At 52.5% G+C, this 71,749-nt stretch overlaps 2 protein-coding genes and 1 pseudogene across 3 annotated transcripts; 1 reads left to right on the plus strand and 2 right to left on the minus strand.

The window, feature by feature from the left end:
- The first annotated feature begins 18,168 nt into the window (after positions 1–18,168).
- On the plus strand, positions 18,169–26,884 carry LOC119101291 (E3 ubiquitin-protein ligase ariadne-1). Of its 2 annotated transcripts, none has more exons than XM_037224582.1 (10): positions 18,169–18,486; positions 18,950–19,102; positions 20,355–20,423; positions 20,639–20,854; positions 21,466–21,726; positions 21,993–22,123; positions 23,350–23,554; positions 24,017–24,130; positions 25,220–25,332; positions 26,034–26,884. In XM_037224582.1, the coding sequence occupies exons 1-10, from the start codon at positions 18,247–18,249 to the stop codon at positions 26,113–26,115; spliced, it is 1,584 nt and encodes a 527-aa protein (XP_037080477.1). In that variant the 5' UTR covers positions 18,169–18,246; the 3' UTR covers positions 26,116–26,884. The 2 variants fall into 2 exon arrangements, with proteins under 2 accessions (XP_037080477.1, XP_037080478.1); XM_037224583.1 differs by having other exon boundaries at positions 21,466–21,687.
- Positions 26,885–28,920: 2,036 nt separating this feature from the next.
- LOC119101642 (farnesoate epoxidase) lies at positions 28,921–31,490 on the minus strand. The gene has a single exon (XM_037225048.1). The coding sequence runs from the start codon at positions 31,324–31,326 to the stop codon at positions 30,169–30,171; it is 1,158 nt and encodes a 385-aa protein (XP_037080943.1). The 5' UTR covers positions 31,327–31,490; the 3' UTR covers positions 28,921–30,168.
- Positions 31,491–38,541: 7,051 nt separating this feature from the next.
- LOC119101652 (neurogenic protein big brain-like) lies at positions 38,542–56,055 on the minus strand (annotated as a pseudogene).
- Positions 56,056–71,749: the final 15,694 nt, after the last annotated feature.

A 71,749-nucleotide genomic window follows, 5' to 3' on the forward strand; every position in this document is an offset into this window, starting at 1 on the left:
TGCCACTCAACGTTCCTCGTTTACTGCTCACGCTGTCCTAGCGGCTCGCGTCCCTGCTTCCGCTCGAGTACCATGGCATTCATGTGGATCAGAGCTGGTAACTGGCTCGGGTGGCCGAGGTGCCGAGGTGGATAAGCGGCTTGTGGATGGCATATTCACCCACACTTTTCTGTCTGCGCCCAGTCCGTGTGTGCTGAGCTCGCCAAATCTGATGGCACCGAAGAACTTGCATACCTAAGTGAGCAAGTTTTCCAGCTCCCCATTTTTCGGCATGATCAGTTCAAAGTTGTGCTATGAAATCGGTCGTCAGTTTACCAGATAACAGGGTGTCTTAATCTTTACTTTTTTGGCATTTTTTTGAATTTTTTGCACCTCAAGCAAGCTGGACTTAGCGGGAGAGGCACCTCGCTTTTAAATATGTGGACACTTGCTGTGTGAATATGTGGGTTTCACAATTGTGTAGATGATGGCACAGACACTTAACTATTTGGCCTTTATTTCACATAAGTCACATTTATATACCCTGACTAGTTGGCCTTAGATGTCAGCTGAGGTGTCAACTTGCACATACCTTCCGAAATAACGCTCTTATGCGTGTGTTAATAAAAAGTGATTATGCTGACTGAGTTTCCTATCGCTGCTCCATTTCATGGCCGAGGGAAAAAAGTATATTTTCTGTCACCGACAAAATTGGAAACAGCCTATATTGTCCCTGGAGCCAAATCTATCACAACTCGTTGAAATATAATTCTAAAAACAATGGAGCACACAAAACAAAGACGGTAAAATGCAGTGCGTCATGATATGCACTAGTATGTTTGTTGCCGGCGGTTAATTTACACTTAACTATCATGTACTGGCCATGCCAAAAGCCCTGGTAGCTAGGGCGCAGATCTTAGTGTATGGAGTGTCTGAAGCAGCGAGCCTGAGGCCGGTGAGCACTCCGGTTCGGTGCAGACCTAAGACGCTGCATGTTCGGAGTGAGCACATATTTGGTCAGCGACCGTATCAAAACCATCACTGCGCTATCTCACGGCGTACTGGGGCAATACCAGAGTTGCAGAAAGAGCTTTTATAGAGTTTATCCATCCCTAAAAAATCTCCCCACGCCTCCTTGCTATCAGCTGTGCACCCTTTTCGACAAAGTGTCGCCGCTTTTGACAAATAGCGTGACAAACAGTTGAATAGTTGTCAGGATAGTGTGGCCACAGAGGACGACGGGTTCTCAGGTTGGGATCTCCTTGACCAATGATAAGATATTGGTCATCGGTTTACAGTCGGGACAGTGGATGTGTTGGTCTGTGATGACGTCAGACTGTCTCATGCATCGTCTCAACTCGTGCGCCGCAAACGTCTGCAGCAAGCTGTCACTGCGGCACGAATGCAAGACGCCGTGCTCGCCTGGATGTCCAAACAGCAAATGCGCCGACTATCTGTCGTCGGTCCGCGGGCACATGGTGGGTCACCTTCACACGCCATGATTTTTAAGCCTGAGGGATCCCTCTTTCCCGCCTTCTGTCCCCTGTGTATATTCTGCCACCATGGGACGCCTGTTTCTCGGGCCTTGGGAATAAATGCGTAGTTTAACAAAATAGTTCAGGGGGACTTAGCAAGAAAAAATGGCAAAATGTACCCGAGAGGTGCACACAAATGTGCTTCTCCAAATTAGATCCACTTACCTCTGCAAGTTGGGTGAATGGAGCGTCCACCACCGTTATTGGATAGAAAGCTACGCTCGGGCTACACCCTGCTTTGCAAGCAGCTGTGCTTGACAGCATGACAATTGATATTAAAACGGTAGGTGTCATGAGGCGAGCTGGAAGTGCATAGTCACCGTGAAATGTAAACGTGTAAAATACTTATCTGCATCATCTGAGATGCCTGAAAGGTCTGAAAGACCTGGGACTGTGTGAACATGCTCCCGAAATACATTAAAAAGCCGGTTTTTGACATAATTATGCCAATTTTTTACCATGGACCACACTTAACACCTTAATCCCAAAAGCTAGCTTTCACAAAAAGCTGCACAATAGATAATTGGTGACTGAACATACACATCTTCCTATTTCCCACCACGCCTTGTTATTCATGACCTTCACTACCGTCTACTGGTTCCAGGGCAAAAATATGAAGCAGCTGGAATGAAACGGGCAGCTAAGCTAGATCTGCAGGACGTATTGTTGTCAAAAACACCACTAGAAGCCTTGACTCTCCAAGACAAGCAGATCACTGAATCCAAGTCCATGTTCATGCAACTATTTCTTTTTGAAAACAACAATATTTTTAGGTCCAGCGTGGATACACCTTAGAACATTTTGACCAGCCAATTATCATGATGTACTCAACAGCTGGTAACCTAAGCCACACTGTTCTTAACTGAATCACTGCGCAGTAACTGAGTCACAATCTGATCAATTACAAAACGGAACGCTTACATTAAGCCATGTGCAAACTGAGACAATGTGTGTGGGCACAAACCAAAACATATTAGTTTAACCTAGATGCATGTGAAATTACTGCGATGTAATGCGAGACAACAGCCCCTAGCCCCCTACTACCACACCGAACTTCAATCGCTCTACGACTGATAAACGCGATTACATCTGATCGCCACAGTCAAGCCTGACATGTTGCTAGCTCAGCGTCACCATATTCCGGTGCAATATCTCAAATCTGGTCTTAACCTCAATTCTGGCATAGTAGCAGTATATTTTGATGCTTGCTAGGCAAAACATTGGAGTACCCAGTGTTATACTGCCCCCAGACGCAGGTGTGCCGTCAGCCATTTTACTTTAGAAAAGAACTATATGGTGGCGACCGGGAAGTCCGCAGAACCTTTTCATCGCGGCGTAAAGAGCTGTATGTCACTCATAACCCTAATTCAAGTCGTATGCGAAACAGAGAACGGTCAACACAAGGGCGGAAGAGAGAGAGAGAGAGAAAGAGAGAGAGGGAGAGAGAGAGAGGGAGAGGGAGAGGGAGAGAGAGAGAGAGAGAGAGAGAGAGAGAGAGAGAGAGAGAGAGGAGAGAGAGAGAGAGAGAGAGAGAGAGAGAGAGAGAGAGAGAGAGAGAGAAGAGAGAGAGAGAGAGAGAGAGAGAGAGAGAGAGAGAGAGGAGAGAGAGAGAGAGAGAGAGAGAGAGAGAGAGAGAGAGAGAGAGAGAGAGAATCGGAATCACGCTGGTGCAATTTTGAATGCAAAAATGTTCAGTATTAACGGCAGCGTCTTTCACTCGGCGGTTTTTGCGAAATCCTAACATTCGCCAATTTTCCGATAATTTGCGGTGTAACCATGCGTCACACAAACTCGTCATGCAAATGCAACTGTAGCTGGCACATTTGCCAATGCTTTGAAACTTCACTCATGCTTCAATCTGCGCCGGGAACCGAGATGTGAACCAAAGCATATAAACCATCGAAAAAAGGTCAGCTTCATCTTTCCAACTCGTGTGGCATGTGTCACTTGACACCACAAACCTGAAAACAGCCAATTTTACGTTAAATTTTGTGCTGCTTCGGCCTCTCGCTGCCGAGATGTGGCCATAGCTTCAATCGGCTACGCGCGCCCTTTCCTGCAGGTCACATTTCCAGACGTTCCCCATGCAAACCAAAGGGGCAAACACGGAACTTCCGGCTCATGCGACGGACGAACCGCGGACCGCGTCGGCTCGCGAGCTACGGCTCAATTGGCGATGTTTTGATGGGTAATTCGTCTATGTGCGGTGCCAAGTCATTTTTGATTCGATAAAATTCATATCATAAGCGGATAACGGTAATCTTAATTAATCCTTGGATCATGAGAAATTGGCGTAAGAAAGTTGGATACCACTTACTCACTCGACCAAGCCGAGAAAATCTTGAAAGCCCCCTGCCACCATGTGTGAGACACTTGCCGCTTACAAATAGACAAGCGCTGCTTGCCCGCTTCGCTTGGCGACCGTCCAGATCATGCCATGGTTTTGCGACTGTTACTTTTTGACCGAAAAGAAAGCCGGAGGATGCCATAAAAAGCTCCCCAAAAATATTACTTATCTTACGAAAATTACTTTTCTATGCTTTGAGGGGTAATTCGCCTTCACCGTCAGATCAGCTTTCGGTTTGAAAAATCACACCATAAGCGCATAGCGATAGCTCTTATTAAAGCCAGAATCGAACGCCCCATAGCGAAAGAAAGCTGAGCACCACATAGTCATTCGACCGAGTCGGTGTACCATCGAAAGCCGCGTGACACTATTGGTTCGACGCGTTGCAGCTTTGACGATGATGGGGCAGAACCCCTAGGCAGCTGCTTCCGTTTTTCCGTACACGTCTTTTTAAGATGGGTATTGACGGGTAAGAAATGAGGATTACACATACTTAAGAGAGTCATGTTATTGTTGTTTGCAACCCAAACCAACATGGACATTCGAAGATAAAATGGAAATCAACAAGGCAATAGTGTTGACTCAAAACTTGAGAATCACGCTTGTGTTTTTACGGCCAAGCTGATCCAGTACTAAATTCTGTCACCCACATATGAATGAATCACTAAAACATTTGAACAAGACAGTGTGTGGTAACAATGTCTCACTGGCCACGCTTCCGCGTCGTTCATACCAGTGTCATGGATGCAGGCCATTTACAGAGAACTGAGACCTTGCCAATAGCTTTAAAAAGTAACGGCACGAACTGATAGCGTCAATCAAAACTTGAGTCAGATGCTTGCATAGCGTACACAGGTGTCGTACCCCATAATCTTGGAACTAAACCTCAGCGGCATGTAACAGCCGTGAAACGTTATCCAGAGCGTAGAACTATAACCACCATACTCCTTCCTTCCAAGTCAATACGTTCTCAGCCTCATTTGGTGCTCGCCGAATACCGGTTGCTTTTTGAGTCTTGTGAGGCATTCTAGGACGCTTCAATAAACCGTCTTGACTGCCGACGCCAGCTATATTTCAGCCCACCCTTATGAGCGCTGCTGCAATCTTTTTGCACTTTTGTACTCTGCAGATGTTCTAAACTGCAAACAGAAAAACACCCTCCGAGCTGTTTTCCCGTCGCAGTGCGCTTTGTTAAAAGCGAACCTTAATGAACCTTCTGGTCATAAACTGTGCAGGTTTTTCACTCTATGTAAATTCGTTTACATTATATATGGAAATAAAACCATAACATTGCCTTGTAATGTCACGTTGTCATCAGATTGACACCTTGCATGATCTGTGGAATAACCTGCATGGGGCTGCAGTGATGCATGCTGTTGTTTCCGTGGCTCACCTCTTCCACCCACTACCAATGAATAAATCGAAAATGAATTAAATATAGGTGCCTTTCGACGATCACAGCGTGCGCGTTTCTCCCTGCGTTATTTGGATTTCTCGGGGGCGACGACCGTGTGATCGAGCGGTGGCACTTACCCGTCGCGAAAAAGATAACTTTAAAAGAGTAAAGTTGATATATGAACGGAACAGTGCACGTAACTATCTTACATTGAGTGGTGAATGCAGACAATGAATGGGCGCATGACGTGTGTAAGTTACATCGCGACCTAGCGACTGCTCTGTCGACGACGGCGTGTTGTATTCGTTATCGTTTTTTCGAGATGCTGACATGCCCAACTTGCACGGCGATTACTGGAGCAACAGTGCTTTGTACAAACTCGCGTTGTCTACTTGAATTGCAAACGGTGCGTCGGTCGACGCTTTGAAGTTAGATTGAAGACTCACTGGCTGCGAGTATGACGAGATGAGGCATAAAAGCTTAAAAAACGGTCAAAACGAGAAAATGTGTTTTTACCACAGCTTGCGCACATGATAGGTGGCACGTGCAGCCTCTCACGCAACAGCAAGCGATTTCTCGTCTTAGTCTAAGCGTGTTACTTTCGCGTCGCTCCGTTCTGCGGTTGCCTAAATGCAGCCACGGTTTCGAACGGCCGCTCGCCTGCTTTGGTGCCGACTGCTTTTTCGGGCCGCTCGCGGAAAACTGATGGACTAAAAGCCAATTTGCAACACACGCCACGCGCCACCCGTTGACCGCACCGGCACGAAACTCACCACGACACGTCGGCCCGTGCGCACGTAGACCTTGTCAAACTTGTACTTTTAAGCGTGCCGCTTCTTTGAAACTTGCACTTTTAAACGAGCAATTCAATCTGCACACGCTTCAAAAGGTAAAAGACGACAAACGGACAGACAGATAGATGCACTCATACGCAAGCGCAGATACATAGATGCACATTTTATGACTTAGTCAAAAACCCACGTGAGGAGATACCATGATAGCCTCAAAAATAGTTTTCCTTTTCGAGAATAGCCTTTCTTTGCTTTGATGAGTGTTTAGCTTCAATGCCAGGTCGCTCTGGATTTGGCCCACGGCATAAGAAAGTAGACTGCCACATATTCATTCGGATAGGCCGGCAAACCATCGAAAGCCGCTTGTCACCCTGTCTGAGACTGCTGCCGCTTTGACTGAAATAAAGCGGTGATACTGACTTCCCGTCCCACCCCGTTCATGTCGTAACTTGCCCGTCGTGCAAGCTAATATACTGGCTAGGCTGATCATGTTAGTAATATTAAAAGTGGCGGCATAAACAGACGCATATAGTGCTAATTCGAAACTGAGGCAAATGTTCGCACAGCGTAAGGAGGTGTCTTGTCACATCGCCTTGCACACAAACCGATGAGAGTCCAAGCCGCAGCGAGACGGAAAACCGGATTGCTACCCCACGTGCAAGCCAACTTTTTCGAGTAGCACCACGGAGAAGATTCGTTACGGCTTGGATACAAGTAGGTAGCACCCACCGGCAGACCTTTCCGCCCTTTATATACTCGACCACCGTAGACTAGGTTATTACACAAACTTTAGAAAGTCGTCCCCTTATTGGTTTCTGTTTTATTTCACACCAGAAACCGATATGAACGTCACTATAGAAAATCGGAATCAGGCCTCCCACTTATCGCACAAAATTTGAAATGCACGCACGCATTCTTATGGTCCAGATGATGCAGCGCTAAAATTCCACCCCGTGCATGTAGGTAAAACCCTAAAGCGTTGAATAAAACAATATCAGGGAACAAACGCTCGCGGACTACGCTTCCGCGTTGTTCATGCCCATGCCTTGGAAGCAGGTCATTATATAGAGAGCGAAAGGCTTGCCAACAGTAGTAAAATCAACAACATATAGGGTGTGGGGAGGGGGAACGGAAGCGTTAATTAAGGCCTGAGCCAAATGCTTATATATCGTGCACAGGTGCCGCAACCCACAGTCTTGAGGCCGGCCTGATGAGTCACCGACTCCCAGCGTCACACAACAGCCGTGGCACGTGATCCAAGGCGTGGGGATGTAACCGTTATACGCCTGCTCTCCAAATCGAACGCAGCAGAGGTCCAGAGTCCCATTGCTGCTCTTCAAATGCCTGTGGCGTTTTGAGCCTTGTAATGCATTCCTGGTGCTTTAACAAAACGTTCTGATCGCCGATGCCAGTTTTATTTCAGCACCTACTTATGAACACAGCTGTGACCTCTCGCACTCTCGTACGTTGCGGATGTTCTTAAATGCAGACCACAAAAAGCCTATTCAGACCGATTGCCCAGGGTAGCGTACTTCCCTAAAAAAAAACTAACACCAGTCAGTCTAGTGATCACGGCCTGTGCAAGTTACCTGTCACTTTATCTATGGAAATTCTTTTGAATTTATTTATGTTAATGAGAACATGACACGCTTTTTCCTTGCGTCATCTTTTCATCAGAGTATCACACTGCCTAATGAGCTGTATGACCTACAAAGGGCTAAAAAGGTGCATGCCGTTTTACCGTAGCTCATCTCTTGCTCCCGTATCAAAAGAAAAAAAACGGTAGATGAATAGCGTACCGATAATTGTCAGTGATCACAGCACGAACGTTTCACCACATGCTACTTTAACTGGCCTCGATGTAGCATATTTTTTCTTAGTATACATGCTATTTTAGTGTTTGGCCTGCGGAACTAGAGGCCGGACAGCTCTCTCCAACTCCTTCGAGTACTGGTTTCAGGTCGGCACCAGGTCAATAGCTGATCAGCTAAAAAGACGGCATGTACGCTCTCCACCTATTGGCGTGGTACACATGGATGAACAGGACTCTGAAGTCGTTGTACTCGTGCCAGGCTCTCAACTTATTACTTGGATTATTTACCTGTTGTACTTGAATCACTCGGTGACGGCGACTGGGCGACTGGGATTGGTGGCACTGCAACGTTGCGAAAAAGATGAATCGTAAACATTTAGGCAAACTTGACGTTTGAACAGCAGAGGGTACCGAATGGTTGAAAATGGACCGTAAATACAGCCAATAAAGTCCTGCATGGGGTGAGCGAAATTTCGGTGAGGTCCTGACGATGTGTCCCATGACACCGTGTTGCATTTGGCACCATTTTTCCTAAATTCCACCTTCTCGGATTACACGACAGCAACTGGCGTATCAATGCGTCACACAATCTCGTGTCGGTTACATGAGTTGCAGACCGTACATTGGCGGACACTTTGAAGTTGGAATCACGTCTCCACTGGCTCTGGCTGTCAAGATGTGGCGTTAGAGGTGAAAAACAGTCAAAGACGCGAAAATCTGTCTTTACCGTCGCTGTGCAATAGACACGTGGCACGCACAACGTCGACGTGAGACCACGATTATCCAGGATAAAGGAAGCTGTCACTGCTCATGCACACACATTAAACTTACATGGTTGGTGCATTAAAGGGAGTGTTCCACATTTGTATGGGGTTTTGAACTGAAATAGCCATCTTGAAGATCATTCGGTGCGGTTTAAAGTCAGGGCCTTCTTAAGAACTAAACCCTTCCAGCTTTGGAGTTGCACGCCCGCGAAGCTGTGCAGACTTGACTTTGGGACTTTGGGGAGACTGTTCCAGGGTCGCCCAGGCATTCAATGATGTCATAATAGCGCCATTCAAATTCTGTCATTGCATTAGCCATGAGGCAATCACTGCCAATAAAACATATAATTGTCAAGTCGTTCATATCTGGCGTTGGTGAACACGATTTCCAGATGTAACTGACACCAGTTGGCTCCCAATCAATTTTGTGGAAGGTGCGATGACGTAATCAAAACAATTACCTATCGAGGAGTGTATTTACTAAACAGCAAAACTGTATTGCCTAGAGTAGTCTTTTCCACTTAAACGTATATGCACGTTTATATGTTTCACAATTAAGCATATTGAGCCGAGTACCAGATGTGATGAAATTACTTTACTTATAATTATTGGTACACTTTTAGTTGGAAAATACTGCTCTGGACAACACTATTCTTGTGTTTAGTAAACTAATTGTAAAATGCTGCTCTGTGCAACACCATTTTCTGTTTAGCAAATATGCTTTTTCAATATGTCAGTGTTTGGTTACGAAATCGTGCCTTGCACAACATTACTTGAAAGCCAACTGGCGTCGGTTGCATGTGGAGGTCGTATTCACGAGCGCCAAATATGCATGACGATTAATATGGTAATATGTTAATATGTATATTAATATGATATATGTATATGTATGTATATGTATATGTATATATGTATGTATATGCATATGTTGATATGTATGTCAATATTAATATGATAATATGATTAGCATGATAAAATATGATAAACGGTTTTTCTTGACATTGCATTGGTCGCCGCATTAGAATGATCGCCGCTCATGGAATGACGGGATTTGAATGACGTTATTATGGCGTTATAGATGCCTTGGTGACCTTAAAATGGCATCCCCGAAACGGTCTGCACAGCTTCGCGGGTAGAAAGTACCGACACCAGAGGGATTAATGTCCTAAGAAGGGCAGGGCTGTGAACTGCCCTTTATATATATATATATATATATATATATATATATATATATAAGTTAAAAACCTTACCACATGCGGAACATTCTCCTTAAAGAGAGCTAGTTTTCTTGTTTGCTTTCCCTATCTAAGATTTTTAAAGGGTCACTTAAGGTGTTTTGATCAAAGCATTTCGCTATAAAAACATGTTCGTTTTGTCACGGCAGCCCAGCTGTGCGAGCTTCTATCGCGATTTTCTACGCCCACTTGGTGCTCGTTAATGGTGCCGCGGTCAGGTCCAGTGGTGCCGCGGTCAGGACCCATGGTGACGCGGTCAGGACCCGTGGTGCCGCGGTCAGGTCCCGTGGTGCCGCAGTCAGGACCCGTGGTACCGCGGTCAGGTCCCGTGGTGCCGCGGTCAGGACCCGTGGTGCCGTGGTCAGGACCCGTGGTGCCGCGGTCAGGACCCATGGTGCTGCGGTCAGGACCCATGGTGCTGCGGTCAGGGCCCGTGGTGCCGCGGTCAGGGCCCGTCAGTTGATGTCAGCTGCCGGGACCTCACTGGAGTGAAGGAGGTTGGTAGGTATGGCGGTGAATCAGCGCCGGAGGTTAGTGGGTGCCCGCCGTTGGTACCGCGATGAAATGCCAAGAGTCAGCTGGTGCCCATTACTGGTGCACGATCGGTGCGCCAAAGGTCAGCTGCTGTCTAATCCTGGTACATCGAATTTTGGGCATGTATCCCCAACTGCATATCGCACTACCGTACTAGTATGATGCTTTCTGTCGATACAGCGGTGAAACATACCGGAGTGTGTAAAGAGAAATTTCGGCGGCAGCGGCGGAAAAGGCTTTCTGCCTTGGCTGATTTTGAGTAGATGCAGATGCTGAATCAGCTGTACGCATACTGAATTTCAGTCCATGCATAATAACAGTGGTGATTTTCGGCCTCACTTAGTCCGCTGACGAAGTAAACAATGCCGGGGTTCAGGAGTCAATACGACGGCGATCGACGATTGATTGTGGATGACGTTGAGCACAAGATAATATTTATTGAAGGATCACGATTACAACTTCTCATCAGTAGTTGCATATCCCAACTCGGGAATGGTTTCCCACGATTTCCGATGACTCCCTCCATCTTTTAAGGCATCCTTGCATTTCAGTGTCTATTGCCTTATTATCTCCTTCCTATGCGCTGCACAAAAAAATTCTTCAGTTGGGCGTAGCTGACTGGCAGATCATCAGCGACGTTGTCCAGCTCCAGTTTAACGGCAAGTTTTTCCCCAAGATTATTTTATTCCAAAGAAGTTGTGTTAATTTTTCACAAATCATTCCAAAAATACTTTAAAAAAATTAAAAGTCATGCTGATTCCTTCTAAAATGAAATTGGCAGTGAATCAAGGAGGGTCGTTTGTGAAATGAACAAAAAAACACACACTGGACGATTGTTTGCAGTTCCGTATTGGCTCCGGAATCCCGGAAGGCATAGGATTTGCCATTAAGGTTTCAGATCGGGTGATTGGCCTCTGGGATCGCATCGGATGCACGTCACACGTCATACGTCACAAGTCACATGTCACGAGTGCGTCCTGAAACAAACGGTGTTTGGAACCATGATCAAAGTTTCGTTCTACTCATTATCTTCTAATTCCTATAACTTGTTCAGATAATTCAGGACAGTCGAGATAAAAGGACTGTTTCAAGACCATGGTTGTTGCGAGTGCTGAAGTCGCTCAGTCCTGACAGCCTGCTGATACGACTTCAGGGATTTCTTACGCCATGATTGACTGAACTGAATTGTCTGAAGTGATTTGGGATTGCAAACTGAAAAGCAGTTTAAACCATCATGCATGCAGGATCCCTGGAACCGCTCCTGGACCTCTCAGACGACATTGTTTGTTTTTTAAGCTTTTGGCTGACGCTTTGACGCGGATGTGGATACGGGTCTGATGCGGTAGGGGACCATCAACATTTCAGGGACCCTTAGACTTTCGTAGCACTTCTCCTCAGAGGAGAGGCTTCATCGTTTGGAAAATATTGTACTGTATGTTGCCCCTTGCCTGTCTTGAGACCTATGGCAATCTTCCGGATCTTTTTTGACAATCTGGTTCCCTTTATTGTGATAGGCCGCGCTGTAGGTAAAAATAGCATTAGAACATTATCTCAGGGCGCTCGCCAGTCTCGATCTCCTCAGCCATCCCAGATCATTCGATTTTCCTGGGTGGCCTAATTAGCCCGGGACACTTGACCGATTCGGGTTCTCCGGCGCTAATAGCTTTCCGGTTTTTTGTGTGGTCCTTAACAGTTAGTTGCCTCGGCCCCCTTGGCTGCCAAACAATTTCTGATGTCATGCATCTTGGCTATCTAGTCTTTCAGCGTCTGACACATTCTTTAACTGCTCCGTTTGATGTTATATATTCAGAGCCGCACGATTGTTTGGTACCCCCTGACTGTTTCAGGTACTTTTGCGTGTAGTGATCGCTTGATGACTTCGAGGTTTCGGCTGTTGTTGGGCCCCATTGCTGATGCCACCGCTTCCTACAAAATAATCGACAGGCTCTGAATAGATCAATGGGTCTGGTAGTGCCGCCACTCCCTCAGACAAGCCTTTCAGTGAAAGAAGAGGAAGCGATCAAAACTTTGCCTGAACTATTCGCCCGTTACGCGGACGATATCGGGCGTCGCGCGGACGACGTCGGGCGTCGCACGATGTCGGGCGTCGCGCGGACCATGTCGGGCGTCGCGCGCACGATGTCGGGCGTCGCGCGGACGACGTCGGCCGTCGCACGGACGATGTCGGGCGTCGCGCGGACGATGTCGGGCGTCGCGCGGACCATGTCGGGCGTCGCGCGAACCATGTCGGGCGTCGCACGCACGATATCGGGCGCCGCGCGGACGACGTCGGGCGTCGCGCGGACCATGTCGGGCGTCGCGCGGACGACGTCGGGCGTCGCACGCACGATATCGGCCGTCGCGCGGACCATGTCGGGTGTCGCGCGCACGATGTCGGGCGTCGCGCGGACGACGTCGGCCGTCGCGCGGACGATGTCGGGCGTCGCGCGGACCATGTCGGGCGTCGCGCAGACGGACGTCGGGCGTCGCACGCACGATATCGGGCGTCGCGCGGACCATGTCGGGCGTCGCGCGGACGACGTCGGGCGTCGCACGCACGATATCGGCCGTCGCGCGGACCATGTCGGGCGTCGCGCGCACGATGTCGGGCGTCGCGCAGACGACGTCGGCCGTCGCGCGGACGATGTCGGCCGTCGCGCGGACCATGTCGGCCGTCGCGCGAACCATGTCGGACGTCGCACGGTGCTTCTTGAGCGCGGCACATGTGAGAAAGGAAGTGAAATGGTGTTCAGTGGGAGTTTTATGTCACCAATAATCAGAGGCCACATCTGGGTGGACATGGGTCTATAAATCTTCATGACACCGCCGGGGAGAAGCTCCCGATGGAATATGGACCAGTGAGCTGGCGGTCGTGTCAAAGGGTTTCCATGACAAACAGTTAAAGGAGAAAAGTCAAAGGAAAAAACCAAATAGCGAGCAGACAACGGTAAGAGGTTGAACGGGATGAAACTCAAATGCAAAAAGGCAAACAGATAATAGTCGGATGATAGACACAAAATGATGGAGTCACACAGGCAAAACACAAGGATGATAAAGTGGATAAAGATGGACATATGGGTAAAACTCGGAGCAGAAAATGACAAAAAATCGGAGAGTTGCTATCGTGTCTATTTTTAAGGACGGATTAATTAGAGGAACACTGCCAGAATTCCAATGATCCAACCAGCTATTCGGGTCCCCTAAAATGCTGTCAGAGCTACAATGATCTTTTGTTAAGACCTTTGTATTTTTCGTCTGACAGGTTAGCACTGACTGGATGAGCCAGAAGGGACTGAGACCAATCCAGGCTTACGAGCGCATTTTATGTGTTAGTATGTGCTTTCTGGTCTTTCTGCTCAGATGGAATCGTGGAGGCTTGCAGTCACCTGTGTTTTGAACTGCTTATAGAAATATTGGGTTGGGAAGGAGCAAGTATAAGTATGGTATATTATAGCAAGTATAGTATAGCAAGTATAGTATAGCAAGTATAGCAAGTATAAGTATAAGTGTAGCAAGCAAGTATAAGTAAGGAAGGACGCGCTGGCAGGCTTATTGTGTCGCAAAGAAAATATCATTTCAGTCAATCTGAGGTTTTTGTGGCGTAGCAGTAATTGTTCATACCTGTAGACGTTCCACAAGCCAGCCTTGGAGGAAAAGTTATCCTGTGAGCACCAAACGTAGATGTTCGAGGCATAGATAGGTACAAGATGACATGTTACATGTTACATGCAGGCAAATGAAAGGGTTCGGTGAATTTTTGTAACGTGTTCGTGTTCCACTCTACAAGGTGTGGCACATCTTTGTAAGATCTGATTGTAGCAGAGTTGTAACAAACAGCTCACGTGTGGAACATTATTCTGAAATGGTTAATGTGTATCATTCCGTATGTGTCATCAATTCTAGCAATGCCGCCACTTTCCCTGCTCAGTCTCCCATTTTTTCTTTGAAAAGCTATGACTCTGAGACACACTTGCTGAACCAAGAGAATCAAGGCTGACAAGAGTTTCAGGTACAATTATGGCTCTTGCTGCTTATTTTGACATCACTCACATCTCTTTTTGGTGGGCCATGGTCTCTCAATGTTGAGCTCTTCCCCCTTCCCAATGTTGGGGTGTCCCCCCCAGACTGGGCTGGGCCCCAATTTTCAACTGGGCCAAAGCTGCATTTTGCCTGCCTTTCATTTTTTTGGAACCTGGCTCCCGATATCCTTTCAGCTCTTTAACATGCGCCCGGGTGGCCGGTTGGATACCCTTCGCTCGGGTGGAGGGTCAGTTCCACCCCCCGCCCCCCTGAGATCTCAGGAACAAGGAAGCTAGAGGCATCAAACTCACAGGCGCACTGGTCTGTACCTGAACGTATTTAGGTTAAAGTTCGAGGTTCCTAGGTCATGAACTTCAGGCCAAATAAGGTCAACCCAGGTCAAACACCAGCAGGGTCCTCAAAGTAATCCATAACCGAGATACATGCGCTCAGAAAAAATCACATACCCTTTAAGATCAGTGGCCTTGTTTGTCCTTTTGAAGGTGGTGACGACCAAAATCGTACAAGACTGCTTTGAGTTTTGCTTTTGAACAAGCGACAAAGATTACGTTAGGCGGTATGTTGATTAAAACAAGATATTTACCTGGGTCATTTGAGATCAGTGATCCTATTTTCACCTCAAGATGTTCATGGAAGATGCATAATGCGTTTTCCATTCTTAACAAATTCTAAATGAGTATCAGAAACTACCCCACACAACAAAAACCCGGGTAATGAAACAGTCCGGCTTTGACGTTGGTCTAGCCTTCATACCTGACCCTAGGTCAACGGAATTTGTTCATTCCAGTGTTGCGCTGCCTAAGAAAGAATCTCACAGATGTGTGGCTCCGTCGACACTCCGTTCTTGTGTCAGACTGAATGATTCCCTAGACATCGACTTCGCTGAATCCATGGCCTGGCTTTGACCTGCTGTAAGTCAGCGGACCTTACAAGGTATATATAAATTCTGGATACCACACGACCCTTTATTCAGTTACCCATAGCTATGCAGAATTTGGCGCGTTTTTTTCAGAATTTGGCAGAAAAAAGCGCGGCGTAGCCGCGCCTTCGGAAACCCTCCCGGAAAAACCTTTGGGGGGTTCAGATTGACCCCCATCCGATCGCGTGTAAAAGTAAATATAATATAGGATTTTATAGAGCCCACAATTTGATATTATAGAAAGAAAACATTTATATTGCACAGAACTCAAGAACTTACGTAAGACGAAACCCGCAAAAAGGGGTATTTTGCTAGTCTCTTACCTCACAGTGAATGTTTATGCGTTATTGGAGCTTAATGACGTTTCTGAGACTATATTACAACCCCCTGCCTCTTATCCTGGCAGAAAGGGTTAGCACAGCGGAGAATTAAACCCCACAGTGAATGGTCAGACGCAGAAACAATAACTGGCAAACATTGTCCGACTCGTGATGTCATTCAGGTTACGCGTCATAATGCAAATATTGAAATGCTGATATTGGCAGCAGAAAGAGGCGAAGTAATCAAAATTTGTACTTTTAACACCAAATTGTCCTTGAAGTAAAGCATGCGACCGTCTCCCTGGAATATGAGTGGCCTGTTCTGTGTCGTTAAGATGAAAATATCCAAATACTGTGCTGCGCCTTTTAAGTGTCTTTAAGAAGCACATAAATGTCTTGCGTTCTTATTCAGGAATGTGACACTAGATATGCATAAACAATGTGCATTCTAGAGATTAAGAACAAGGATATTAGGTGCACTGCGCCCTCCCCCCCCCCCCCGCACATAAAATCGCCTTGCATTCAAAGCATAAGTTACATTTATAATATCGCAGGAGCCTGCGAAAGAAGCATATCTTGTTATGCCTATGCGCAATGCGCACGATGTAATATGTGCATATTTCGTGCACAGTTGCCCACGTATTTTCATATTGTTTTAGCATGTACAATATCACCAACTCATGAAGTGATGGCCTGCTATCGGTTGCTCGTGATGTAACTGCTAATTTCGTTCTGATAATCTATCTTGAAAACGCGTAGATGCATTGTCCTGGGCAGGAGCTGAAAGGCTCTCTCGTCCCAGCCCGGGGTAACTAGCAACTGCTGTTCTGGCGACACGAGGGCCAGGTGCCCTGGTCGATCCGGAGGCCTTCAGGGGGATGCAATATGCACCGGTCCCATCCCTGGTGCGACATGCCCTCTGACCTGGGCATCTGCCATAGGATCGGCGCGGGAGCACGTCACTGACGCAAAAGGATCCCTTACCGGTACAGGTAGTCCAACGCGTAATTGGCGCCGAAATACCAGTTCGGCCTATCGGCCCCTGTCTCCTAGTTGAAACGGTGGTGTGGAGGACCCCTCGTTTGGTTCGCGACCTCTGACTGGTGTAGATTACTGTCTCATTATGAGTGCAAATAGCAGCATCACCAATTCTCATGTCTCCTACCATTGGCAAGAGGGTCCTGGCCAACACAAGAGGCCTTTCGACATTCGAGATCCTGCTCCTGTCCACTTTCAACAAACGTGCCCATGGCCCACTGTGGGCTTGTCGCCGACATGGGACCCCTTGTTGGGCTCTGTAATCCCTATAATCAGCACAGGGGCGTACCAATGTGCGTTCTGTCGGTTAACGTACTGTCTGAGGTCCCTTCGTTCGGCCTGCCTTTCGGACCCTTCGATCGGGTACTTGATCGTCATTCCCTTGGGGTCCAAAAGGCTGCTCCTCGGGACATAAAGACTAGGACGCGTGTCTCTCTCCCACCGATGGTGGCGTCCTTGGTTTTGTCAGTGAAAATAAAGAAATAGGGCAATTTTGTACCCTGAGGTTTGACGCTATCTGAAATCAAAGTGCTCGAAGGCCCTCGTGGTGCCTCCTTAGAAGTGGTTGTCCCTTCAAAATATCGGTCAGTAGTGCCCGAAATGCAGGCTTCGGGTAGCTCTTCGAGGGTAACTTCGATGGTTGACAATGGGTACTGGATGGGAAACCGACTTAAAGTTTCGTAGTTTCGTCAGGGTAAAAGGCACAGAAGTTGTGTAGCTTCTGATTCTTGTACGTCTTGAAAATGAAGATGGCAGGGTCCTTGAAATGACCCGTTTGGATTTGGTACTTGCTAAAAATAAAGGTTTTGACACCCAAAAATAAAAGTTTTGGTGGCCCATCGCCGAATGTGCCGATCCCGGACTTTCTCCATTAAGAGAGAGGTACACTTTGGTGCCCCTGAACCTTGTTCCGGACACCAAAGTCGAAGGTTCAGTCTCCTCCCCCCCCCCCCCCCCCATCACGGATTGAGAAACTCTCAATCCGTGATGCTGCCGAATTACTCAGGTTTGCCAAGTGGGTGGTGATTCTTAGCGTTTTCGTGCACAGGATGCCTTTAAGTTTGAAGGTCACGCACGCTGATGCCGATACAAGCGCTATCTAAAACCAGAAAGTCCCTCAGCAAAACAACCGTCCTCATTCCAGGGTCTTGTTTTGCGCCTTGGACCCATGACGTAGAGATTTGGCTAACAAACATTCGTGATCAGCTGATCGAAGTTCATTGCTCTGCCCTCATACCAAAAACGTCTAGAATATGAGACTCAATGTGTTTCTTTGTGGCCGAATGTGAATTTGTGTTGTAGTTGAAAACGAATAAGATATCAGTGGAATTAATTTTGAACATTTATTTGAAGCTTCTTTTACATTTTGCCACGAATATTATAAAACAAACTAAACCGGACTAGTATACTTCTTTCATAGCCTTCTGCTATCTGCGTCAAAATTGTAAGAGTTGTGAACTGAGATTGGTCTCGCGTTTGTGGGATGAGTTTTAGACCATTTCTTTACCGTTTTCTGAAATATTTTGAGTAAACTATGGATTCTGATGGTGGCATACAGTATGATGAAGAATCAGGCGACGAGCACTCGCTTTATGAAGCTGATTCTGGCAATGAATCAAGTGAGGAAGAGGTAAACTTTGACAGTCGTCCTGAACCATCTACATCCAGGGACGAAGACAGTGCAGTGGACGATTATGTGTTTCAAGTACTGTCTGTCGAGGAAATAGTTGAATATATGGTGGCAGAGATAAATGAGGTGAAGGAAGTTGTGAAGGTGAGCCTCTTTCTTTAAATTTTCTACTGTAATCAATTCAGCGCCAGTGATGATGTGATGTCAAAAGTAAGCTATGTGAAAGTGTGCGATGAACACATTTCGCGAAAATTAAAAATATGTCGTTAACACATTTTTCTATGGTCACAAAAACCTAGTGTTACAGAAAATTGAACTGATTCACAATCTGAGTACTTTGAAACCAGAAACTGCAGTCAACAATTAGGAAAGGTCTTATTTAAGTATCTAGTTGGTCATGCCCACACCTCCTACCACTCAGATTTGTGTTGTACATGCATTGAAATTGTGGCTGTGATGTCACTTGCTACTCTTGGTACATTCAGAATAACATAATTTTTTGCAGTGTGGCGCCCATCCAGTAAAAGTAGTGTTATGTGTTTAATACCATTGTGTTGTGTATGTTGTGCCAGCATGTGATGTACAATGTGAATCGTTTTCATTTCAGCTTCCAAGAACTACAATAAGGATACTCCTAAACCACTTCAGATGGGACAAGGGAAAGCTTTTTGAGAGGTTCTATGATACAGACCAGGAACAGCTGTTCAGAGAAGCCCATGTAGTTAGTCCTTTCATCAAGAAGACTGCCTCAAATCCAAAGGTATGTGCTGCATAAGCACATGTCATGTGCTTTGTATTTGGCAGGGTGCACAACAGAATGTGGTAAACCAAATTATGCAAAGTTCTGAATTGGATGGTCTGACTTGGAATGGTTTAAGTAGTGTTTGCTTATGTGCACTTAGTTGGGTTAGGCGGAAGCATGGCCATGCATTGTTTGTGGTATTAATTGTTGCATGGGTACTGCATATGCTCATTCTGTTGGATGGCTTTGGAACCAGAGAATTGGTATGGACATAGATCGGTTTGCCACAAAGTTGAGTTATGTGGATGACACACTAGTATTAGTGTGAGCCCAAAGATAATATCATCCTGGATTGTTTAAATATTTTCTGTGACATAGTAAGGCATTTATGAACATTGTTTCCATTTGCTGCTCATTTCCAATTGATGTGCTGACCTGTTGTACTTTTTGCTTGGTACATCACACATGTACAATTTGATCAGTGTTACCAGTGTTCTCAAAATTCATCTGAATAGCTCAAAATGTTGATTTGAAGTAGTTGACCCTGCTGAAGAAAACTTACTCGACTCCCTTCTCACCACAATGAAAGCAATGCGTTTAATTTGTGTTGCTTTTTCCAATATGTTTCCTCTGTAATATTTGCAACACACCTGTTTGTCAACATGTTTGTTTAGAAAATGTCATGAAAAGTTGAAATGCTGTTTAGACAAATATACATTTGAACATAAAGCTATTATCCTGCAAATGCAACAAAGTATTTGGACAAAAAGTATGTGAACATGAAGCTATTATTCAGTGTGTTCAATGAAACATTAGGCATACATTAGCTTGGATTTCTCTCCAGTGGCATTAACCAAAGTAGGTCTTTTCCAGGCACACTTCGACTTCAGGAATGAGAGTGTCAAATGATAGATGTGACCCACTGGCTCAAATGTCAACCAACCAACTTCTCACTAGCAGCCCCTTGCCCCTTGGGCCAATCACAACATCATTTTATGTGCAACAGTAGAGATGCTCATGGTCAATGATCAAACCTCATATCCTCATTGGGTCTTGATGGTGCTGCAGTGGCACAGCACTACCCGGTGCTAGACGTAACTAATCGTGAGGTTTCACAGGAGTAAGTTTTTGAAATATTCCCTAATGTGGGACCTGCATTGCTGCTTGTATTGCTCACTCCATTAGCAAGCTTGATGACTGGAATAATAGTGGGTCAATGATGCTTATGTAATCTTCATGAAGGAATAACATGCTGTTCTCTGTGTGCCAGGTCAACAGCAGAAGGGGTGCAGTGACAACAGAGGAGTGTGAGATCTGCCTGATGGTCCAGCCCTCGTCGGTAAGTGTAGTGCCGAGTTCGCCTTGCAAACACTGTGTAAGTCATCTGCGGCGAGGTTTGAGCCGTCAGTCCAATGCGGCGGTTGTCGTGGCTTTATGTCTCCCCACTGCAATGCTGGTGACTCTGGAGTGCCGGTCTGTGCATACCTCGTGGCCGTCGCTAGCTCGAGTCTCGTTCGTGCCCGCCCGGCTGACGGCGCTGGCTGTGCCTGACAGGCCATGACCGGGCTGGAGTGCGGCCACCGGTTCTGCGCCGGCTGCTGGGCCGAGTACCTGACCACCAAGGTGATGGACGAGGGAATGGGCCAGACGATCTCGTGCGCGGCGCACGGCTGCGACATCCTGGTGGACGATCGGACTGTGCTGCGGCTGGTCGGCGAGCCGCGTGTGCTGCAGCGCTACCAGCACCTCATCACCAACAGCTTCGTGGAGGTACGCCGTCGCTCGGCACCGCACGGCACGCGAACGGCTCTGCCGCGGCGCGGCCCGGCCGGCGCGTCCGCGTCCGTGCAGTCCGTCTCAAAAGGGAGAAAGGATACTGCGTTGCGTTTAGCCGGTCGCTGCAATCCGACGCGTGTGGGATTGTGGCGATGACGATGGTGGCAGCTATTGTGCTTCGTGAATGTTTCCGCGGAGTGACCTCTTGTGCTATATTACATCATTTGGTACTCCCTTGGAGAAGCATTTAACTTGCTTCCAGGCAGAGATGATCAGCCCTTAACATGTTTATTATGTCGTCCTCGGCTCAAAACTCAAATTTTGATCAGTATAGATTGCTAGTGAAAGAGAGTGCCCTCGGGATTAGTGACAGCGGGCGATTTGTAAACGTATTTCATACTTCGCTTAAGTAAAGAGTCGGCCATTCTCCATGGCCCTTTTGCCACTACCCATCTGCCAATTTTTGAATTCATCCAACTCAGTCCTCCCACTGGACGCCCCAGTGTGAATGCAACCTTGCTGTGACTGGCCGCCGTTATTGTGCGTGCCCTGTGTGGTCACCGGGTGGCATACCCCGCATCACCAGGTGTACGTGTGTCCCCCAGTGTAACCGGTGTCTCTGCTGGTGTCCCAGCCCGGACTGCGGCTACGCCCTGCGCGTGCCCTACCCGGACGTGCGGCCCGTCACGTGCAAATGCGGCCACCGCTTCTGCTTCGCGTGTGGCGAGGTCTGGCACGATCCAGTGCGCTGTTCGCGCATCAAGCGCTGGCTCAAGAAGTGCGACGACGACTCGGAGACGTTTAACTGGCTGTCGGCCAACACCAAGGTCGGTCGGGCCGCTCTGACCGACTTGTGTGCTTACAAGGTGTGCATAGTTTGCTGAACGAGTGCGTAGTACTTCGTATTACGTACGGGCTGATGCATTTCCATTATTTTGGCCCCCAAAAACGCGAACGCCAGCCAGTTTGTTTCTTCCCAAAGAACAGTCGTGGTCAGGCATTCTTCTTGCCTGTTTCGAGCTGGTATGGTTTGTACGATTCTCCGAAAGTGTGGTGGCGCTGAGAAACATGTACGCTTCTCCGAAAGTGTGGTAGCTCTGGAGAAACACGCGGCGCGTGGCTGTGTCCGCAGGAATGTCCCAAGTGCAGCGTGACGATCGAAAAGGACGGCGGCTGCAACCACATGGTGTGCAAGAACCAGAACTGCCGCGCCGACTTCTGCTGGGTGTGCCTGGGTCGATGGGAGCCCCACGGATCCTCCTGGTGAGTGATAGCTTCTGCTGAGTGTGCCTGGGGCTCTGAGAACCTTGCACATCCTCACGGCAATTGGTAACCTCTGGTGGATGTGCTTGGATCAAGGGTATGCGTCCGTAGTTCTGGTGAATGTGCTGGATGTGTCTGGTTGATGTGCGGGATGTGTCTGTAGGTCTGGTGGATGTGTGTGGATGCGTGTGTAGATATTGACTTTTGTACTAGCCATGGGGATGTGCCGTTGGCTGCTGCCCGGTTTGGACGAAAGTACCGTTGCGTATTACGCGAAACCCCATGAGGTGTTCCTGTGCTGGCCGAGGTGGCTTGCGGCGGTGGGATTCGAGTGTCGTCTAAAGTTGTCGTTAGCCAGCTCCTCCCATGTGTAATGAAGCCCAGAAGAACCATGTGTTACTTCGGCTCTAACCCATGGACATAAAATGTCTGCTACCATGCTATCAAGTGATATGTGCTGTCAAGTGTCAAGGTAAATTGTCATGGCAATGCTGTCAAATGCAATCAAATTGTCAATGCTGTCAAGAGGTAAACTCTTCCGGACGTGATATGGTTCTGGCAGATTTGGTGCAGATAATATCCGTGGAAGGCCTTGCCGGTTCGGTTCGCTGTGCTTGTATGAGGTATGGGTCGCATCAGGTTATTTGGGGATGGTATGGCTTCTCCGAGCCTGTGGAGAAGTCGCGGCTGTGGCGGGGGAACCTAAGGGGACAACTATTCATTTAAAGGTTGGTATTCTAACGCGAAAAAATGGAACCCACCAGAGAGGTTCTCAAACACCATAATTTCTGGAACAGTGGGAAAATTTATGTTCTGAATAACAACTTTTCAAGCTCATAAACGTGGGCTTACTTCGACTAACTGCCATAACAGTATGGCATAGTGTGCTATCGGAATGACAGTATGTGATGGTGATATCAGTCTTCCATATTGGAGACGTTGAAACTGGAGCATCGCTGAAAAGTCGCAGCATAGGGAACAAAGGGCTGGCAAAAGAAAGGTACCTTTTGAACCGCACATATTGCACCCTCCTACGCAACATAACTTTCCACGTACGCAGTACGTGTGTTACGACATGCATAGGAAGATGCCGTGAGTACGCAGGCGCGAATGTGCTGTGTGCTGCTCACCATCACCTATGAAGGAAGTGTCTTTCTGTGGATCTTACTGCTTCATCTTGGAGCATTAGCTATGTGTGAACGCCCCCGTTGTCCTGTTGTTTGCAGGTACAGCTGTAACCGTTACGATGAGGACGAGGCGAAGGCTGCACGCGACGCCCAGGAGCGCTCTCGTGCCGCGCTCAACCGCTACCTGTTCTACTTCAACCGCTACATGAACCATATGCAGTCGCTCAAGTTTGAGAATAAGCTGTACGCCTCAGTCAAGGAGAAGATGGAGGAGATGCAGCAGCACAACATGAGCTGGATCGAGGTGAGCCTGGACTCGGCTGCCTTTAGCATCAGGGGTTACTCCGTCACAGTCATATGAGGTAGCAAACATAAAATCTAGTGTGTTTTGTAGAATACATGAAAGATCAGTGGAATTTGATCGTGCCCAACGTGGTAAATGCCAGTTGGTAAATTTTAGGTCTGGGATCGTTTGTGAATTCGCCTGAGTTTCCTTCTCAACGCTACATCCATGGTTGTAAAAAATTCGCTGTTGACACTACTGCCAGTTTATCTTGCATTGAAGCCCAATGCACCAATGCATGTGCATCGCCGCGTAGCTCTCATACTCCGCCTGTAATTCACGCTGGTTCCAGGCTGCGCCGGTGGTTCGCTGGTGCCAAGTCGCAACCGTCAATGCGCGTAGCCTCCCGATGAGCCGCCCCTGGGCTGCGGGCTCCTCGCGCGGGCCGGATGGCTGACAGCGCCGCACACGTTCCTGTTGCAGGTCCAGTTTCTGAAGAAGGCCGTGGACATCCTCTGTTCCTGCCGGCAAACGCTCATGTACACCTATGTGTTCGCGTACTACCTGCGCAAGAATAACCAGTCTGTGATATTTGAGGTACGGTTGCGGCGTTGTTGGCGCTGAATAGGCCGAGGTTTGAAAGGTGTGATTAGCTGGCCAATCCAAGTGGAGTTGGCCTGTGAACATTGTCTGAATTTATATACGCTCCAGCTAGCAAAATTTCTTAATCCAAAATGTGTCTGTTCAATACCAACTAATGCCGAATAACTGAAATGTTAACATTTTGCGTTCTTCGCGCGGAAGCTATGGCCCCATCCACTGGCATGATGGAAATATCATCAGCACGCCCTGACCTCTCGTAGGGACCATACTAATCCCTGAGTTGTTGGATAAAATATCAGGACTATCACAGAGTAGACAACTCATGACCAAAAGGGAGCTGCCGATAGATCAGTAGAGTGTATCTCTATGAAGTATACATTTTAACGCAAAACTATGTATTGGCAGCCTGACACCTGTGAGGAAGCCAGACATTCCTTGTGTTTTGGCTTTCACAATTCTAATTCCGATAGAATTTTTTATTTGATGATTGAAAAGCCCATATGAAACATCCTTTTCTCCAGTGTGTAGCTCATGCAAAAATACGTTATGCATCTATACAGAAGTGAATTTTCCGTTGCACTCCTGTAGGTCACATGCATTTAAGGTGCAATTGATTAAATGGACATGGAATTCAAGATGGTCTCATGCATTTGTATGGCAGACAATATCACCCCAGGCTGCTTCAGTCTTGCCGAAATGTTTTGCTGTTTTGTTTTGCCCCAGTAATGCTAGGAGAATGTTGTTTGGCTCCCTTGGGACAAAACTAACTCTAGATCAGATTCTCGGCTCCTTGGCTGCCCCCTGAATTTCTGAGTGTGGCTGCACTCACGGCAGTTAGCCGGACTGAAACTTGGGAATCGTCTTATCTTTTGCTTTCGTTCGTAGGCATTTTTGTGTATGTGTGTGAACGTGCCAAGTCAAGAAGCCGCAAGATTCGTGGTGACGCGCCGATATTTGAAGGTGTGTGAGGGGTAGCCATAGCGTTCAGCGCAATGGCAGCTTACTGCGTGTGAAGACGGCACAGTGCCTTGTCATGTGGCGCTGTCGGTGGGTGGGAACTGACGTAAGTCTGGTCGGTCGCAGGACAACCAGAAAGATCTGGAGCGCTGTACGGAGATGTTGTCCGAGTACCTCGAGCGAGACATCACTCAGGAGAACCTGGTTGACATTAAGCAGAAGGTGCAGGACAAGTACAGGTCAGTGGCGACACCTCTAGCCGGCGCGGTGCAACTTCAACCTCCAGAGGGCACCAGTAGGGTGTACACGTTCATATGGCGCCGTGGTTTGGGCCTGGAGCAATGTTAGCGGCAAGCAGAGGTCAGCAATGTCAGCATGCTGTTGCGAAAATACGGAGGACGTAGTGAGCAGTATATGGGTTTGAAATTAATGCAGCACCGTGGAGCCAATGGTGTAAAAACGTGTGTTGGCTGGAAAGCTACCGGCGAACTCCTGCCAACCATGAGGCCGCATATGTGAAGGGAATATCTTCGAATAGAGTTATAATTGATGCGGACCAGTGGGCAGATCATCTTACACAGATTTCATTCATCTTCTCACCTTTTTTGTAAATATATATGACAATGTTGGGGATGATTGCTGAATATGTTCAGGTTGTGTTCGCGGAAGAAGTCCGCTCCGTTACATTAAGGATGACCCAGCAAACGGTCAGAAGTACACAGCGGGTAAGTTAGTGCTGGACGACAGGCTCTTAAGGTATTATGTCATTCAGACAATTTTAATGCGGTTTCAGCTCACGCAGAGCGTTTCCATTTTTGGTTGGCAATCCGGCCCCAGTTCAGGATTTTCGCTCACATTACTGTCCTGGTGCCATAGGCATGTATGTCAGGCCGTCACTGTTCGCTGATGCAGTGCCCGACCGACCTCGCCGCCTCCCCAGGTACTGCGACAGTCGGCGGAAGGTGCTGCTGGAGCACGTGCACGAGGGCTACGAGCGGGACTGGTGGCTGTACAGTGAGTAGGCGGGCGGGTCGTGTCGGCCCGTGAGGCGGCGCCCCGGCCCGGGTCGGGTCGGCGCTCGCGGCCGCCGCGCTCTGGTGACCGGCAGGCGTGTGGCGACTCGTCGAGGTGGCCCGCTGAAGCATTGTGATTGGTCGGTGGACAACGTTGCCGTCCCGCTGTGATTGGCCGATCGCACGGAGTTGACTGAGATTGGCCAGACCGGGATGGGCCGCACGGGTGCGTGCGTCGTACGATGTATTGTAAGGAGTCGGCTAGTCAGTCGTGTATCCTGCTAGTTATCGCTTTTGGGTTATCTGCTATCTACTTCGTATTTTGGTGTCGCGGAAATTTATAGTACCGGTATATTGACTTTGTCCGGGAGATGATCGCAACACAAAGCTTCATCACATACAGCTATGCAAAGCGGCCGTTGTTTGTCGCGGTACTCGACCAGGTATTTCGTTCGCGGTGTAGCGCGTAGAGTCTGAAGACCGGCGGTAGGTGCGGACTTGCGGTACGTCCGCGGGCCGGCAGGGAGTGGTGCCTCGCGGACCACCCGTGGAGCGGGCGCCGGCTTCCATCCGGACGCCCGTCCCGAGTCCAGGACTCCCGCCCGGAGTCCGGGCCCGCGTCATCGTGGCCTGTGATCGCCGGCAGCTCGCGAAACCATGGTATTCTGTGTTTGGTTGTATAAATTGTATGCCAGTAAATGTTACCTCACCCTGCTTATTTTAGGCTAGGAGCCGCATTGCCGTGCGATATTGGTCTGCTGGAGGAATATAGCGAGGAGAGTGCAGCCGCGTGTTTTCGTATGTGAGAGCTAGCTGACCCCCGGGCTGACTATCCCGGCTGCGCGGGGGTCGCGTGAGGCTCGGGACGTCTGGCACGTGATCGCTCCGCGTGCGCCGCCTGGCGCCGCAGCAGGAGCCGCCGGCGTCGCGTCCGCAAATTACAGACGAGTGGGGTAAAGTGTCGGAGAGCACGTTGTCGCCGCGGCAGCGTGTCGGCGTGCAGGGGCTCGTGAACGATCGTGACCAACTGGCGGCGCAACCATCTGACTCAGTGGAGAAAATGTGCGAAATACTGCGGCTAGACGATCCTGCCTTGATGGTGGCCGATGTAGTTGCGGTTGTTTGTTCACAGCATCGGAACGGGATAAGATAAGGTAGGGACCGTCGGCTGACCAGAGGGTTTGGTATCTTTTGCCGTATGTCTCACCCAGCGCCACTTGTCCTATCACGAATATTTGCCACCTATAATTCGACTCTTTCCAGCGGGTGCCAGCTTGTCGGCTTTTGGACGGCCACCGCCTGGGGCGGGAGTGCTACTGTGACGCACGCTTCTCACACCTTCATTGACACGAGGGCGCCAGAAGCTATCATTCGGACTGTCGTCAAGGCCCGATAGTTCGGATCAGTATCAGCGTAAGGCTGCAGCGAGGAACCGTGCGCCTCCTACTTCGTTTTTTATGAACGTCCCGCCGTATCTGGAGCTGTGGAATGTGGTGTCCTGCATCACTCCATGGATGGCAGGCCAGTCGCGCACTCAAGTGATGGACCACTTCATTCGCGCTGGCCTAAGCCTATCGGAACAACCGAAGCGGCCGAAGCGTCGTCTCTCGCAACGCACGGCAATTGTAGCATGCGTCGATGCCGTGACCGAGACCGGATGAGCCGAGCACGCGGGCCAGTCAGCGACGGCACGCAACAGCCCTTGGGTTCTGTTGTGGCTGCCTGTCTTACGTGGCCGCCCTTGATCTTCACCGGTCACGAGGTGGACGAGCGAGTCGCGCGGCGAGTCGGGTCACGTGCCGGACCTGAGACGCCGGCCTGAACGGGCTTGGGCTGCGGTCGGCCAACGTGCGTAGATGAGCTGAAATGTCCTTGTTCCAGGCGCAGTTCGCAGTACAATTCAAATTGCTTGCCCCTGTGCGCCTTTCCTCCTCGGTGACAGGGTATTCTGGAGCACCCCGCGCTTGTTACCCCCACCCCACTCCCACTGCTTGCACTGCATCACCCAGCATTGCATCTGCACTATGCAGCGGTGGCGGCGCGCCCGTTGGTCTGCGCCGCTGACCTTCGGAGGATGTGGACCGTTCTCCACACGTGCTGCCTCCCTGGCGTCCGGGCCCCGCGCGGGGGCGGGGGGGGGGGGGGGGCGCCCCCGGCGCGGGCGGCGGCGCCGTGTCGCGTGCGGCCGGCCACGTCAGGCGCGGGCGGCTCCGGTCGGCGGCGGACGCTGCACCGGCCACAGCCGACTGCGCCCCACACGAGGCCTTGACGGGGATTGCAGAGTCGCTCCGTTGCATTTTGTTTGTGCGGGCTGGCAGCAGCCGGCGGGTTGACAGAGGGGCCTGGCGTGCCCGTACCTGGGTGGCTTGCACTGCGCACTAGCAGGAAACTCCCGGCTCGCCACTAGCACTGCGGAGCTGGCAATGTTACTGGCCCCTGACGGCGCAGCAGAAGGCGTGATAGACAGTCGTGCTTAAAAATGTAATGCATTAAATACCTCGCCATGTCGGACTGAAACATACCCCAGTTTTCATATACTCCTTGATTGATAATGTGTTTTGCTTCCGTCTGTATTAAAGTGCGTGGCGTCGTATTCTGCCGGACCGCACAATGCTCATTGAACTCTCGCATGAGCACTGGACATTTTCCTGTCCTATTTTGCACGACAACAATGGGTCGTTTCATGCGCTGTGTGACGCATGCGCAATGTATGCTAGGGCGAATCCCACGACGGACAACGGAGGGCGTCGAGCCTGCAGCCTGCGTGTGGATCCCGCGTGCCCTCCCCCCCTCCCCCAAACATGCCTGGGTGGCTTTAGAATGTGTTTGCTTTTACACTGACGTGGATGCATGATCCCGTTGCTTACCTTCCGAAAATTTATTAGTGTTTGAGTGGAGCCTAGTGCGAACGCGATCTAGTCAACGGAAGGGCTGAAAATACCAAGAATTCACTTACGCGGCACGGAAGATATCGCCTTATGGCCCATTTAGCCAACGGGGAGCCTGGGGAGTAACGTTCTTTCTGGGATGTTCGATACAATTTTGCGAAACCAAACATATCGAGTGTTACCCAGAAACCGGTTACGCGCCAGGTCAGCTATCCATAAGCAGCGTGCTTGACTTTGACAACTAGCTAGTGGTAACCGTACCATGTATATTATATTCAGTGAAGAGCCAAGCAGTGGCGAACAATCCCCCCCCCCCCCCATCTCACAGGGGCAACAACAACGGAAACGTTTTGCCATTGCCACAGACCATCATGCACATGGGCGAAAATAATATTTTTAAAAAAATTAAAGGAAAGCAACGGCAAAAATCCGACAAATGCGGCAAAAGCCGTATGCACAGCCAGCTACTGATCGTGTTGCAATGTGGTTTTCCGGTTGTTAGACAGCCACATTTTCCCTTGTAACTTCATGTTTTCAGCAACTATCCTGAGTTTGAAACTGGAGACCTGGAGGGGAAGAATATCGTCACTGATGACAGTAACGTAAAAATTGGATGTGTACGGTGTTGAAGTGCGTGGCACACCCTATCACTGCGGTCCGGGTCACTGCAGATCCGGTCTCTGCAAGTCTGGTCACTGTAGGTCCCGGTCACTCTAGCCAGAGCAGTGTAACACCGGCCCTTTGCAGTCCCAGCCTGCTCCGCCTCGCTCCGGCCAGTGCGATCCCAGACACGATGTGCGGCTCCTGGTCGAGGGTCGAGGCGATCGCCGTTCGTGTGGCCTCCGGTCGAGGCGATCGCTGTCCGTGCAGCCCCCGGTCGAGACGACTGCTGTCCGCGCGGCCCCCGGTCGAGACGACTGCCGTCCGTGCGGCTCGCGGTCGCGACGATTGCCGTCCGTGCGGCCCCCGGTCGAGACGATTGCTGTCCGTGCGGCTCCCGGTCGAGACAATTGCCGCCCGTGCGGCCCCCGGTCGAGACGATTGCTGTCCGTGCGGCTCCCGGTCGGGACGATTGCTGTCCGTGCGGCTCCCGGTCGAGACGATTGTCGTTCGTACGGCCCCCGGCCGCTGCAGTGCAGTGGAGGGCCGGCGATCGCGTTGTCCGGCGGCCCACTCAGCGCGGCCGCAGCTCCAGCTGGAACGGACGGCAGTTGCGCGACAGCCCCATCCAGGCGTCCTCGCCGGGCGGCGGCGCACCGTCGGGCGGCGCCAGCTCGAACCGCTGCAGCAGGCGCGTCACGCTCAGGAAGTTGTAGAGCTCGGCCAGCCGGCGGCCGGTGCAAACTCGCGGTCCAATGCCGTACGGCACCAGGTCGGCGTTCGGCACGAAAGCGCCGTCGCGCAGGAAGCGCTCCGGCCGGAAGCGCTCCGGCTCTTGCCAGAGCGCGTCGCTCCAGTGGCTGGCCAAGATGCCGTAGCGCAGCACGGTGTCGGCCGGCACGCGATAGCCCTCCACGCTGAACGCGCCCGTGGCGCGGTGCGGCACGCCGGCCGGCGTCAGCGACGAGCGTCGGAACACCTCGGCTAGGAAGGCGCGCGTACGCGGTAGACGTTCGCGGTCGGCGGCCGTGGCCGGCCGGCCGAGCGCTTTCAGCTCGCGACGCACCAGCGCCTGCTGCTCGGGCTCGCGCAGCAGGTACAGCAGCGCCCACTCGTTGAACGAGCTGGTCGTCTCGCAGCCGGCGTTCAGGAAGTCGAAGAAGAACATGACGAGGTCCTCGTCGGTGGCCGGGTCCCAGTCGGCGCCGCGCTCGGCGCGAAGTCGGCTGACGAGCGTGCCCTCGCGGCCTTCTCCACCGGACGTCACCGCCGCCGCGAACAGGCGGCGCACCTCGTCGCGGAAGCGCAGCACGTCCGCAAAGCCGCTCCGCTCGGGGAAGAGAGCGCGCAGCAGCCGGTTGTCGACCCAGCTGTTCTGGAAGGCGGCCATCTCGGCCTGGAAGAGCGCGGTGATGCGCTCGGCCTGGCCGGCCAGGAAGCGCTGGCCAGTGACGATGCGCCAGCTGAGGCTGACGTACGGCCTGCGGAAGAGCGTCTGCACGTCCAGCGGGCCAGGTAGGTCACGCAGCCGCTCCTCCAGAGCCTCCAGCTCGTCACAGATCATGCGCTCAGCCTCGCCGCTTTCCAGCATGTGGTCCAGCGCCGCCAGCAGGAAGCCAGAGTTCCTCGCCCAGCGCTCGCCCTCGGCCACCACCACGCCGCGCTTGCGGCCGAAGGAGAGCGCCATCTGGGAGGAGCCGGCGGCGCGCCCGTTGGCCTCCGGCTGCGCCATAGCGCGCCGTGTCTCCTCCAGCCCTTCCACGTACACGTTGTACGTGCTGCCGGCGAAGAAGCCCACGACACGGCTGCCGAAACGCTGCGGCAGCGCCAGCAGCACGGCGAACAAGTCGTCGCGGCCGCGCGCGCCCAGAAAGGCCAGCGTCCCGACGAGCGGCACCGGCGCCGGGCCCGGCGGGCCGCCGACCGGCCGTCGCGGCCAGAGCGCCGCCAGCGCCAGCACCCCCAGCACGCCCAGCACCAGCAGCGCCGCCATAGCGTCCGCTCGGCGGGGCGCACGAGAAGCAACTGGCGGCGGCTGCCGACCGGCCGTCGCGTCCGGGACGCCCGGCCAGCACTCGACCAGAGTACACCTTTCGCCGCGCCGCACTCAGCCGGATTACCCAGCGGCCCGCTCGACGCGCCGGCTCAGGGGAGCGGCGGTGACGACGGGCTGGCGGCAGGAGCTGAACGCACTGGCCGGGGCCGTTCGGTGCTGGAGTGTCGTGAAGGCCAGATCTCGTCTGCGATGCATTACGTGCAGTCATGTGCAGGCCTTAGGGATCTTAACAAAAACTGACACTAGGCTATTCTGTCGTATCGTAAAGCTTTGAAGTGGCCTGGTGGTGAGTGAGGATAAGGGCTGATTTTATGACTTAGGGTGTTCTGGGATAAGTGGTGTTGCGTACTACCCGTAGCATTTTTAGAACTACAAGGCACCCGCCGTTTGACTCCGCTGGCGTCAGCTTCTGTGAAGACTGCGATTGCTGAAAAGCCACGTATGCACATAACATTTGCGAGGCGGCAGCGCGGCCGGTGTGGGCGCTGCAGGTACATATTTGGGCCCGGCCGTCAGCGGGCCCAGCCCAGCGGGCGGGTCAGTGGGCCCGGCCCGGCCGCCAGCGTCTTCCATGGGAGCCGTCATGGCCGTGCACAGGGCCAAGTCGGACGCGTGACTCAGCGCGAACCATGACTGGCTGACACTGCAGCTAGCGGAAAGGTGGAGGTCTGATTCCCGGCCTGGGCTCACTGCATGATCTGGGTGTTACGGTGTGCATTCCCAGGAATGGCTGAGAGCCCTAAGGGCAATTGATGTGGCTTGATATCATCCTTTCCACACATCAGTGAGGGCCTTATGTTTAAATATAAAATTAATGCGGACTCGACCCCTCGAAAGGCATGCAAGGCGAAGTGCATACCTCTGTAAGGATGTGTCATGAGTGGATGTATGTTGCTGTGCAGGCGTGTGAGGGGTTGCCGGATCTCACCTGTGTATCCTGTGTATCGCCCGTCACCTCACCTGTGTATTCCGTGTACCGTTCGTCACCTCGCCTGTGTATCCTGTGTGTCGCCCGTCACCTCACCTGTGTATTTGGCGTATCGCCCGTCGCCTCACCTGTGTATTCTGTGTATCGCCCGTCGCCTCACCTGTGCATTCTGAGTATCGCCTGTCGCCTCACCCGTGCCGGATCTCGATAGTACACGCCCTCGCACATGAACGACAGCGATGTCGCGCAGGAGGCTGCTGGTGAGCTGGATTGAATCTGATGGCACGCACTGCCGCACGCGCTCGTCGCGGATGACCAAAGCCCCGAGGTTTGTCAACAACTCATGTCATCCATAACCGACATGTAGGAGTTTTTGCTAATACGGCATTAAGATGAGGCGTCATGGCGGGCGATTCGCTCACAACTTACGGCTGCTGTAAGAGATCAGTCACCTGTCTCGTATAAGTGTCATTGCCACGCAAATCCGCCGGCGGGACGCGTATGTGTTTCAGCAAAGAACATTGCTGGCGATGACTAGCAAAAACTTTGATAACCCATCTGGTACTTATGCCAGGCTTAGCGCCACTCAAACAGTTCAGCGCAAGTGATCGGTCGCACACCCAGTCACCTCTTCCTGTTGCAGAAGTCTGACCCCGAGACGCCACGCCACCCCCCCCCCCCCCCTCCCCCTTCCGCCGCCCCGTAAGATAGGGCCGGGACGCGATGGACTTCGGACACCGTGTGTCCGGGGCTGGGACGTGTGTCCTGGAACTGTGAGGAATCATATGCCTAGTTGCCTGCGTGGTCCGACATACTTCCCTTGCATGATCATGTCTGTTGGCTCTGCCGTTACTCCCGCCCGAAGGTCGCCGGATCTGGCTGATAGGCTGATAAGTCGGCTGATGGCTGGCTGCTGCCTCGGTCCACGCTTCCCACAGGTCGTGGGCAGCTCTGACATCGGCAAACAGATAGAGCGCAACACCTGAGGGCTGACGGCACCACCTGGGACTAACGGTACCGCCTGGGGACTGACCACTCCGCCCGGGGACTGACCACACCGCCTGGGCACTGACCACACCACGTGGGTACTGACCGATCCACCCGGGGACTGACCACACCGCCTGCGGACTGACCACACCACCTGGGGACTGACCGCTCCACCTGGGGACCAACCACACCACCTGGGGACTAACGGTGCCATCTGGGGACTGACCACACCACCTGGGGACTGGCCGTACCACTTGGGGACTAACCACACCACCTGGGGACTAACGGTGCCATCTGGGGACTGACCACACCACCTGGGGACTGGCCGTACCACTTGGGGACTAACCACACCACCTGGGGACTAACGGTACCACCTGGGGACTGACCACACCACCTGGGGACTGACGGCAACACCTGGGGACTGACCGTACCACCTAGGGGCTGATTATGCTACCATTTCCTGCAAACTAACATTTTACGGCTGATGGAGTTTTTGGGGACCTTTTAGCTGTCGCAAGGTCACCATCTTCTTGAAAAGAAAGGGCATCAATTGGGAAAGGTTTGGTGTCAACCAGTGTCATAGGCTCGGAGCGTAGGGTTGTCTGCAAACTAGTACCAGATGGTTCTGGGCACTCTTAGTTATTTTTGACCTGATCCAAAGTTATCATGTTTTGGAAAGCATAGAATATCCACTATGGTGCACAGATTTGTACAAGTTTCGTGCTGATCAATTATATAGGCCTAGAGCATGAGATTGTCTGCAGTCAATTTTGGAGGCGTTGGGCGTCTTTTGGTGACCTTTGACCTCACCCAAAGCGACCATGTTCTGGAATGGCTAGAATATAGATTATAGCACATGACTGGTGAGGGTTTTGAGCCGATGCGTCTTATAGACTCGGAGAATGATGTCTGAAAACTAATTTCAGGTGTTTTTGGGCGTTTTTGTAGAGCTTTGACTTGACTCAAAGCCACGATAGTGTAGAAAGTGCAGGTTATCGGCTATTGCGTATCGATTTGTGCGGGTTTTTCGAGTTACAATGGCATAGAATATGGTAATCTAGAATTCTGTACCACGTAATATCCTGTGGTTCCTGGCTCAGGTTTGGCAAACTTAAGTTCAGAGCCAGCAATATTGTGTTTGCTGCTTATAAATGACCAAAGCAAACTTTTTTTGTTAATCTCGCTAAAAGCTCTAAAACTGATGCTGTTCGCTGTCCATTTCAACACTCCAAAATGGTCTGTTCATTTATCTGGGGCGTGATGTGTTTCATGTTATAACAATTTTCATTTCAGACATGTGGCTCCCTGACACAGCATCGCCAGAAATGATCGGCTCACGACGACGCTCATGAAATTTACGAAGAATGTGATTCAAACTCATGACTAAAAACGACATTTTTCTTAATGAGCCGACCCAGCTCAGGACTCATCCTAAAACAGCTGACTCATGAGCTAATTCATGACAGCTCGAGTCAAACTCAAGCCTAGCAGAATTGAGATCAAAGTTCTGGTGAAGCTTCTCAGTTCTATTGGTTTAGGAAATGTCTAATGAGCCATTGTTTACTGAGGAGGGCTGGCGATTTATTTCATGCAGGCGTTAAATGCCTGGTTCTCCGTTTGATTGCGTTCGGAAGTCATGAGAATTCTTATCGCGATAACCTCGGGCTTATGTTCCAGTTACATTAGCAAAAAACTAGCCGTAAGAAATAAGACCGTCGCCATCATTAATAAATGGGCCATATCCGGCGATTTTTTTTTTGCGGGAAGCTTTCATCATCAGGGGCTTTTTGTTAACCGTGTGTCCCCCTCTTACCAAGACTCTGGCTGCGCCCCCTGCCGGCTGTGCAGGTGTCGGTTCTGTAGTCACAGCCACGTTTACCTCTTGAAACTTGCCCAGAGTTACCGTTAGCCCCCTCCCCCCCCCGCCCCGGAGGCAGAGTTCGCTGACCCTGAAATCGAGTGTTACACATATGAGTCTATTTGACCGGCGGTTTTAGCAGCGCGCCGCAGGAAATTGGCCTGGTGCAGGCATGCATGAGCCTTTTGAGAAAGTGCGGTGTTAGCCTAGGGATGGAGGCAAGAGAAAACCACCGGACTGTGCCCCCCCCCCCCCCCCATGAGGAAAATTCTGGTTGCATATCCGTGTAAGCTATGGGCCGTTCAGACGGCTGCAGCTTCAGCGGTGGGGACGCCGTCAACGGCGGTGTTGACCGTGCACGGCCGGAGGTCAGCCGTGGCAGTGCGTTGACCCGCGGCGTCCGCCTGAGGCCGGCGTAACATCACCCGATCGCGACGCTCCGGTGCGGCCCGGCCGCTCTGGGAAAGGCCGCTAGTCTGCCTCCTGTGGGAAACCCTGCCCCGCGGCCCCAGTCACCGGTCTGTCTCTTGTGTCAACCCCGGGCCCAGCCACCGGCCTGTCTCCTGTGTCAACCCCGGCCCCAGTCACCGGTCTGTCGTCTGTGTCAACCCCGGCCCCGGCCATCTGTCTGTCTCCTGTGTCAACCCCGGCCCCAGCCACCGGTCTGTCGCCTGTGTCAACCCCGGCCCCACCCACCAGCCTGCCTCCTGTGGCAACCCCGTCCCCAGCCATCTGTCTGTCTCCTGTGTCAACCCCGTCCCCAGCCACCAGCCTGTCTCCTGTACTAACCCCGGCCCCAGTCAACGGTCTGTTTCCTGTGTCAGCCACCGTCACACGGCTCCAGCCACCCAGGCGGCAAACCAAAACGACCGTCTCAGGCGCCGGCGGCACCGGCAATGCCATGTCTGGTTTGTTGTTTCTCGTGACTAAACGGTGGGATGGCAGCCAACCGCAACAACGGCTGCTTTTCATTGGCGAAGACTGGGGTGCGAGTCATCGCCTGAGCAAGCCCGGTCTTGTGCAAACTTCCACTCCGGTGTTATCGATTCCGACTGCGAATCACAACATATCGGGTTGGTTACAACAGTTTTCAGGCAGCAAGACGCAATTCTTAGCCTCCCACTCGTCGATATAAGCAGTGGCGTAGCGCACGGGCGCTGCAATGCCGTCGAGCCCCAGCCACGACCCCTCCCCCTTCCCAGGGCGCCGGGGAACATCCTCGTGCGACACTGTGTGACATGTGAAAATATGATCCGTGTGATCGCCGCGCGCGGTTACCGTAGAAAATCGGAGATGTCCGACGCGAAGCCCGGCCTCGGATCTGACGGATGCCCGATCTGGCGGCCGGTGATTCGGACCACTGAGGGATGCCAGATCTGGCGGCCGGTGATTCGGACCACTGACGGATGCCAGATCTGGCGGCCGGTGATTCGGACCACTGATGGATGCCAAATCTGGCGGCCGGTGATTCGGACCACTGACGGATGCCAGATCTGGCGGCCGGTGATTCGGACCACTGAGGGATGCCAGATCTGGCGGCCGGTGATTCGGACCTTCCTTTGACTACAGCTCATTTTTGTAAGCATTCCGATGGAGCGATGCTTACATCTAATATACCAGCAAGGAAAAACTCCAAATCTCCAAACGGACGCTATAGGTTTTCAGGGGCGCCTTTAACAATTTGTCCCATTCCACGAGTACGGGAAGTACGCTAGCCGGGCAAAGCTTGTTCATTAAAACCAAAGGATGCCGTTTATTGCTGGTCAAAAAAATTAAGTTCCATGTCCTGGCAGAGGAAGGGAACTTATTTAAAGATGGAAGTATGAGGTCGTCATTAATTTCAAGGTGACGATTTCCTCGATGAACTCGTCATTAACTTCGAGTCAATGTCAAGTACGTAAAATGCAGTCTAGCACACCACTGTTTGAATGAGTTTTACAAACGAGTTTCGAATCGGGGTCCTCTCGTAACAAGTACAGCGATGTATGAAATATTTAAAGGAATTAAGTGAAAACAGCCATCTCGCCCGCAGCAGAACATGTGCTGGTTCCGCCCGGCTGCAAATTCCAATAACCTGCCAATTAGCTCTGCCTTACCCGACTGCACGGAGCGTTCTCCATTTGGCACGCCTGGGGCGAGCAGTGTGCAGCGTGCGCGGCACCCGATCCGCTCGATCCGGCCGACCGTGCCCGGTCGTCAGCACCGTGCCAGAATCCCTGGTAATCCCAACACCGGCTGACCCCAGCGCCGGTGCTGTCGCGGCAAGGGCACCGAAGGTCGCAGACATCACGAGCTCTCTCCGAGCAAGGCCGACGGCCGCGCGGACTATAGAGGGGTGCAACGCCGGGCGGCACCTTTCGCTCACGGGGACTATCAGCGACACTCTTCGAACACCTGATAAGTGTCTTTGCTCCGGCACTTGATCGTGGTGATCTGAAGTCTTGAACCTGTTCATCTTGCATATCGGGGTTCCCGCTCGCTTGATTGAGTAATTTGGCAGAGACGTGACACCATTTACAATATGGCTATACTCCGCTCACAAGTAACATACACGGGCGGGTGGAAGCCGGTGTTAACTAACCGACCCAGGTGCTAAGCGGGTCGCCCCGCAGCCTCCGCCGCACAGTCGAGGTTTGCCACTCGTCTTGCTTTGATTGAGTGCAGAGCCAGGGCGCTGTCTTCGGCCCCACGGCCACATCCGGCGCGACTGCCGTGACTCACGGATATCGCCATCTATCGGCACTGCTGATCACTACCAGTCACCTGCTCACCACTTTATCACAGATGGCGCTCACCTCGGGCAGGCCGGCAGCCTACGATGGACGAATCGGGTCACTGATTAACGACCGTTGGCGTCCGACCGTTCCGCGGCTGATCGACAGACGCCAAAATCCGCGACGGTGTGCCGCGCCACGCAATATCGCAGGCCTGGTATTTGATGTCCCGCAGGTCTGATCCTGCCCGTTTCGCCGGACTCTGGCACCGCCCGGAACCTGAAGTCAGCCATAACAACGTAGCAACAGCAGCATGGCGCCCGTGCCAGTCGTATTCCCGCTCTCCTGAGCATGGCCTTGGGCCAGTCATCTCACATCGTGTGACGAAACAAGGTACAACACGGGAGGTTTCCAAAAAGTATATTCAAACTATCGCTAGAAATTCAGCGGGCGCGCCTGGGCACAGACCATCGACTAGAACATCTATAACATGCTCCAGAAGCCGCCCCAAACATATTTACACCCTTGACCATACTCGAGACTACAAATCTACCATCGAATGGAGCGTTTGCCCGAGGACGTGACGCAATGTGCAACATGACTTGGCACAACTGAGTAAGTGGGTAAAAAACACCGTTGCAACTGGTGCAGCCTGCGCTAGGGCAGCACGCGACGGCGCAAACGCAAGTCCTAGCGGACTTCTCGGCTCTTCTTTCGAACGTCATTTCTCTCCATGCGCGGACAACATAAATAGCCATGGCCTGGTGCCAGGGATCAACACAACCTCGACCCAGTCGAGGCAGTGTGACACCAGCACCTGCAGACCGCGGCCCAACGCGCACTTGCCCTCGATGGCAACCGGAGTTCCTCATTGTCAAATCTGGATGCGGGGCTTCGATGCTTGATTGGGTGCTCCTGGCGCCGGGGCGGACCGGCCCAGCGCCCATCGGACCGCAGGGCGTCCCCACCATCACTGGGAGACAGTCAAGGCAGCGGGCGTGATATCCGCCTCCTCCATCCTGGGAACCGCAGCCCTTCCGAACGCGCGCAACCGCCCGGCGGGGTGGCCGGGAGGCACAGTCCACCCCGGCGGGGAGGTCGGGAGACACGGTCTGCTCCGGCGGGGAGGCCGGGAGGCACGGTCTGCTCCGGCCGGCTCGGTCTCTGCCAGCCACACTGCGCGGCGGCCGCTCCGCCCGGCCCTTCGTGCCGGCCGCAGCTATCACATCACCGGCGGCGCGGGCGCCGCCCCGCGACTCGTCGCCGCCGGCAGCGTCCGTCCACCCGCCGCATCGGCGGCGCGACCTCCCACAGTCGCGCAGTCCGACGCCTCAGCGGTACGAGCTGACCGAGTTGGGCGTGGTGAGGCCCGATGCCGTCTCAGAGCCGGTCACCGAGCGCGGCGACATCATGTTGTCGTTGCGGGGCGGGGGCGGCGGCGGCGGTGGGCCAGCGCGGCCCGAGTACGCCCCGTACAGCGGCCCGCCGCCGTACGGCCGCGACGCCACGCTGCGCTGGTTGTGCGCGTTCTCAGAGCACGCCACGGCCGCCGCCGACTGGTACGACGGGTACTGCGGTTTGGCGTACAGCTCCGGCTTGCCGTACACGGCGTAGTCGTCGGCGCGCGCCGCAGCCGTGTATGTCACGGCCGAGACGTAGTCGTCGGGGCGCGCGCCGGTCGAGTAGTGCGCGCCGGCCGCGCCGTATGCGCACGCCTCCTCCTTGGCGGCGTACAGCGCCTTGCGCGCCTCGGCCGCCTCGCTGCGCGTGGGGTAGGCCGGCTCTGGGCGACCGCAGCCGGCGCGCGGCCCGTACAGGCTCTCCGTCTGCGCCAGGCCGGCGCCGTCGATGCGCGGGTACAGGCTCTGCGCGGCCGAGATGCCGCCGCGGCCCTCCTGCGCGCCGCGCGGCTCCTTCGTGTAGACGGACTGGGACCTGCGGGAAAGACGGGCCGGCTGGTGACCCGGGAGCGGACGAGGCGAATGGCCGGCTGGTGATGACAAACACCCCACAGCGGACGGGCCGGCGGGCGTGCAACACGAGCGGAGCGGAACATGTGGCTACAAGTTGATTACGTCCCCTTGATGGCTAGCTTCATGGAAAAAGTTTGATTTCATGCCGCTTCTTCACACGCAATAACCACGGGCGCAAAACGCCGCTGCCTTCGACAGACCCTTACGACCGAAAAAACACCCGGATCTAACACCAACCGGCTGACGTGACATGATCACCACGCGTCAGTTCTACAGCGTGTGTTCACCGACTTTCCGTACTAATAACCTTATCAATCGTCGCTTTGGCCTAGCCATGCAGGTCAAGCAGTCTACAATTACGTCGCAATTTCAAACTTTGAACCCCGTAATATCCCTGAAGGCATCCCGTTCCCGGCCAGCCCAGCTCAGCTAGCCCGCTTCACACGCAGTGCCGGCGCCGCTGCTCCTGCCCGGCTGACGCACCTGGCCAGGTTGGCCCGGCTCGGCCTCGGCGAGCAGGCGTACAGCGACTTGGTGCCGCCGTACACGGACTCGGCGCGGTGCACACGGTACGCCGGCACCGAGAACACCGAGCGCGCGCCGCCGGCCGGGCTCAGGTCCGCCTTCGGGCCGTACGAGGCGTAGGTTTTGGCGCGCAGCGTGTTGTAGTCGGACGAGGAGAGCTTCGGTCGCTCGTCATCGTAGGCCTCATCGTCGCTCTGGCCTCCGATCGACTCTGGCGGAGAGCGGACGCCGGCGTCATGCTGAGGTCTAGCAGGGTCCGAGGCAGCTGCAGGTTTCAGGGCGCACCCGGGGGGACAGGGCGCCCAGCAAAGGTACCCGCCGAGCGGCAGCGCACATAGGAGACTGTATCGAAGGGGAGTGGGGATGGTTTCATGGATCTCTAGCGTGGGAGCAGGAGGACGGAGTAGCGGCAGTAGAGCTCCCACCGTTGGCATCGAAACACCTACACCACTTCTACACTGACACCAGCTCCAACATCTGTCTTCCGCAACCAAACCACCATCCTCTCAACCAGCGAATAAGTATTTTTGTCTGTTCATGGACCCTTCATTTTTGCCTACGGCTGCTTTTCATAGCCTGGAGCCCCGAGTCCAATTTGTTTGCTTTTTGTGTTAAAACCTTACGTCCGTTCGGCCGGTTATGGGTATCTCTGAAGTCTATGGGCACCTTTGGAGCACAAGGGAAGAGGCCCGTACTCCCCCCCCCCCCCCCTCTCTGGATCCGCCACCGTGGATAGCTCACTCACCACTACGGTTGAGCTCCAATGCGTGATGCGTCAAACATGCACATGGATATGACGCCGGGACCAGAAAGGCATTCTGGGCACCTTAAAATATGAAAGACAACACCCACGAAGGAAACGATGCACCAGAAAACTGAACGCCACGCTCACGCAACAAAAAAGAAGACACGCCCAGACTAACTGCTCACCAACTCGCACCAACGCACCGGTATCCATAGAGTCCTTCATTCTATAGCGCCGGTTTGGATTGAAGATGTACTCGTGCACGTAGGCGGCCACCACGGCCGCCGTCAGAGGCGAGAACCAATACACCTGCAAACGAAAAACAGTTATTGTCAAACGATTCTGACCATAGGTTTTTTCGGCGGTATGAAGGCGCGGCCAACGCTGTGCCGTGAGCTCCACGGAAGGGTAACTTAACAGATGGCACATGGCAAATTGTCCACCGGCAGACTTCACAGAAAACTTATACCAAAATAATACAAACGATTCATGAGCATTGCTTTTGCAGGTAGCTGACCGTGCATTCAACAAATTGGCAACAAAACAACCCGCCGGGCAGGGAATCAACGTGGGCTTGATGCCCAGTCACCAGACTTAACGTTCACAATGAACATTTCAGCCGTGCGGTGACAGCATAAATATATCATACGTCATCCGCCCAGACTTGCTTTAAAATCCATTATTAAATGTCTAACGTTGCACAACGGAAATTGAAGCCGGACATCACCACTTGGCCGCTCTCAGGGCGAGAACAATGTGTCTGATCACCAACAGATGGCGCTGATCCCCGACACACGTTGCCATTGTGAGGGCGCTCGAACTGGGGTCGCTGCACGTTTCCAAACAAAGCGGGCAGTTGCAGCCGCCGGGCAGCCATCTGTGCATGGGGGTTCACAGGGGAGTTCGGCCTGTCTTTGTCACCGCGTGCAGTCATCGCCTTCCCCGCCCCCCCCCCCCCCCCCCCCCTCCCGCTCGGGCGCTCCTCTTCCCACAGCAGCGCTGTTTACAAAGCGACGGAGCTCGTCCCAGCGGGTGCTCCCAGCCGCCGTACCGCCCTTGTGGCGACCGCATGGCACTTTACAGCCCCCTCCGCTCCCCCCCCCCCCCCCCCCACCCTTGCCGCCACCGACGGACCCCACGCGCGGCACACAGACAGCCATTCACTTTGGCCGCCAAACTCAATGCAGTTTAATGTTTAGTGGATGAATTGTGCAACCTGCCGCGGTTTCAGGACAGGGGCAAGTGGCCGTGCGCACTCCCCCCCCCCCCCCCCCCTCCCGGGACCCAAAGCCTGTGACAGGAACGGAACAAAGGGCCGGCGCCATGCCGCCCAGAGTGCGCGCTAGACCTCTCACGGTCATTAAAGTTAATAACGGCGCGCAGAATAGTACACATTAGCCAATCCGGTCACAATTTGGGGCCGTTTCAATGACAGAGCGCGGCCCAGATAGTTCTATTTCGGCGTCGCGGCGTCGGAGAGCTGTGGTTGCACAGCGAGCGTAACTACCGACGCCGGCCGTCCATCGCGACGTCCCCAGTGCGGCGTTTGTGAGTGCCCTCAGATACCCATCGAAAGTTTCCCCATCAAAAGTGAAACTCGGCCAGCGGCGGCGCCGCCTCAGCCGACAGGCGGCGTTAGCGCCGGCGCCGTGCATTAGGCCCGAGCGGGCGCCCATCCGGTGACGGGTCCCGCGGGTCCCGCGGCGCAGCGCCGGCCGCCACTCACCCAGTGGTCCTTCCAGATGTTCATGACGAAAGCGGGGCCGAGCGAACGGGCCGGGTTGACCGAGGCGCCAGTGCAGCGGATCTGCGGCGGGCGCGGCAGGTCAGACTGTCACCAGGCCACGGTCAAGGGTCACTAAATCACGAGTTACAGATCATCAGCCATGGGTCATGGGTCAGGGATCATGTATAAGGAGTGAGCCAGATCCGACCAGACGTGGATCGGAGTCGGGGGGCGGGGGGGGAGGGGGGTGCGACCGCCAAAACCGGATCAGATCGGACCGTACGGGCCTTTTGATCGCAGTCGTCCCATCTGAGGGGAGGCAGTGAGCGGCATCAAAGTGGAGCGGATGGAGCATTGTAGGCCAAGAGCCGGCGGACCGTGTGCGGCTGGAGCACAGAGCGGCAGGGTGGCCGGCGGACCGGGTGCCACCGGGGGGTCAAGCGGTAGGGTGGCCGGCGGACCGGGTGCGGACGGAGGGCGGAGCGGCAGGGTGGCCGACGGACCGGGTGTGGACGGAGGGCGGAGCGGCAGGGTGGCCGGCGGACCGGGTGCGGACGGAGGGCGGAAAGGCAGGGTGGCCGGCGGACCGGGTGCAGACGGAGGGCGGAGCGGCAGGGTGGCCGACGGACCGGGTGCGGACGGAGGGCGGAGCGGCAGGGTGGCCGACGGACCGGGTGCGGACGGAGGGCGGAGCGGCAGGGTGGCCGGCGGGCCGGGTGCGACCGGGGGGCCAATCGGCAGGGTGGCCGGCCGGACCGGGTGCGGACGGAGGGCGGAGCGGCAGGGTGGCCGGCGGACCGAGTGCGGACGGAGGGCGGAGCGGCGGGGTGGCAGGCCGGTCGGAGGGCGAAGCGGCAGGGTGGTCGGCTGGACAGCCCAGCCCGCATGCACGGCGGAAATCATTACAGGCGGCCGACGCCAGCCAAGGACACGAGCGCGGGAGCCAGGCCTCGGGCGGCAGTCACCTGCAGCCCACCGCATAACGGCGGCCCGTCTCGCAGCGGGCTGCCGCGCAGCCGCCATACACGGCGGCCAGACCACACACGCCGAGCAGAAACGTCACGTGTTCTGTCGGGGCGGTGATGTAACTCTCCGGCACACGCAACGAAGCGAGAGCAGGCCCATCAGGTTGGGAAAGTCAGGCAGTTGTAAATGCGCTCCCGTACGAAATGATGTCCGTTTAACTGAGGATAGTTATCATTACAAGAGAAACGTCCTTGTCCAGATTTATGCCGAGCAATTACAAAAAGTGTTCTGCATCTCTGAGGCAGACAGCTGCAGCTTCCCGCCAGTTAGCGTCTGTAGATAAATCAAGGCCGACACGATCCGCATCGTGCTCTGCACAGCGCTGTGCGTTGTTCAGTCAACGTGGGGCTTCAACTTCTGTGCTCGGCATATCACGCGCGAATTAATAACGCATCAGGACAGCTTACTGAACCGCAACGGAGGGCGAACAGGCACAGTCCAGCGGCCTGGCAGACGTACACGCGGACTCGGTGCTGAATGACAGACACAATCCAGCGGCCTGGCAGACGTACATGCGGACTCGGTGCTGAATGACAGACACAATCCAGCGGCCTGGCGGACGTACATGCGGACTCGGTGCTGAATGCCAGACACAATCCAGCGGCCTGGCAGACGTACGTGCGGACTCGGTGCTGAATGCCAGTCTATCTCGCAACGAGGCGACGGTCAGCGCTTCCGGTAAAATAATGGCTTAAGGCGCGGAGTGGGTCGCCTACCGTCCCATACGTGCCGTAACACTTTTGGGACGGCAGGCGACCCACGGATGACAGTTAGCGACGTCCACCATCAACTACGGCGAGATGGGCTACTCACCCCGGCCAGCGAGACGGCGAGGTAGGTGAAGCCGATGATGAGCGAGCTGTTGGCCAGCGGGCGGCGCGACGGCTCCGTCACCGAGAACACGACGAACACCAGCACGAACGTCAGGACGAACTCCACCCCGAAGCCCTGCCAGGCGGTCAGCGGCGGCGTCACCACCGTCACGCCCAGCGAGCCCTGCAGACTCGAGGTGGACGAGCTGCAACAGACGGAGGCCGACGTTAACACAAGGTCACCTCAGCCGCTGCTGGCTCCGGCACAGAGATACGAGCTGCTGGGGCCGATGGTAAGAGAATACTGGAGCACCGCTCGGGTAGCAACACGACGAAACATGATCAAGCAAGATTAAAATACGTAGGTAGCTTCCAACGCCAGGCCAATTTCCCTCCCCATTACCTCCATCAATGTGCACGTTCGCATGCTTCAATTTGCTTGCACATCTGTAAAATTAGCCGGAGTCACGAAACACCGGAACACAAGCAGGACTTTCGGAGATGATAACGGAATTCGAATGCCTGCTATCAGCGGCCAAACGAAGGGTTGTCATACTCTTCTCATACGAGCATCCGTAATGTCACGGCCCACAACCCAAAGTGCCCAACGGCTTCCACCAGCACTATCCGTTTTGAAGTCCGCTATGTTTGCAAGTTTCCTCTGTTTTGGCAGCTTTGCTTGTGTATACACCGCCTCGTGTGTACACACGACCCGTCGCGTGCAGTCATCCGCGTCATTCTGGCGCCATGCGTGAGCGTTCGAACAGAGCCTGACGGTCGCGCACATGTGCCGAGCCGCGTCTGCTCGCGAAAGGCAAACGTCAACAAGCGTCGCGGAAACCCGAGCCGCGAGTCCCGCTCCCCGGCCCCGCCTGCGGCCCATCTGGTCAGCCGGGCCTCCCCATCCCTGCGCTCTCCCCTTCCCCACCCCCCGATAGGCCGCAGCCGGTGGTGCGATGGTGTCGAGCGCGTGCTGTAGCCGGCCGGATGGGGTGCGTGGTCTTCAGGCCGCACGACGCGCTGCGGAGATCGTGGCTATTTGTGACCGGTGGAGGGGAGACTATCGGAACATACCGGACGCGACATGTTGACGACAACTGGATGGCACGCGAAGATCCTTACTATTCCCCCACCCCACCCACAGCGCGGTCTCCCCCTCGGACCGAACGGGACGCAGATGGGACAGATTACGCTCAGCTCATAACCGCCACCACAGCGAGCGGTGGGCCCGGGCGCGTTCCTTTGGCACTCGCAACCAACAAGATCCGGCGAGGTCAGACCAGCATTCTCCGGTCCCAGCACGTCCAACAGCTGGCCTCCATACCCGGCGAAGTATTGGCTGGAAGCTTCCACCGGAACGAGTTTCCAGCGCACCTGGATCAAGATAAGAGCTAATCCCAGCCAGCATTGCATCAGAGCCCGTGCGCCGCCCCACACTGCATCGTCTACAAAAGTCCGGGCTGCATGTAAGCCAAGGTGATCTCACCGCGAAGTGGCGGCGTCTCCGCGCACCGCAGCCACATTCAGCCGGGTCGGCGGGCCGGCGGCGGCGGGGGGCGAGGGGGATAAGCGGCGGCGACAGCGGGGCAAACACCTGGCGTCCAGGAATGCCGGCCGGCCGGCGCCATTCAGTGGCGTCGCGGGCGTCGCCGAGCTCGTCTCGGCCGGTCTGCTCGCCATTGAGTCGCCGCGGCCGGGTCGCGGACCCATTGTGGCGCACGATCCCGCCGGGCGCCGTCCGCCCGGCCATGCGCGCGTACAATGCGCCACATTCACCAGCCGGCGCCGTCGCTCGCTGCTGTCGAGGCGGCGGCGCGGAGACGGCCTTACCCCGTGCCGCTCGTCCGCCAATGTGCGTGAATTGGCGCGACGCGACGACGAAAGATACGGGAGAGGCCGGCCGGCCATCCAAACAACGGAAACGGACAGGCAAACACGACCTGACGGAGCCCTGCCCGGCTGCGGCGCCCGGCATGCGGCCGAGCTCACATTCAGCTGAGCCAGGCCCGCCACCCGATCCTGCTCCTCCGGCGTAGGTTCCGGTCCCGGTTCATCTTCACGTCGAAGGGAGTCCTGTTGCTCCCAGGGGCGCCAACAGAACGCTGGTTCAGAGGGGCGCGACTCCGTCACCGCGCGTGCGGAACCTTTACATCACGTCCCACAACTGGTCATCTGACACCACTTGAGATGACGAGCTTGATCGCGAACCGCTCGGATCCCAGTCGGCCTCGCTGGACGCGCCCCTGGCCGTGGCGGTGTGATCACGCGTGTTGGGCGCCGCTTGAACAGCCCGCGACAGGACACTGGCTGCCCCGGCCTTTGTCCGCCGGCGGGATGTGGTGGTCGGGTCGGCCACCGCTCCTCCGCGACCGCCGGCGACCGCGAACCCGGCGGTCCAGACTGGCCCAGCCCACCCGGGGCCTCAATACCAAACAGCGCGTCCACACATAGGGATGCAGGGATACGGAGGCATACGGAGACGGACATGTGCGCTGGAACGAAATCCCCGGGACCTCGCCACGGTCAAAACGTGCCCTACAGCTCTTCGCGGAGCGGGAATTCGCCCAGACGATTGCGTTGTGTTGAGTTGCACTTTATCAGGCCATTCGCATGAATTGAGTCATTCTTAAAACTTCGTCAACAGGCACGTCCACGGCCACAACGCGTGAGCACGACACGAAGCGACGTATCCAACAGGTGAAAATCATTGGCACGGGTCCTCAAGAAAAGTGAGGCAAGTGCGCACCGTCGTTGCAGATGATAAACTCGGTGTGCATATGCGCAGCTCGGTAGGCGCAAGCTCACTCCCCATGATTCTTATTGGAGCGAGGAAGAGATCAGACTGACGCGTGCTGAGCTCGGTGTCTTGATGATCGTTCGGAGGCTTTTGGCGCTGGTGCGCTGCACCTGTGAGGTGTGCTGTCCGTCGTGGTTCCGTGATTTCGCGTACTTTAAGATAATGACGCGCGGGAGCGACTATGAGGCTCCTGAGGGGCGGCGCAATGTCCCTCACTGCTGGCATTGTTGGTCCGGCACCGCCGGTGAAAGAACGATTGCAAGGATGGTTCCAATTTATATCCGACTCGATCACGAAGTGAACTACCAAAACACGACACGGCGAACTTCGAATGACGAAGTCCAAGCGTGGAAGGCTTCTGATCCATCATTTTTCGGGTAGAAATTCTTCTGAATGCTGAACATCGCTGTGATCTATTTCGACGATGAATCGGACAACGCAATTCCTGGCCGTCTACGCGCTGTTGGCTTTGGACTCGTTCCGCTTTTCAATCTAGTCTGTGCTGGCCACAATCAGCGACTGGCGATCGCGAGCGCTCTTACAAGGCCAGTATCGCCAAATTTGGACCCTGTCTCAAGCCATCAGCGACATGGCAAGACCGTGAAGATGTTGTCAGCAACGTAACAGATGTGGCGGAAAATCGGAGCCAACGTCAACAAGCGCGGACGCCAAATAAAAGCCAGTGTCACGCGATAAACTGGACTGTTCGTCGGTCTACGCCGCCGAGTGGGGCCATTATCCAGACCTCCTCCGATTAAAATTCTGGGCTCGGCGCTTTCCGAACGTGGTCTCCATCCCGCGAGATCAGAGCGCGGTTGAGGTCAAACACGTATCTTTTCCAATTAGTACCAGGACACGTATGCCGCTTGATTCTTAGCGGAGATTATACAGGACCCCCTCACTAATCGCAGACGCACCGCCAGCCGGATTTACAAAACCTCCAGACAGAAAGGCACGAGCAGAACCCGCCGTTTCAAACCGATATACATGCAAGGAGTTACAGAAGGCTTTCAATCTCAGAGCATCGTGAACCAGTACGTTGTTTTCTGAATGCGATTATGTGCATACTCGTAGTAGCTGCGCTTCATGTTAAGCTCTCCTTTGGTAGCGATCCAGCACGTTGAACGAACGCTTCCAGCACAGCAATCCTACACAAAGACCAAAGCGTTGCGCCCCTCCCCCATGCGGTCCATGAGCGAAATGAGATGCGCCCTCCCGGTTGCCGTCTTGCCACCCGGGCCGGGCCATGAGTGCCTACGGAAGGCAATCTCCGGCGGACGTTGAAAGATTGGCAGATCCTGCATACGCATAGTAAGCGCTGCGAGCACGCACGCCTTCGTTTATGAGCAATTATATATGGGCCTGGATCAGGCAAACTTTTCGCTGTTTATCCCACGAGTGCAAACCTGGTGCCTAACTGCGCAGCTGACGTGCCCTCTAAACCCAGTTAGTGATAAGTAACACAAGTCTGAATGCTAGCTTTCGAATAAAGGCAGCACACCTGGTACTTGTGCGATGAACAGCGTTCCATTTCACAAAAGACCGTGGTTTCCCGAAACCATCGTCACAAAGTACAGCGATGCCCGCTGGGGCTGACCCGGTCACAGAACGGTACCGTAATACCACAAGAAGAACAACGACTAGCCTATTGTGCGTCAGAACCCACCCCAACCCCCCCCAAAAAAAATGTGGCCGCAGCAATTGCTCTGGAGGTGCGCTACCATGCCTCCCAGCAAAGGCCGAGACGGCTGCTCTTGTCCAGCCGCGCCCGGGCCCGTCTCGCGCCGCGCCGCCTCGGAGCGGACCATGCGCTGTCGGGGGACGCTGAGAGGTGTCCCCGCGCCGGCCCGCGCGCCGTCCCTCGCGCGAGCGTCGCGTCGCGGCGTCCCCCTCCCCCGGAAATCGCCCATCATCACTGGCCCATGCGCAGCTGACGGTACACGGGCCCGTCTGAGCCGTGAGGTGGCTGGAGACACTGATACGGTGGGCGCCGCGGCACCGCCGGCGCCCACCGTAGGTACAATAACGTGCATAAGCTTCTAAATGGCAGTTTTGGTTTATTCTTGAATTTTGCTGTAAAGGACAATGCCACGTGTGACTCGTCGTGGCAGACGCGATGTCGCGGATACGCGGAGGCTGTGTGAGCCTTTGCTGTAGAAGAAATGACGGGTATAAGGTTTTGCAAAAGGAGATTTGTCGTGAACCACTCGTGTCGTGTATGAACTTTTGCAGCAGAAATCATGTTGAGCATAAGTGAAGATTATAAGTTTTGTAGTATTTGTGATGACATATACACCCTTTAAGCATACATTTTGCCACGTAGCACCTGTACATAAGTTTTTGCAGTAGAACTATTGTCGCGTAGAACTGATGTCGTAGCTCTCCTGTCGAAAGAGCCGTAGTACCTCTGTGGTGACACTCCGGGGGTGGCATAGGATTTTTAGATGCACGAGGAAACGCAGGGCGTGGCACGCGCCTGAAACAGCATATCAGGTGTACCTCGGGTGGCCCGTGTGGGGCAGGTCACGCAATATCAAGTGTCTACCAAGAGCCTGATACGGCACGGCTCTGGTTACCTCTTCAAGCCGCCGCCTCTCGCGAAAATGAAAGATAACGCTCTTCCTTGACGACAAGTCTAACCCAGGAGCAGTGGCTCATTTGAGAGGCGACACTGAGGATACCCGTTATTCCTGTGTGGTAAGGATTTTCCGATGTGATGAGTTGAGGATATGTGGTGATGATCACCGCCAGTCCAGGTGCGAACACATGTGGTCCTTTCGCCAAAACGAACGCTCCCTCTCTCAATCCGAGCGAGTGCATTCGTCCACGTTCCAGCGGTGGAAGAACGGACCGGCAGCATGGGGCCCCACAGCGGGCGCCGTGAGACGGTCGGCGGTCCTCTCCCTCCTCCCCGGCCCGGCCCGACCCGCAGCGGTCGCCCGCGCCAGCTGCTGGGTCTGGATCGGCAGCTGGAGCGAGCGCTACCCGGCCGGGCCGGGCCGAGCGGGGGCGGTGTGCCTCCCCGGTACACCTCGATCACCAGCCAGACTATTGTGTCACCGAGCGACACGTCACCTGCGGCCCGGCTGTCCCGATCCGTCGGGCCGCCCAGCTGATCAAAACAGCCCGGACTGGCAACAGACTCTTTCAAGCCAAGCAGTACGCACCAGTGGCAGCTAGACACGGCATGACTCGACTGAGCTTCGGTTTGGCTATTTACGCCGACAGCCGGGTGTAGAGTGGAATTTGTAATGTCGTTCCCATCGCAGTGGCAGGAGGGTATTTGCCACGAAACAGGCATTTAACAACTTAATAAGATCAGGATGAAGAAACGCTCGAATTCCGCATCGTCAATTGAAAATGTGTAGCGGTAATACGATTGTTCGGTGCGTGCGACTGTAACGCAGGTATAGAAGATTAACACTTGGAATGGCCAATTATACGGAATCTGTGGCACCCGCTCCCCAGCTGAATACGTGACTTTTCACCCAAGTATTGAGCTGCTGTGTGGCGAATCCACTTCGTTTGACCATGCGGCGTTGCAATCGTTCTTGCCGAAGAGGGCGGGTACAGCCAACGTTTGCAAAATCTGCAGTGTCACGATCAACGTGACGTATCTTCGAAATTGTAAGCCAAAGTGAGCGGGTGACGAGCTGGGATGCCCTACCTGACCACACCCCGAAACCATGGGCGACTCTCCCTTACGTCCGCCCTTCCTAATTGACCTTGGACGGAGTGTCCGACTACCAAAAACGACGCCGATTATCCCGGACAATGGCTGCCAGAGTCACGTGATTCCACTCGGGATATATATCACCGCATTTCTTTTGAGATAATGGGAAAGGCCGGCTGAAGTAGCAGCCAACAAATGAGCAAAAATAAAAAAGAAGCCGAAACATGCATTGTGGCAAGCCGGCGCATGATTCAAAATAGGACGCTAAATAGCGTGAATGAGTGCAGGTGTAGCGAATAAGCGGCAACGAGCATTGTTTGCGCAATACGCCTCTGCAATTGTTAAAGTGGGACGTTTCATACTACGACAGCCTCATGGCACCACGCCGTCAACACATAATTTCAGGAACGTTCCGCGAAAATAAAAACCCACAAAAGCAGATGGATAGCACGGTTGCGTCTGCCTATGAACCCCAGCCTCAAACACATGGAATATCCGCGCGGGCATGTGCAGAATCATCACGCAAAACATCTTTTTGCAAGCAGCTAGTGAAAGGACAGCGCAATTCAGGTCATGTATGTTGCACACATAACACATATGTAAACGACTCCCAGTCCACTTTATCCCTGCATGACGAATAATACAGCATTTGTGGAAGTAGCTCAGTTAGCAGGCCTTTTGCTGACGTGCATCCACGCTCTGAATATTACAATGGCACTGCCTCTTAACACACCGAAAGGTAGCATAGGCGGGGGGAGGGAGCATCGAAGCGTTCTATGGCCTCTTTATGCAACGTCATGGCGCAGTGCTTAATTTCCAAGAAGTTGGTGGGGATGGTCCCACGTCTCCGCCTCCTCACTGTGAAGCAGCCGGCGCGTACGAACATTTACGTTGTAATCTGATGGCGTTGGTCTACCCCGTTCGCCTGTAACTTCATGGCATTCTTTGTTGACCTCCCCCTCCCATTCTAAAAATAGAAAATATATTACAAACCCTTGACGCATAGGTACGTAGCTGTTTTGGTTCTAAGGGATGCGCCGACTGCGGTCGTCATTTTACGCCCACTTCTTGGTCAGGCAATCCTCATTTCATCGACGCGTGCGTACAGAGTGGCTAAGCGCTTTAGATAATCAAGTCTCAGTTAGGCGTACAAGAAGTTTGACGAGGCGTTAAAGCCACCGCCACGGGGCGTTAAAGAGGAGAGGTTATCTCAAAATCTATATGCTTCATGAAATGTAAAACTGACGTTCGTGTCAAATATCGGCTCCTCCTCAAAGCAGCGCAGCGTCTCTGCTGTGTGCAGGGGCCGAGGTAACGATGACGTGGTCCGTCGAGAATATGTATTTTAAAGATCAAAAGCAAAAATGGATATCGGTAGACACATGGATGCGGACGAGCCCCGTAGCCTCTAGGCGTTGCTTCCGCCCGGGCTCGGCCCGCTCGTCCGCGCGGGCTCTTCAGTCGCTCGGCCGGCCGCGCGCGGCCGAGAGGCGCCGGGCCCGGACCGGCCGAAGGGCGAGGGGCCGGCGCCGGCCGGCTGGGCCCGGTGACAGCTGGTCAGTGCGGCGCCGGCCCCGGCGGCGTCCCGTCCCGCACCTGCCGGCCCGAGGCGCCGCGGCGCGCTCGTGCACCAGGTGCCGCCGCCGCCGCCGCGGGCGGCTAAAACGCGCGCGCGGCCGAGGCACGAGGGGCGGGGGGGGGGGGGCGTGTGGCAACGGCCGCGACGGGCCGCGACGGCGACCCGCTCATCACGACCGACCAAAGCGTAACTGGCGCCGAAACTGGGGCAGGTGCGCGCCGCCGCCGGCCGGAGATTACGCCGAGATAAGGCGCCGCGGCCGCAATCTACCGCGCGCGGACAATTACACGTCCCCGCGCGCCACACGGCGATACGGGCGAGGCGAGAGCCACACTTCCCGGAACAGCGGAGGCGCCCCGGGCGCGGCGATTATGGGCACGGCGCGGCAGACCTATTACCACCGACCTGACCGGTAGCCTCGCGGAAGGCGTTGTTTATCCTGAAGTACTGGCTTCAATTTTTCAGCCGCCTGTGACCAGGCAGCCAAGAGGTTGGGATAAGTGCCGGTTGTTCACAGCACGAGGGCCTACCAGCGGCGACCTCATTACCTACCACCAGTGTCTATCACACGGGTCTTTCCTGATGCTTTTGACCCCAAAGACATATTATTCTACAGTAAAATACACTGAAAATAATCAAGACGTTGCTCCCAGAGAGTAGCGTGAAATGGAAATGAGCCCTTGCAGAGCCTTCAACAACGCCGTGCGAAACATTAGCCCCGACTGAAGGAGGGATGCTGCAGGCAGGCTGCGACGGGAGATTATCATCGCCTTCCACACATTGCTTCTTTCAATGCATCCCGCACTCGGGACTGCCTCTGCTCAACAACACACGTTATGATGCAACAGCTTCAACTCTGCACCCCAGACGCAGCGCTCCGCGAATCGCATCTCACACAGGCGCATCCCCCGCCAGAGCGCACAGGCCGGGAGGGACGGAGAGAACAGAGAATATTCCGTGCTCGCGCCGCTACAACGCCTCTTTACGGCATGTTCTCGTTGGTATGCAAATATGTGACGTAAAACTAAAATATATGCAAGATGATATCTGCAACATTACTGAGTACAGCTGCTTTGGATAAAACAAATGACAAAATCGTAGCTTGCCATGTAAAGTTATACATGTCTGATAACTGTTGCATTGAATTAAATGTATGTAAGGTACAATAGACGTCACACGCTGCCTTACACGCCCGCTTCGCAACGCAGATTCAAGCTGACCGAAGTCTCAAAGTAACAATAAGGTAGGCATTATTTACTGAACAGATTCGCCAATCTAACATATCTGGACGCCAGGAGTGTCACTTAGAGAATACCTTCAGGGGAAGCTAAGCCCTCACCCCCCCCCCCCCTCCCCCAATGTCGACTTAGCCCGTAATGCTTCTCTGAGCCCTACTTCTCTCCAACGCATGTAAGCAAAAAATAAAGATAGAATTCTAGGCCAGCAAAATCTAACCGCGCCAGTATCAATGACATCATCATCATAAAACATGATCACCATCACATCGGCTTTACATGGAAAGCAATCCTAAACATTACAACAATTATGGAGCCAGGCGAAATCAATTTTTTCATTCTAATTTTGACATCCAGGGCGTAGATTTAAATGGCCGAAATCGGGGAAACATCAGGATTTGGGGGCACGTTAAAGTCAACTTTAATGGCATAACCCCCAACCGATTTTAGAAAGTGACACCCCTGGTGGACACTAACAGGGTTCGTCCTTCATGTCAAGGCCGACGGTTGGTCGTCATTGGTTTACCTAACTTAGACAAAGCCCTCCTTGGCGCGTCGCGGGTACGTCAAAGCACCACTTAAAAGAGTTATGGCCCGACAAGTCAGCCTCTGAGATTCCGGCATCCATATGGATAAGCTTGCTAGAGCGAATGCCCCAAACGCGGCCACGTATTGTTGCGCCAGCTACGTTCAGCGCGAAGTCAATACAGCGTTATACTTGAACGGTCACTATTTTCGGGTTGAAAAATATCGAGCATGACCTGGCGCGAATAAAAAGCTCTGATTCAGGTCAACTTTTCAGGACAGTCAATAAGACTCATGATTTACACTTGTTTCATGCGAAATAATCGATTCACTTGCGACTCGTCCAACGATATGATTCATGAATCGTTGTTTTTCATTTTGAATGCATTGAACGCAAGTCTGACTCCGGGACACCAGACGCAAACAAATCGTTTGCGCCGCGTCTTGCCTTGCGCCGGTTACCTCGGGGTCTCCGCCGCCCCCGCCTGAGCTCGCGGACAGAACACCACGAGCACTGTGGGGGCGAGGAGCAACCACCCAGCAGCGGGGATTCGCCCGTACACGAGCACTGGGAGGGGGGGGGGGGGCGAGGAGTAACCACCCCGCAGCAGGGACTCACCCGTACACGAGCACTGGGGAGCGAGGAGCAGCCACTCCGCAGCGGGGACTCACCCGTACACGAGCGCCGCGCCTGCGATGGAGCCACCGCACTGGGCTGTCACGTAGAGCAGGCAGCGCAGCGGTGAGATCTTGCGGGTGGCGGCCAGCGCCAGCGAGACGGCCGGGTTCATGTGCGCGCCGGACACCCGCCAGAAGCACTGGGTCAGCGCCGCCGCCCCGAACCCGGCCGTGAATGCGCCCGCGTACAGGCTCTGCGACGTCCAGGCGGTGTGCGTGCTCCATGGCACGTTGGCGGAGCAGATGAGGAACACGAAGAAGAACTGTGGCCATGCATTCGGCGATGACGGCGCGCCAGAACTCGAGCCGCCGCACCTCCAGGTGCATGGGCAATCGGGCCGGCGGCGGGCTCAGGTCCCCTTGCACGTGGTCCAGCTTGTCGATCAGCGACAGGATGTGGCTGTCGAGCGTCTCCGCGGACAGCGACGTGATGGCCATGGTGGCGGGTCGACTGAGCGGGAGCGGGGAAGTGGAACCGATGGCCACCGCTAGCAACTGGTCACCATCCTCCTCAGGATGCACGCAGTCCCGCACGGCGATCGGCGATCACAACAGGAGCTCCACGCGCGCACGAAACGTGCGAGCCGACCCGCGACAGCCGTGAGAACGCAGGCCTCCCTCCCCTCTCACGACACGCGCGCGACTGATCCGCGAATGCAGCGCCGCCGTTGGACTTGCGGCGCGCCAGGGAACTCGGTGGATAACAGCTGCCACCGTCCAGCTCCCTCTGAGGGGAGGGGACGGCTGGGAGGGAGCGGACTGGTTACCGTAGATGCGGGCTGGCGCTCATACCCCTGGTAGGCAATCTGCAATCACTGACATCTTTATTGCAGGGCAAAAGTAGTCATAGAGCAAATGATCTGAGGGGTGTTGATTTAGATTAGAGGTGTAACTTTTTAACCCGCCAACCTGCCGCGTATGACGTGGCTTGAAGCTAGAGGGGTTGTGGTCGCGCTGCGGGCCAGACCTGGAGGACTTTGCGGGTCTGAAATCTTAACAAGCAAAATGGTGTACTTTTTGCTAAGACTTGAGCTGCTAATACGTCAGTTTTGATAGCTAGCACCTAAAGAACAAAATCCACTGCCACACACAATAGAAATACGGAAGTGAATCGTTGTATCGGTCTGAAATGTGATTGGAGAGTCATTTCTTCAGTGGTGTTCTGTTTTGTTGTTTTCTCGTGGGGGAAAAATGTCTTGTTTGCCTCATGCCAGTGGTGAGGCTGGGACAGTAATAAATCCACACGGATTTTGCAAATTCCATGGAACCAAATTACACCACGATGTATCACACAAATAATTGTATTAGACAAATCAGACTATCATTTGCTTTCAACGACAAGTATGACACCTATCAATGAGAGGGGAACGACCAGTACATGTGACAAATAGTGGCGGATCCAGGGGGACACGGAGCTAGCCCCTTTGGAACCCGAACGGCCTTAGGCGCTCGGAACGGGCCTTACATCGTTCGAACGGACGCAAGGTTTTGAACACGTCACGCCAATCAATGACGTCGTTTGATTTCCAGATGGTCAAGAACAGTCGCTAGCGAGGGTGGAGAGTTCATGAGGAGACAAAAATAGTTTTTCGCTGATTGAGAAGGTGGTGTGGGGAGATTTTAGGGCTCATCAGGCTGTCCTGACGTCCTACACTGTTGCCAGTGGCCCTATGTGTCCGCATTCCAGGACAATCAAGTCGGTAAGGAGCCTTCCACGTTGCCCTTGGTTTCTTCGTTGTTTTTTTTCTTTTTATTTCTTGGCTCAGAGGGCCTCGCGCTATTGTCGGGACTTATACTTACAATGGTATGTTATAATGCTGCCGGGGCACTGCTGCTGGTACGATCGATTCTTCAGTTTTCGTCAAATGATGGTATTCACGAAAACAGATTTAGGCACACATTAATACAAACATAAAAAGTTACATGCCGTTTAACAAACTCATTCCTCGGCGGGCATGAAAGTAGAATGGATGACCGGTCTTGTATTCGTCCGCAGATAAAAAATGCAAAGCGTTGACAAAAGGCCTATGCGATGCACCTACACATTGCCTCAAGCCGACTGCTCTTTTCCTGTTCTAGCCCTATTATTTATAATTCAATATGTACTCGCTTTCGACAACCCCGGTTTTGTATTCGAATGTTTGTCACTGGTCGTTCTAGAAACGAAAAAACACCCTTTATCTTTTTTTTCTCCAGTTTGTCTCATAATCTTAAGTTGTCCCGTTCTCCCACTCTATGCAATGACCGGAGTCCAGAACGTGCTTTAATAAGCCCGAATGGTTTATATCTGAGTGCATTATCGCTCGCCGGTGATCAACTCTTATGATCTTTAAACTTCCATATGTCCTCCCCCCCCCCCCTTAACTCCGCCACTCACCAGAACGGTCAGACACACGCTTAGAAATGTACAGGGAAGGGGAGGCGCCTTTTTCGAGTCGAATATTTCAAGCTTTACTCATCGCACCCCACACCACGATTATGTGATGGGCTTCCTAAAGCACATATCCAGGGTGTATGTACCAGTGCGACCAATAGTGCCCTCGATAGGTTCTGTGACTGATGCTATATCTGAGCAGTCTGGTCACTTTTAGAGCCTCTGGTAGGAAGCACAGAGCATCATATCAAAAACTTTGAGGACTGTTGATTTCGTCCACACATTAAAGATAGCGACTGATGAGGCCATGCTATCAGTTGATGTAAGTCCCTTTTCGCATCCTTTCCTACTGAAAAGGCTTGTGAAAAGGCAGAAGAATGATAAATTGACGAAGTGCGCAAGGTGGCTGAAACCGTAAGGTGCCGGACGAGTACGGGGATAAGGGATATCACCCAACTCTTATGTCCGTGCCCTGATTCTACTTACTTTCAAGCCAATGACGATTTCAGATAAACAAACACTGGGTACAGCAATGGGAAGTCCCGTGAGCGTGGTGACAGCCAATCTGCGTATGGAGAAACTGGAATGACAGGTATTAGACACTTTTGCCCATAAGGTCAGGGTATGTAGATGGCACGCTTATGCGTGGGAAGGTTTATGTGTGGGATACATCCATGAAAGACGAGAGGGGTGAGCGCTAGCGAACGAAAAGAAACGCTACATATATATATATATATATATATATATATATATATATATATATATATATAGGAACGCGGATATAAGCTATTCGTGCTTGCCGAAGCACGTTGTGGACGCAGGTCATTCCATCACGTGGAAGCAGCGAAAATTTTGGCTTGTGGGGCAAACTGGAGAAAACGAGATATGAAAGAGACCATTTTTATTTTTAGAACGACCAGTGACAAGCTTTTGAATACAAAACCGGGATACCGATGGCGAGTGTGCATCGAATTTTGAAATGATAGAACCAGAACAGGAAAAAGATCAGTTGGCATGGCGCAATGTGTAGTACGGAGAGCGATAGCGACCTTCGTGTCCAGCAATTTGCACGCGTGTGCGTTCTCTTGTTTTAGTGCTACGATATGCGCATGCGTCGCAACTGAATCAATTCCGAAATGCGGAATAACTATCCAAACGCTTAAGAGGCATGCGCGGTGACGGTTTTTATTCCCATGAGAGCGCTCAGAAGAAATGCGTTGAAATCGTATCTAAAGTGGGAGTGCATGGCATGTGTTCTTTGTGAACGGTTCGCCCGGGTTATCTGTGGCTGAAATAGATAACCGGTCATCTACTCTACTTTCGTTGCCTCAGAGTGATGAGTATGCTTAATTGCACGTGAGTTTTAATGTCTTTTCTACTGAGTGTCTGAATCTGTTTTCGTATCAAGGCTTAAGAAGGGATAGAGATTATCCCGGCAGCTTTCGTTAACTACAAGCAAGCTGATCGGAATATTATGTTCTTTTCTCATTTCTACTTAAAGTGGTCCACATTTGGTGGGCAATGCCGGCGGAAGATATTCACCATTAAAAAATAGAATATGAAACTAACGTGGTCGAGATTCGGGGCCTTCGTTGCTAGGAGGGGACGGGGGGGGGGGAGGGGGCGGTGGCACCAAGTTCCCAGAGGGCGCAGCAGTAAGGCGTGACCCCTCCCCTGACGACATTCTTGATCCGTGTCTGCAGCTGACGAGAGCCTCTCCGCTAGCCTGCCGCGCCACCATCGCTTTCTCAATCGCTTAGGTGCCGCCCCTATTGGTCCCGGGTTTTCCCATTTTGTCACATGGCCTACAGTATTGACGAACCCTAAATGTTAATCGGCTGGGGCTCTCTCGATTGCTCCCTCTTAATATTTCCGTCATAATTAGCATGCCACTAAACGGGGACGAGCTGGTCGCCTCTGACGGCTTCGCAGATTTTAAGTTAGAGATAATTTAGATTCCTTGCTTAGATTCCTTGCTCGAGATAACAAGGAAGGAAAGCCCTGCATAGTGCGATTCTAGGCCACTGTATATTTTCCCTGCTTATTAATGCTCAGTTGTCACTCAGGTTTTAAACCACATCCTGTTGACCTTAAACCAGGAACGCGAGAGCAGCACAATGGTATCTCGGCTGTACCCTTGAGGCGCTGGAGCATCGACTGGCGATTTCAGGCATTCACATATCAGATGTAAGGCGATTATTACATTGTTCAACGTAATGCAAGCTCAACATCATTAGTAGGTTGTCTATTCACCACAACATCCGATGACAAACGGAGCATGTTGACTGGAATCTCAGCTGTCCGGCCAATGGTGTTCTTTGTCTGCCGTTGTTTACCCATTGCAGCAAACCCGCTAGAATGATGGGAACTCAATGTTTGATTGTGTGGTATGGCAATCCGGTGAACGAGCGGAGTCTGTCACAAAGCCAGACCAGACCATCAGACCAGCCGTTGAGTAACATACGACTGTTTTCAATCCTCGCATGCTCGTATTTCCGGTGGGGTGCTGTGTCCTTCGCGCATCGCGTAGCATGACGTTGATAAATAACTTGACATTAATGATGATATGCCGCACGGTTTGCTAGTCACTGACCTTCAGCGTCTTGGTTTTTGACGGGAGGGGTGAAGGAGGGAGCTGTGCGGACGGGTGAGACAGGGCGTTAGCATCAGTGATGGAACATTTGTCCAGTCTTTCGTTCTCGGTGGGTGTGTCAGCATGTACACACCGTTTCGGTGAGGTAATTCTCCGACCGTCCTCCGGTGTTGATGAGCCCTGATGACTCGATTATGTTAAACTTTTAGCCCTATTCGTGTCACAACCCCAAACATACAACACACACACACACACACACACACACACACACACACACACACACACACACACCACACACAACAACACACACACACACACACCACACACACACACCACACACCCACCACCCACACACACCCACACACCCACCTACACACACAATACACACACACCACACAACACACACACACACAACCAACCCCCACCCTACACAACAACCCCCCACACACACCACACACCAACACACACACACACACACACACACAACCACACACACCACCACACACACACACACACCACACACACCACACACACACACACACACACCCAAACACACCACAAACCACACAACACACACACCACACACCCAACACACACACACACCCAACACACACAACACCACACACACACACACACACCACCCACCCCACACACACAACACCACACACAACACCCCACACACACACCACACCACACCAAATACATTATATATATATAATATATATATATTATATATTATATATAATATATATATACTTTTTACCTTTAATATTTTTTTTATTAAATTGTCTCCTTTGATTTTCTGGGTCACGCTCACGCTAACAGGCTTGTTGTGTGATGACCCCCACCATCCGGCGCAGTTCCAGAACGGCAGAATTGTGCAAACTTTACGTGCCGCAGCTCGACGTCCGCCGACTCTCGCAACTGACCTTTAGCGCGACACGCAGCCATACCTCCAGGCAAATAAGGCCCTGAACATCGAACCCATCCCGCCACGGATGGTGTCGAATGTGCTGTATCACAATGAGCCACGGCGGACATGTAATAAATAAATAATATATATATATATATATAATATATAGTATATTAATATATATAAGAAACCTCACTACCCAATTTCGCGTCCAACGCGGTGGTGCCTTAGGTTCATTCTGGACACGGGCAGATGGCAGCCGAATGCCCTGGTTGACATGATCCGGTTGACCCCAAACCTGTCGAAGGTTAAAGACATTTCATTCAGTAAGTTCCACCTGGAGCGGACGTCCTACCGGCAACGGCCCGATCAGGGAACCTCACTACGCACGTTCCTGATACCGGCATTGATCATAATCGGCACGGTGACTTCATTTCGGCTTAACGGGCCCATGTACTCGGTTTGAGGGTCTTCGTTTGGTAAATGGACGTGCGTTCTTCATGTTCGACGCGTCTCACCTAAGGTCTCAGGTGTCCTTTCGTTGTCAGAGGGCCCCAATCAACGCAAGAGGCCGATGACATTCGGGGTCCCGCCCTCTTCCCTGATCAGCACATTCTCCCCTGGCCAACTCGAGGCCCCTTGTTGACGTTCTCCCTATAGTAGGTAGCACGTGCTTCAGTTGGATGCTTGTAACGTTCTACCAAAGAGCTGCGCGTTGGAAATCTGGCTTCCTTTCTCTGGCCACAAATCATGCTAACCCTCACCCTGATAGGGGGCGGAGGTTGATCCTCCGCACCTAAGGTTTTTGAGGGTAGCTCTCTGGCATGTGATCACGCCAAAATTTTCGGAAGTCTATGGGGCATCTATTGCGCGTGTTTTGACACCAGACACACGTTCCTGACGTTTGTGGTTTCGGAGCAGTGGCGGTTCGTGAGGAACACTGCGGGCGATCCACGGTCGGCGCGGGCGGTGGGCGGCGACCGACGATGCTGCGGAACGCGCGCGACGGGCCGGCACTGTCACATTAACGGAGCCATATAGCGTACATATATACACAAAACACTTAAAAATATGCACCATTGTACTAATAATTAAAGAACAAACACGCCTGTTTAAATTTCACGTCCCCACAGTACAGGGTCTTACAGGTATGACGTAAAGCTGAAAAATGCGAATTCCTGGAAAATTCGATCTTTAACCTGTCATAATGGGGTGAATCTTTCAACAAACAACATACAAGCTAGCACCAATCGCGAGATATTGTTGAACGCAATCACTGGTAATTTGGAAACACCAGGTAATAGAGGTCACACACACACACTCCCCCTCTATAAGCCCGCGTTATGAAAAACGGCGAATTAGGACGACAGTTAGGAAGACAGATCAAACCTTGCATGTTTTGTGCAAGGCAGGCGTAGGCATTTTTTACCTGTGATATTACCCGTGGAAGCAGATACTTTCCCAGTTGCCCAAAACGTCTTCCCGTTCCTGCAATTTTGCCTCCCCGGGGAAAAAAAATGTTGAAATAGAATAGATGAGTCGAATGGACAAGGCTGCGCACCATTGAGAAGCAGCTGCAGATGAAAACCTATCATAGCAATCATAACATTTAATTCTTTTTGAAAAGGGTTATGTGATTTCCGATCGAACAATGTCCTATATCTCTTCCCCGTCTCCGGGCTCGCTCTTCCCATTGAAAGCTCCACAAGTACACCCTATGTTTGCTCCCCCCCCCCCCCTTTTCAACCGTTTCTATGCCTTTGCCTTCGCAAAGGGGGGAATTGTCGAACCAACCATTCAGCAAGAGTGCAACGCCTACGGAGACCACCAGAGACCCTGGCAACATTTTATCGCGTCAGACCCAGCCTTAGAACGGGGAGCCGCCTCCCGCCCCTGCGGTACGTTCGAAACACTTGTATCTGGGCCGGTCGTAGCGCCCATCGCTTGACGCTCGCTGGAGCCTGCAGTAGTACCGCAGTCAGCCACAGCCTGCTCAGAATTTGGGGTTTCGCCACGAGGGGTGAGACCGAGTAAGGACACGGTTGACTCTATTCCATCCGGAAAATATTCATGGGCCAGCTAGGGACTCGCTTCGGGGAGCTCCAACGCCTCAACGGCATGGTTATGCATCGAATGCTGCGAACATGTCGCTTCAATAGGACAGGTCCCCGACTATGAATATGTGGGGACAGCACTGCCACTTGTTAAGCGGCGATCAAATTGAACAACGTTCATGCGGAGTGGCATCGGTTGCCGTACAGGGCACCCCAGCGAAGTTTGAAGCATCCCGCAGGACTGTCTCGTATCGTTGAACAGAGAGCTTCTGAGACTTTGGAGCGAGAGTTAGTGCATTCCACATTACACCATTGTGCCGCTCACATTGACACTTGTCACGCTGGTCGTATGGTGTGGTGCGGCCTTTTACAATGTCACGGCTGGCGCCGGCTGCAGACGCTTCGATTCCAGGCCGCCTCTCAACCAAACAGAAGCCACCAATCGCACGCGTCCTCCGCCAATCGACAGCCAGAACTAGCACCGGGCCCGATGCAACCCGCAAATCACATCCCGCAAATTTGAGTCGCCGGCGAACTGGCACCCGCAATCCGCAGTGAGCATCGCTGCCATAGTTTTGCTTTGGATAGTTATCTCGACACGTAAGTGCGCGAGGGTGCGTAGCGCCGCGGAATGTTGGTAGTTTGATAACGGGTGGGTGGAGAGTTCGATTCCTGGGACGGTGGCAGGCTTTTGTTTGGGCCCACTTTGCACGCTTGCGTCGGATTTTCTGGAGCAGTTCATAGGCATTTAAGTAAAGCTATGAGATGTTCATGCTACGCAAAGCTCAGCCATTATCAATTTCATTATACGGTCAGATGCCGGTCATGGTGAGAACTCACGCGGGCATTCGGCCTTTCCGTCAATATCGTCGGCTCTGGACATACGCTCTTTGTATTTAGCCGGGCCCGAAGCCTAGCCGGTATCTACGAGTTGTCCGGATGTGATGTGAACCACGTCGCGTAGAAGAGCCCACCTCGAAACAAAAATAACCGGACTTCAACAACCTTGCTTCGGGTGGCTTGGTGTTCTTCGTTTTACCTGTATGTGTCTCAAGGTGTAACTGAAATAGAGAATGCAATTCTACCGGTATTTATATAATAGTGCATGCCACATATCTGCACCAATACAAGTCAGCGGCATTGTTATCTCCGCCTGGTCCTCTAATTGTTGGCACGTGGCCGCTGTGGCCTCCCCTCCCCCGCACCAACCTCCAACACTGATTGAGTCAGGGGCGAATCCAGAGAGAGTGGTCACGGGGCCCATGACCCATCGTGGTACCCCGAAGTGGCCCATAGGCTCCGAAGGGGCTCGTAGCGACCAAACAGGTACAGTTTTGTTAACACAAAACACAAAAATTATTTGGATTTCCAGACCACCCAGAAGAGTTGCAAACGAAAGTGAATGGCCTACGAGAAAAGATAAAAATCTTCAATAATGGAAAAAAGTTGTTTATTGGAAATTATAAGCCTTATCACGCTGTCCAGAGTCCTATCCTGCTTCCGGGGACCTATATGCCTACTTGCAAGGTCATTTCGATCGTTAAGGAGCCTTCCACGTTAGCCCTGACTGCTTTGCGTTTGCTCGGAGGGACCTGCACGGTTTCTGTGCTCTTCCTGCTGGCGTGCCGATGCGCTCTTGTCAATCAGAGGCCTTCCACGGATTCTTTCCAGTCGCCAGAAAGGCTCTGTGGGCTATAGCAGGGACCCCTATGTTAACCTGCTCGGGTATTCTCGGTGGCTCGGGGGCCCTTTACGTTGGTTTCGGTTCACCTACCGACACACTTGCGATATGCTCATGCGCCCTCTGCATTGGTCTAGGGCGCTTCCAATTTGGTGTCACTTGCTTAGGGCCCTATGCTGTTGTCGGGGGCTCATCTGTTAACCTGCTTATGCACACTGTCGGTCGGGGCCCTCGAAACTGGGTCCAGGGTGCTTTCCATTTGAATGGAGGGCCCGCACAATTGTCGGGGCCCCATCTGTTAACCTGCTCCGGCACACTGAATTGTTTAGGGGCCCGGCACATTAGGTCTTTTAATGTAGGGACCTACGCTCTTGCCAATGCCATCTGATAGCCTGCTCGGATACACTCGATATTTCGGCGGCCCTCTACATTGGGCCTTGGGGAAGCCCTATTTGAAAGTAGGCCCTGCGCACTTGTCTGGGGTCCCCTCTGTTAACTGCTTTGGCCAAAGTGGATTGTTCGGCAGCCCTGCACATTGAGTCTTGGCGTTTGAATTTAGGGCCCTGCGCTCATATCGGGGCCATCTGATAACCTACTCGGGTACACTCCATCTTTCGGGGGCCCTCCGCACTGGGTTTTGGGCACTTGTTACTTCAATGGAGGGACCTACGCTCTATGTTCTCGTTGCGGCCCCTTCTGATAGGCTGATCCGGTGCATCCGTTGTTGGGTGACCTCTACGTCGGGTCTTGGGTACTTGCTTTTCGAGTGGAGGTCTTCACGGGGCCCTATCTGTTAACATTCTCGGGCACCCTCGATCATTCGGAGCTCTCTACATCGTACCGTGGGTATTTCAAATTTGAATGGATGGCCCAACACTCTTGTCGGCGGCCCCATCTGTTCACCACCTTTGAATTTAGGGCGCTGCTCTCCTGTCCGGGGCCGTCTGGTAATCTGCTAGGGCACACTCCATATTTCGGGGGCCCTCTGCACAGGGTTTGGATACTTCTAATTTGAATGGAGAGCCTAACGCTCTTTTCGGGCCCTCTTCTGATAAGCTGTTGAGGTGCATTTCATCGTTCGGGGGCTATCTGCATTGGGTATTGAGTGGTTCCTATTTGAATGGAGGGCCCTACGCTCTTGTTAGAAGTCCTATCTGTTAAGACGCTCGGACACACTTTATCTTTCGGGGCCCCTCTTTATTGGGTCTTGAGGACTTTCTATTTGAATGGAGGTCCCTGGGCTCTTGACGTGGGCCCGATGTAATAACCTCCTCGGGAACTGGCCACGCGCTCATGTCGCCCCCCCCCCCCCCCATCTGTTACCTCCTCGGGCACACTCGATAAGGAGCTAAATAACTATCTAGTTAAATACATTGTCTCGAAGCATAAGTGCCCGGGGTGCGATGGGTGTCATATATGCATGCATGGGTTTTAAGGGGTTTGCACGTGAAAAAATATGGTTTACGAATTCAAGCGTAAACTGCGCGAAAAACATGGGAAGTACGTGGGCTATGTTGAGAAGTCCATGCGTCCTACTCGTTTCATTTGTGATGAACACCTGCGAGATGCCCAAAACGAAACAGATAGTAAAAATAACTCTTCGGCGACCATCTTTTTGACAGAACACGCTAAGGTTAAAATCCAAGGAAGTACGGACCATTTCCCTTTAGAGCTCAAAGGTATCTTCAAAGTACGGGACCATCCAGACAGGAAAAATGGTGAGTCTATTTTGATAGGAAGTTGGCGACCAGACTTCAGTGTACAGGACTCGTCATGAACGATTATTTGAATGTGACTAGTGTCTTGATGTGTTATGCATGCTGGCTTAAAATCGGCTTCATGTATCAGTGTTGTCTGACGCTTGATACACGATGTCTGTCTAATTGAAATCGTTTGCGTGTAAAAGTGATGCGTGATGCGACGTGCCTGTTAACTTGAAATCGCTTGCAGAAGTAAATGATGTGTTATGAATGACGCCTGTTAACTTGAATTCATTTGCATATACAAGTATTTTTCGCGCATTTTAACTCTCAGTTATATGTCCACTGCATCGCAGAAATGACTGGCAATTTCTCCTTGTTTAATCCCGTGCATGTTGGTGGTCTGTAAAAACTGTGCCTAGCTGTTTTTGTTTTAGGAAAAAACTGAAACGACGGGTAAAATCGGAAGAGAAATTTGAATTTGAAATTCTTTTCGATAAACACATATAGCCGAAATATCACATTTATCTTTCCATTTTCCTCTTTCTTCTTTGAGAAATAAAGCGATTAATGCTGTTTCATCTAAATGCAAAATGTTCCTCCCAAATGCACTTTACAATTTGCGAAGCGCTGCCGTCACGTCAATAATGATGGCGGCATGCCTTCTACATAACAGTTTAAAGCGTAATATCAAGATTTCGTCCGGTCGCTAAGGTCAGTCTAGACCAAGTCAGACGCTAGTCATGCCATAAAGCCAGGTCGACTTCAGTTACAACTGCGTTGGGAGCTATGGCTAAATGCCTATCCTGTAAATGAATCGTGTGCAGGGTTGATGTGTGGTCGTATATACAACTCCTGCAACGGGAAGAACGTTCATTGCAATTGTGTAAAGGCGGGACGGCCAGCATCGTCTCGCATAGGATTGTGTCGCCGAAGACTCGCCCTGCGGTAGAGTTTCTCTGTTGCAGGCGCAGTATCACATGCCTGCCGCCGTCAGCAACTACAAAGCCCGCCCCTACGCACTCGAATTCAGTTAGTAGCCTGTGCCGGGGAACTCAGTTGAAATCGCCGGGCGCGACAGGGTCCGATACCTGCCAGTCAAACACGCGATTTCAAACAGCAAAACCAAAGTGATGCAGATGACTTCGTGAACTGGAACATATATCAAATTGGTGTTTGGGAGTTGCCCTGTCGACTACGCCACCTTTTTCCTTTCTCCTCTCCTTCCTTTTATCTTTCCGCCCACTTCCCTAATCCTTGAGTTCCCCCCAGCCGAACTCGCCGAATGTGCACCAGCTTACTCAGAAGCTATCGCAGCTCAGCTGATATAAGGGATGCTCCTCCATCCGAGCGCAGGGCAATAGAACACTGCCCTGAATGTATGCAGGTAGGCAACCAAACATCGGCACCAACTGAGTGATGCATATACTTACTGCAGATGCCGCCATGTCTGCGCATGCCACAAGTGCAAAAACACCAACCTAGCACCGTCATAATTCAGCTATCGCCTTTACGAGGGCAGCTGTTGCCGATGGATGCAGACATGCGGTCCCTTAAATTCGCTATAGGTGCTCAAAGGTATTACGTTATTTCATCTCATTTCAGTTGTTCACTACCGATCAAATCATTTGAAAATTGTTTGGGTGTCCCATAAAAATATGTAAATCCACAGCCGCACAGGGAGGCGACAGGGACTGGACTGCAACTGAGTTTGCCTAACAAAATCTGAACACGGGAGGAGCAGTGCAGTTAGAGGAAGCAGCAATCTAACAGTCTAACAATCAGCGATCTAACACCAGCAACGATTGGTGCAATTCCCTTCCAGCCCTATGATGTTGCACAAAAGAAGCGGTAAAAACGGACCCGTCTGCTCCCGCTGAGCTTTTCAGAGATTTTCATATCGGATTCGTAGTGGGCTGGTAGGATCCTGCCTATCTTCCTTCCTGGGGCTGCCATTATTTGAAAAAGGTGTGGCTCTTTGTCTTTGCGCTTTTGAAGGCAGTGACTTATTTCTATATCAGTATGATATCAGGACAAAATAGAAATTACAGGCGCATATCATGAAGGCTGGTGATTGGACTGCTACGATGCAGGTTGTCAGCAAGTTGCCGTCATACTTGAGGCAAAGTTAGCATAACATGGCACAACGGCAAACAGTTATGACTTCTTTCAGGCTGTGTGCTTCACAGTTATTCTAAGTTACAAAAATGTCAAGTTAGACAGGAAACTAGTACATTACCTCCAGGACAAAGCATCCCAATTACATATGCTCATTAACAATGGGGAAAATGTAGCACTTCCTAAGCACATATGGTTTCACATAGCATTTTTCAGCCTTCAAATTGCAGGAATCAATAATTTTAGCGTGAACAAATTATGAGTCATGAATGCATAAGGAACTTCGCTGCTGAAAACAGGCACTGATGCAGAATGATGTAAAGTGTGTCCTGTTTCATGCCGCTCTCCATCCAAAACTCTGAAATTGAACACATTAGGATATCGATAGGTTTAGGGTGATAAATATATACCACTTAAGCCCGAACAAAGACAGATGCAGCGTATCTCTGAATTTGTCATGGCTGATAAAGGAATCTACTAGTGTACATGGAATAATCATGAGTTGTTTGAAAATCATTTCTTGATAAAATAGCTACCTCTGAGAGTTAGAATGCATATGCTACAAATGTTGTTACCACACCTGTTTATGCCTGCACAGCTCATCTCAGCTAGCCAAAGTTGTACTATCCTTCCTTTGCGAAGATATCAGCAAAAACATGTATTGCAGCTCTGTGGGAATATAGCACATTCCAAAAGATCATACACATGTTTGTGGGCCAAATATAACAGTCGAATGGTACCTAATTTATAATTGGAATGCTTTTAAGCCAATGTGGCGCACCCTGAATGCTTTGTCACGGGGAACCCGCTCCCGGTGCTGTGGAGGACCCCAGCTGTTGCTGCTGCTGGAGAATCTACTGTCGCGGCCAAGGGTGATCCCGCTCTCCCTGCGTACGGAGGAAGCTGTCGTTACTACCATGGGGAACCTGCCTCCACGGCCACGGAGGTAGCCGTTAGCTCTGCCGCGGGGAAAACTGCTGGCTTTGCTGCTGGCACAGCTGGAGCGGGCGCCAGCTGTATAACGCATAAGGTGCCCCGCCACCACATAAGGCGATGTTTGCATTTTAGGAGAGGGGGCCACCGATGTTAGCTACCGCAGAGGGAGCTACCGACGTCATCGGGGCGGGGCCCACCGGTTCAGGTGCTGTACCCCAAAACACGATAGTGGTAATGTCTAACATTCACCGTGTCGAGGGAAGGCTGGTAGAGCTCCGTCAGCCCCACAACAAAACCCTACGAGAAATTTAGGTTGGTATTCGAAGGGTCAGAGACTGCCATAATATGTTCTCACGACTTGAACGCTTCTCTAAATGAAGCATCAGTCCTCCTTTGCACACGAGATTGGATCGTCAAACTGGCATCTGTGGAACAGCCTGACCCGAAGACGGCTCCTTGCGTGGAAAAATTAAGAATGTGCATACTTACGGACAAACCGGAGGTGACGCAATCAAATCGTGAGCAAGCTGGAAAACCCTCCCCCTTCCAGCGTTTGCAACCATGTCACTGCTGCCAGGCATATTTTGTAATACGTCAAGCATGATCCACACCTTTACGTCCCTCGCCCCAACCAAAATGATGTCCGGTAATCAGTCAATACGCACTCTGTGAACAAGCTGAGAAAATGCACCAAACATGGCAGGTGTTTGGTTTAACGAGAACTAAACACGAACAGAGTATTCAAAAAGGATATTCCACATTTGAAAATATTGAGGCAAGCATCAGATCCGATGAAATCAGCTCACTTGTAACTAATGGCTTAGTGTGAAGTGGAAAAGACTACCCTCGACAAACAATCAATCATAAGGAAATATGCTGATGAATACGTCATCGTTTCAGTACTACGCGAGGCGTAGATTTTGCTGTTGCGCGCTTGTTGAGCCCGAGTATTGTCATGCACTTGTGTTTTAGCCCTTTCTCGTGGTGTTCTGTAGTTGGCCGGGATTTTATATTGCTTACTTGCATTTACATGTATAGCTATGGCGCTTTCCTAAGTTCTTCGATCCCAGCCTTGTTTCAGTCACAACTCGTACTGCTGCACAAATTCCTGAATCATGTAGCACAAAGCCGTTCGTGTTCTGGGCTTGCACTCAATACATTAAAATGAACGAGAGCCGACTGCTGTCCGTTGATGCCATAAATCGTGCTGTTGTATGCCATACACGAATCATTCCATGATCATATATGTATTAGCCTTGAGCACTGCGCGGCTAAAGAGGTGGTGACATTTGCGTGATGTTTCTATGACGTGGATGTCTGATTGACCGCGAAGTAGTCTGCACAAAATAATGTGCAGAATGCCGCGGACGTCAAGCGTAAAAACAGAAGAATTTGAAATCTTAGCAGGACATGGCTGTGAGCCGCATGGTATGGTGGAGTGACGATCTGAGCTCAAACTCCCGTCCAAATACGAAAAACTTCCTTTAAGCTCCCAGCTGACCGTATCATCTTTTTTATCGATTTGAACACGTTCTGTTTTGCGTGGAGATAATTTTGGGGAATGAAGTTAAAAATGGTGTTTTGGGCAAGACAAGGTGAAACCTGTGCATTGCATGGGCGAAAATGGACGGAACACCTTCATATCATGAGAAATTTATGATGCATGTCTTCTCCACCCTCCAGTTTTCACCTTCCAGTGAAAACAGCCATGCCACAGCTTGAAAGCATATTTTGTATTACGTGGGACACGATCCACATCTCTATGTTCCTTGACCAACCAAGCTTGGTAAGCTGTAAATACGTATCCTGGCATCAAACTAAGACAATACATCAAACATGACAGGTTTCCGGTGTAAAGGCATATGAACACCAAAAGAACGTTTGGGAGCGAGTTAGAAACGAAAAGTCAGCATTTGATCGCAGGTGAGCAGGCTCAGAGCTTTTCCTAA

The sequence above is a fragment of the Pollicipes pollicipes genome, unplaced genomic scaffold (genome assembly GCF_011947565.3).
Source record: "Pollicipes pollicipes isolate AB1234 unplaced genomic scaffold, Ppol_2.1 Scaffold_4881;HRSCAF=5763_pilon_pilon_pilon, whole genome shotgun sequence".
NCBI lineage: Eukaryota > Metazoa > Arthropoda > Thecostraca > Pollicipedomorpha > Pollicipedidae > Pollicipes > Pollicipes pollicipes.

What these genes read in the sequence shown, in the direction of transcription:
- LOC119101642 (XM_037225048.1), bottom strand. Translation starts at nt 31,326, where the DNA reads ATGGCGCAGCCGGAGGCCAACGGGCGCGCCGCCGGCTCCTCCCAGATG.
- LOC119101291 (XM_037224582.1), top strand. Translation starts at nt 18,247, where the DNA reads ATGGATTCTGATGGTGGCATACAGTATGATGAAGAATCAGGCGACGAG. An exon ending in TCACCAACAGCTTCGTGGAG is followed by an intron (nt 20,855 to 21,465) that starts GTACGCCGTCGC and finishes TGTGTCCCCCAG; the next exon opens with TGTAACCGGTGTCTCTGCTG. An exon ending in AAGGTGCAGGACAAGTACAG is followed by an intron (nt 25,333 to 26,033) that starts GTCAGTGGCGAC and finishes CCGCCTCCCCAG; the next exon opens with GTACTGCGACAGTCGGCGGA.